We start from the raw sequence: 72,089 nt of genomic DNA on the forward strand, positions 1-72,089 counted from the left end.
ATTTCTCCAAAATGATGAAAGGCTGCATTTTACTTGGATCAAAGCCATTAAACATTGGTAAGTCATTCTTTAAGAAAATGTATTGCAACCCCTAGAGAGAAACCAGTAAATGGAATAAGTTTGTACAAACTGTACTTTCAGGGTGGGCAGTGGTGGTGCAGTGGCAGAGCTCTCTCCTGCCGTGCCAGAGACCCGGTTCATTTCCCGGTGCCTGCCCATGTAGAAAAAAACAAAAAAAAACTGTACTTTTATGAAATGGATCGCTATACCAAATTCTTTTCAATACATTCTTGTTGCTACAACATTACTCCTGGATTTCACAATCCAGCCAACATGGGTATCTTTGCTCCTCTATTTTGTCTTCATAGCTGCTTCCTCTTTCAGATGAGCTTTCTTTTGTAAATTCAGACTTGACAGCCTTCTTTCCCTCAATAATCATCAAGATGCATCCTGCCACTGTCAGGGCAATCATTACATAGCTGATTTTCACCTGGGTGTTGATCTTTGCAGCATTGAGCATCTCAAATGAGATAGTCTCTGGGATTTCGTCTTTCTTTTCCAAGTGACTTGACCATAACAGGATCTTCCTCTCCCAGCTGGTAGGTTCGTGTAATGGTGCTCTGTGGCTTCATGAGTGGGATGGAGCTTTGGGACATTCCTGTGGCTTGGTGCAAAATCCACTTATTCTCTTCAGATCAGTATTTCTGGTGAGCCTTTGGCATGAGGAAGCATCTCTTTGACATATCTAAAACAACTTCTCGCTGCCAGGCACAGACTGCCGAGGGTCCCTATGACTGCCCAGCGTCTCCATGGCCACTGAGGGTCTCCTTGGTTGAGACTGCCTTACTGGGCCAACCAGCACAGGCCTTGGAAAGCAGCTGCAGTGTGGGAGGGAACCAATGTCATTGTTCTTCAATGGAGGAGAATCTGTCTTGACCTGCTTATTTGGAGTGGCTCCCTTTTGACTCTCTAGTTAAGAATTGCATTCTTAAAACTGGAGCTAGAGGGCTGGATGTGACAAGTTGATGGAGTCTGTGTGGTAGTTTGTCTGAAGGGTTGGGGAGTGAGCTGGGGAAGTGGGCAGCTGGCATCCTGAATTCTGGTATGCTGTCTCTGAACACATCCCCCTATTACTCTTGAACCCTGTGTCCAGGAAACATCTGGAAACCAGGCCCTGTATGGGGGCTCGATGGTACAGTAAGACAAGACGTGGACACCTGTATGTTTGGCTCAGTAAAAATGTTTCCTTTTTGGTCATGAGGTCAATCCTTGCTTGGTGACATCTACTCGGCCCAACCCTGGCCCCATACATAAACAGCATGTGGTATAAGGTGCTGTGTCTCCTGGCCGATGGAGCCCAGGACCTTAGTCAGGTTGGGGCTGGAGACCCTCTGGGGGTAATCCAAAAGTAAAGCTAGTAATGAGAGTGAGGAAACAGAACCATTGGGACTATCAGACTTCCCACAGGTTCTTACCAACGGTGTGATAGTTAGATTCAGTTGTTACCTTGGCCAGGTGAAGGCACCTAGTTCTCTTTGCTGTGGACATGAGCCAATGGTACATGAACCTCATCTGTTGCTGATTACATCTGCAGTCGGCTAGGGGGTGTGCCTGCTGCAGCGAATGATGTTTGATTTAATTGACTGGTGCTTAAATGAAAGAGCTCAACGTAGCACAGCCCAAGCAGCTCAGCATACCTCATCTCAGCACTCACAGCTCAGCCCAGGCCTTTGGAAATGCAGAAAGGAATCACCCCGGGGAAAGTTGTGGGAACCCAGAGGCCTGGAGAGAAGGCCAGCAGAGACCATCCTGTGCTTTCCCACGTAAGAAAGAACCTCAGTTGAAAGTTAGTTGCCTTTCCTCTGAAGAACTAACAAGATGAATCCCCTTTTATTGAAAGCCGATCCATCTCTGATGTGTTGCATTCTGGCAGCTAGCAAACTAGAACAAATGGTGTATGCAAGAACTCATTTTTAAGAAAGAAAGCAGGAAAGTTGCCTGTCCCACAGGCTGCTCTCTCTGGAATGGGCTCCTCATTTCAGTTTGGAGTGACTGCTCCGAGGCGGCCAGGACATTTCATAGTCATCTCTCAGTCCCCTTCTCTCCCCTTCTGAATGCAGAGGACTGGACAAGCAAGCTTGGACTTCAGGCCCATCTTCACTCTGTGACCTTTGGGCTGGGGTTTTGGCCATTTCCTGGTCACTCTTTAGGTGGAGTTTCTGAGTTTCAAAGTTCTCTTTGTTCTTTTTGGTGGCATCAGGAAGGGTAGTTAGATATGCATTTTCCCACCAAGTTTCTGGATGTTCTTTCTCTGTTTTTTTTTTTTAATTTCTGTAATTATTATAGTTGTATCCCTTTTCTTATTTCTAATTTCCTGTATTTGTTACCTTTTAATTATTTTTCTTGGTTAAAATAGCAGAGATTTGACTTTGTATTTCCCACTCCCAAGAATAGGAAATGGCCAATCTGCTGAAAGCCAACTGATTCATCAAAGGGTCAATTCATCAAATGACAAATTCATTGTCATCTTAAAACTTACCTATTTACCGAAACTTTGTTTTAAGGAACATATACTTCTTTAAAATACATGGTGATTAGGAATATATTTGCTTTTCTTTATATTCCCTAGATCACATTCATTCAACAAATATTTGTTGATCACTGTTTTTAAGAGCTAAGGATGCAGCAATAAACAAAACAGGTGAAGTTCCTGCTTTTATGGAGATCACATCCTAGAATTAAAACCGTGGGGGGAAGTCTTCTCTGACAGCACAGCATCTGGGCAGAGACTTTGTAAAGGTGCAGGAGGGAGCGTGTTGTTTTCTGGGGGAAGAGGCCCCAGGCAGGGGCAGCTGTGTATGGAGGAGCCCTGAAGAGGAAGAGGTTGGCTGCAGGAGTGGCCAGAGGGCCTGTGTGGCTGAAGAGATCTCCCAGGGGCCACAGGAGAGTGTTAGGAGATGAGGGTGAGGGGAAGAGGGATTGCCAAGGCAGGGACGGGAATTGCTGTTTCATAGATGTTGATAGGGAGGGATTCACTGAGAAAGACATTTGAGGGACATCAGAAGTGTGGTGCAAAAGCCTTGAGGCCATAGTTTGCTTTAGGTATTCAAGGGATAGTTTAGGGGCCCTGAGCCAGACAGGGAGGCTTAGGTGAGGTCAGAGATAAGGGGATTGGGGAGGGGGGCGGGTGGGGCTCCAGAGGCCAGAGCAGGCAGAACTATTTTAAGGATTCAGGTTTTTCTGTGGAAAAAGACAGTAAAGCCATTGGAGGGTTTTGGGCAGAAAGTGACATGATATGACGCATTTTAAACGAACCGAGTGGCTGCTATGTGGTGAATACGGGAAGAAGCAGGGAGCTCAGTTAGGGGGTACTGCAAAAACCAGGTGGATGAAGATGGTGGCTTGAACCAGGGGGAAGTAGTAGAGGTGGTAAAAAGTTGTGGGATTCTGATTCTAATTTTAAAGTACAACAAGCCAGAACTGCAGAAGCACTAGATTTCACTTTGCAGAAAGAGGCGAGTCAAGGATGCTTGCGTTTTGGCTCAGACTCTTGTGGAAGAATGCTGTTGCCATTTTCTGAGGGAGGGGCGGGTGTGGGGTGTTGGGTAGTGATTTGGGAGTTGAGGTTTGGCTGTGTTAGGTCTGAAATGCCCGTTGGACGTCCGGGCCGAGTCACAGGTCTCCAGTTCAGGGAGGTGAGGAGCCTGAAGCAGAGTGGCCAGTGAGGCAGGAGGAAAGCCAAGAGGGACCTCCCCAAAGCCAAGGGGATGGGAGGGTGTTTCTGGAAGTAGGAAGGATCTGCTGTGCCAGATGCCACCTGGAAGTGGAGCCACGGAGGCCTGAGCAGTGGCCGTTGGCCTTGATGCCACTGGGTCACAGGAGACCAGGATAAGAGTGGATGAGAGCTGATGGGGGGAGCAGTGGGACCCAGACCTAAGTGAGGGGGTTCAAGAGGATAGGAGAGAGGAGTTGGGGATGGTATATACAGGCTTCTCTTGGAAGAGTTTCCTTGAAAAGAAGAGCAGAGGAGTGTGGCGTAGCTGAGGAAGGGAATGTGGGTGGAGGGAGGGCTTCTTTCAATAGCGTGTTTGTATGCTGATGGGAATAGTGATGACACAGCAGCCAGGGGGATGTCCTTGAGTAACCAGATGGGATGGGAGTGCACCGAGGGGGAGGCTGGTCTTTGCTGGGAGCATGGACAGTGGCTCCCTAGTGACACAGGCCAAGGCAGGCTGGCAGATGTGGGATGGGGGTGGGTGCACCAACTCATTTCCATTTGCTTCTGTTCCCTCCGTGAAGCAGGCAGGAAACAAGGCCCTCAGTGGCAAGTGCAGAAGGAGGACTTGACTCTCAGGGAATTGGTTTCTTGCAAGTGGACCCAGAGCCCAGAAACCAACCCTTGGTGGATTTATCAGTGCACAGACTTTGTTTTATCAATCGCTAGCTGCTCCTTTTATCTTTATTAATTTCTTCCTTCCTCCTGATTCATGTTTTGTTACTCTGTTGAGCGCTTGGTCAATTTTTCCATTTCTTCTCATTTAACAATGAGAGCATTTAAGGCCATGAATTGTCCTTTGAGCTCAGCCCCTGCCCTGCCCCTGTCCCTTCAGAAGGATGCTGCAGGATGAAAGAACTTACTCAGCTTGGACTCCAAATACATGTTCAAGTTGAATGACGTATGGTCTGTTGCAATGATGAGGACCCACCCTCCAGATTCTCTTTTTCTAATTTTATGGCTTTCCCAGAACCAGAAAATGTGTGGGTCACACACCCTGCCCTACTGCACAGTTACACCAAATCTCTTGGCTTGATAGTGTGTGATGCTTTTTTCCAGTGTGGCTTATAATGGATGAACTATTTAAACCTTGGGATGAAAATGTAAACAAACATTTTCCTTATGTGTAGGAACGTATCCTAAGTGATCCAAGTATTTAGAGTTTATTATCAGGAAAGACTATTAAATCTCTTTGTGGCAAAACTTGTGTACCATCAAGTCTCTGCATCTTTACCATCTGTAATCTCTGAAATGTTCTGTGTTTAAAGAATTAGACTGTGCAATGTCATTACAAGTACATAAACATATAGATGAAAAGATATGAGGGCATGCACCACAGTATGAGCCGTAGGTAATTCAGGGTAAGTGGCTTCCAGACAACTGCTTTCCTTCTCTATATTTTCCCTCCATTTTTCAACTTTTCCACAATTAATATGTATGCATTTCTTTTATAATTTTAAAAGTATTTTAGAAGGATAGAAAATTTAAGTTTGTATATTCCATGTAAATTACAATTTTGTAAAAAAAAAAAAAAAAAATGTGTGTTTAAAATGCTGGGAAGAAATATGCCAAAATGTTAACAGAGCTTTTTCTGGGTGGTGATATAATGGGTGAGCTTTTTTCCCTTTTGTTTCTGTGTATTTTCTAAGCCTTTAGGTGTGCATCATAAATTGATTTTACTAATATTTATTAATTTCAACCTATTTTTATTAATAAAAATTATTAATTAATTTATAAAATTCTACCAGGATGTGCTAGGTATGGACCTGTTTCTTTTTACTGATGTTTCCTGTAGTGTAGAGAGCCCTTTGAATCTGAATATTCAGATCTTTCCTCACCTTGGGACAGTGTCCCTCAGTTATGTCTTTGATCATTAGCTCTGATCTAATCGTTCTTGTTTCTTTCTCAGGAACACCCTTCATTCTTGAGTTTTGATCTTTGGTATCTGTACCTTTATATCTATCATCTCTTGCATCTTTTAATCTCTTTGTTAGTGCTCAAAAGTGAACTACTTCTACCCTGGAGATGGGACCAAGACACTCACACCCATTTAGGAGGAGCTCAGAAATCCACTGCCGATGGAGCACAACTGCAGGGTGTAAAATAAGTGAGGGGTTTCCATTCGATTCAGGAATCCTGGTGGCAGGGTACTGGGGTCTGGCCTGCAGGAGCAGCAGGGTGGGCCTGCCCCACCGACACAAGTGTTCCTGTGAGGACCAGAAGCCTCCTGGGGAGTCCTTCTGCCCCTGCGGGGGGCCAGGGGTCCTGGTAACAGCAAGCCTGGAAGGAGTTGTTTCCCTGCAGCACAGGCAGCTTGCTCTGTCCTCCAGTGCACCCCAACACCTGCCTTCTCTGAGCTTCCCGTTCAGTGTGTCTGGGTCACTGGTGCTCGGGGCTGGGGAGAGGGGCTCCCATCAGGGGTGACTGGACTCTTGAATGGTTCCGTTCTTTTGGTTTGGTTTTCTCAGCCAAATTTCCCAGGGGATGCATGGTAGTAGGCATTTGTAAAACCTCACAGGACCGTATAGCACAAAGAATGAACCTTACTATATGCAATTTTTAAGAAACACCCAAATTCAGGGCTCTCCTGGTAAGCTCCAGTGGAATATAGAGCTCAGGCCTGAGGCCACCTCTTCTACCAGATTTGACCAGGCAGTGATTATTTAGAGGTATGGTATTTAATTTCCAAACAGTTGGTAACGTTCCAGTCATCTTTCTGTTATTGATTTCTAGCTTAATTCCACTGCCTGAGAACGTACTTTGTGTGGTTTCTATTTTTTTACATTTGTGTTTTATGGCCCAGAATGTGGTCCCGGTGTCAGTATTCCACGTGCACTTGAGAAAAAGGTGTGTCCTGCTCCTCTTGGATATACTTTTCTGCACGTGTCCATCAGACCCAGCTGACTGATGGTGCTGTTGAGGTATCTCTGTCTTTACTGATCCCTGCCTCCTTGACCTGCCGTTTAGTGGACAGGAGATTATTAGAGGCTCCAGTCATTATATTCTGTTTATTTCTCCTCTCAGCTTGTTGCATTTTGTCTCATGTATTTTGATGCTGTGCTCTTAAGTACATAAACATTTAGGAATGTTACATTTTCTTGGAGAATTGACCTCTTTGTCATTATGTCGTGTTTCCTTTCATCTCTGATAATCTCCCTTTGTTGAAAATTAATATAGCTACTCTAGTCTTTTAATTAGTGTTAGGATGATATATTTTATACCTTCATTAAGATATACTTCATATAAAATATAATTCATCCATTTTAGTGACTATTTCAGTGATTTTAGTATATTTACAGAGTAGTGGTGCCATCACCATAATCTAATTTAAGACCATTTATTTTCATCACCCCAAAATGAAACCCCACATTTTATTAGCAGTCATTCCTCCTTCCTACTTCCCCCACCCCATCCCATCCCAGGAAACCATTAGCCTATCTTCTGTCTCTATGGATTTGCCTGTTCTAAGACACTCCACATGAAAAGCATCCTACAATCTGTGGTCTTTTGTGACTGGCTTCTTTCACTTAGCTTAATGTGTTCAAGGTTCATTCATGTTGTGGCATGTATCTGAGCCTCATTGTTTTTTATTGCCAAATATCATTACATTTATGTATAGACCACATATTTTTAGCCATTCATCATAGAAATGTAGGTGGTTTCCACTTTTGGGCTACTAAGAATAAGGCTGCTCTAAAATTTGTGTGCAATTTTTGTCCGGAAACATGTTTTCATTTCTCTTGGATATATACCTAGGATGGAATTGCTGGGCCATAGGGTAACTCCATGTCTAATATTTTCAAGACCTGCCAGACTGTTTTCCAAAATGGCTGCATCATTCTATATTGTTACCAGCAGTGTGTGGGAATTCCAGTTTTTCCACATCTTTATCAATACTTTTCATTGTGGTTTTGATTTGTATTTCTCTAAAGACTAATGATGTTGAGAAGTTTTTCTTGTTTTTATTGGCCATTTGTGTATCTTCTTTGGAGAAATGTCTAGTCAAGCCTTATAACCACTTTTTTGATGGAATTGTTTGCCTTTTTATTGTTGACCTATAAGAGTCCTTTGTATATTCTGGAGTCATATTCCTTATCTGATATATGATTTGCAGATATTCCTCCCATTGTATGGGTTGTCTTTTCACTTTCTTTATGATGACCTTTCAAGCACAAAATTTTTTAATTTTGATGAAGTCTAGTTTGTCTGCTGTTTCTGTTGTTGCTTATGCTTTTTTATTTTTTACCTTTTTAATTGTGAAATATATACAAAAATAGCAGTAAATTTCAAAGCACACCACAATAATAATTAGTTCTATAACAGATTTCAGTTTGGTATAGGTTACAGTTCCACAATTTTAGGTTTTTCCTTCTAACTGTTCCAAGACACTGGAGACCAAAAGAAATATCCATATAATGATTTAGCAGTCATACTCACTTGTTAAATCCTATCTTCCCTATTATAACTCCACCTTCTTCTTTGATCTTTCTCCCACCTTTTAGAGGTATTTGGACTATGACCATTCTAAAGTTTTCATGTTGGCAAGGGTTGTTGATAATATGGGATAGGGGTTGGAACTAGTTGATGTTCTGGAGAGGCTGGCCTCTCTGGGTTTCAGGACTTATCTGGCCGAGGAACCCATCTGGAGGTTGTAAGTTTCTGGAAAGTGATCATAGTGCATGAAACCTTTGTAGAATCTCAGATAGAGCCCTAGGTGTTCTTTAGCATTGGCAGGAATCATTTGGTTTGGGTTTGGCAAACCATGATAAATAGTTGAAGCGTATGTAAGAGTAGCCTCCAAAGTAGCCTCTTGACTCTGTTTGAACTCTCTCAACCACCTTATTTGTTTCAATTCTTTCCCCACCTTTGGTCAGGAAGGCATTGTAGGTCCCATGGTGCAGAGCCAGGCTCATCCCTGAGAGTCATTTCCTGAGTTAGCAAGGAGATTTTCTCCCTGGATGTCAGGTCCCATGTAGAGGGCAGGTAATATATATATCTTTTTTTTTTTTTTTTTGCATGGGCAGGCAGGAAATTGAACCCAGGTCTCCAGCAATGGCAGGTGAGAATTCGTCTTCCTGAGCCACTGTGGTCTGCCCAGGGTAATGATTTTAACTTGCATAGTTGGGCTTAGAGAGAAAGAGAGGCCACATCTGAGCAACAAAAGAGGTCCTCTGGAAATACTCTTAGGTATAGCTATAGGTAGGCTTAGCTTCTCCGCCACATAAATACGCTTCACAAGAACAAGTTTCAGGATCACGGGCTTGGCCTATTGACTTGGGAGTCCCTAATGTTTGAGACAGTATCAGGGATTTCCCTGGTGGTAAAATTTAATTGTTCCATATTTTTTCTCCTATCCCTCAAGGGACTTTGCCAATACTTTTTAATTATCTGCTCAACATACCCTGGGATGTATCCGGGCATTACATTAATCTATACAGATTTACAAGCCCTCATTCCCATTCTGGACTCCATGTGTTTGGGTTGTTTAAATGAGCTACCCAGACAGGTTGAGTTAGATTAAGTGTTACAGAAAATGTGGGTTCTAGACACAATAAACCTCTCTTCCTTTGTCTCATAGCGTAGGTCAAGGTCTAAAATACAATGTCCTCTTTACCCCTGTATTCTGATTTACCATAGTCCCAACCTGCCTTTGTTCTCATATACTATGTATTTTAAAATAATGTAAGTGCACCTTAAAATAATACTATACCACTTCTTGTGTAGTGCAGGCACCTCATTAGAGTGTTCCCAGTTCCTCCCTTCCATCCCTCATGCCATGGCTGCCATTCCTTTCACTTATCTGTATGTTACAAACACATAACACACAGTTACTGTTGCTTTAAACAGTTTTCTTTTAGACCAATAAGAATTCCAAAAAAGATGTCATCTTGTTTCCATTTATTTCTTTTCCAATGCTCTCCCTTTCTATATGTACATCCAAGTTTCTGACCTAAATAATTTTCCTTCTGCTTGAAGAGCTTCTTTAACATTTCTCACTGACAAGGAATTCCCTCAGTTTTCTCCCTCCGAGGAAGTTTTCATTTCTCCTTCACTTTTGAAAGTTAATTTCACTGGATATAGAATTTTAGATTGATGATTTCTTTCTTTCAACACTGAAGATTTTTTCTAATTTATTCTTGCTTACACGGTTTCTGATGAGAAGTCTGCTGTAGTCTTGTTCCTCTCTAGGTAAGATGTTCCTTCTTCTCCAGAACTGGGCCTTTGCTAGGGATAAGATGCAGCTTTTCTCCCGTCCATGCCAAGAAGGGACCTTTCTCAGATCCTCAAGGCAAAGGCCACGAGTCAGGAGCATAGCGAGGGGAGTAACGTGTCTAGGGAATGTGGATGTGAAGGCAAGTAGAAGGAGTTGAGGGCAGAGAAGGTAACTGGGGCTAGACTGTGTAGGGCTTTAGAGGCTTGGACTTGAGTAAAAAGGGGAGTCACAGAGGGTCTAGAACAGAGGAGCAACAGCTCGTGTATGTTTCCTAAGCATCGCTCTGGCTGCTGGGTAGAGAGTGGACTGTAGGGAAGGAGAGGGAGAACTGTGAGGCCCACAATGCTAGTTTGGACCCCAGGATGGGAGGAGTGGGGGTGATAAGAAGTGATAAGATTCTGAACATATTTTCAAGGTAGAGCTGACTGATTTTGTTAAACATTGGGTGAGGAGTGTGAGAGAAAGAGAGGAGTCAAGGAGGATGATGGAGTGTTTGGCCAGATCCCAAACTGGAAGGACGGAATTAGCCTTTAACTGAAATGCGAGAAAATATGGGAGGAGCATTTGCAGGGAGGATAAGGAGTGTGGTTTTGAACGTGCAAAGTTGTATGTGCCTTTTCGTCTTCTGACGAGAGAGCAATATCAAGGAGGCAATTGGGTGTATGAGTCAGGAGTTTAGGGGAGAGGTCATGCTAAAGACAGAAATTTGGGATATGTCAGCCTATAGATGATATTAAAGAGTAAGATGAAATCTCCTAGAGAGTAGGGATGACAGGATAACCAAGGCGGATCCAGGGCTGAGCCATGGGATGCGTCACAGTTTACAGGATGTTGAAATAAGGAGGAACCAAGCAAAGTGGCTAGTGAAGAAGGAGGAGAACCAGGCAGTACCCCAAGAGCCAAGTGAAGAAAATGTTTTAAGGAAGGGGAGGGATTGGATGTGTCAAACACTGCTGAGAACATGAGAAAGCTGAGCACTGAGGACTGACCATTCGATTGGGCAATGGGAAGCCATTAGTTCCTTGCAACGGCAGTTTTACTGGAGGTGATTCTCTCCAGCCACATTCATCTGTGCAGGAAGAGCAAGCAAGAGTTAGATTAAACTAAGGCTGGAATTTTGCCAGGTGAGAGAAAGAGGCAGGGAGTTGATGGTGTATGTAAGGGAGTGATCATTATGGTAAATCACAAATTCCAAACTAGATAAATAAGAAAGTGACGGATGACGAAGAGGCGATAGGACTGGTAGATCATAGGACCTGGCTTCTAGTCTGTGGTTATTTCTCTGCTCAGAATCTATTAATGACTCCTCATTACTTATTTAACACTTTCAACAGAAATCAACAACTGTTCAGGATAACACTAGGCAAAGGACTGCGTTAGATGGTGTGGCACAAAGACCCTGTGCCGTCTAGGGGTGGTAGGTGTGTAACTCAAGAAGAAAAGTATGCCATGTACCATGATAAAAACATAATTTATTTTGAAATGAATCTAGACTCTTTGGATGGCTGTTCAAAAGTCTCCACAATGGAATGCTAATCCACTTTTCTGGTTTTACTCCCCTATACTCCTAAACAAATCCAGTGTGAGCTCACCATCATTCCATGAACTTGTTCTCTCCCTCTCCCTTCCCCTACACCTTTTGCATGCTGGTGATATTCTTCCGGGAATGTCTGTCTATGTACCCTTCCCCCAATCCCAGCAAATCTCTCCATTCTAAAGACAAAGCTCAAATGAGGAATCCAGACAACCTTCCTGATTTCATTAGCAGGAAGGTGTTCTCTGTCCTCTCATCCATCACGCAGCATCTATCCCACGCAGATACTTGTCTCATCTCTCCCAGAAGACAGCACCAGCATTTTCCCATATGTCTGTCTGTACAGGGGTGTCCTACCTTTTATGTAAAGCAGTAAGGAAAGGTCTTATTGGCAAGAAGAATATAGAACTAGGTTAGGGTTGCCATGGACACAGTATTTTCTATTGTTGGCAACTTTGGTCTCCATGGTGAGCTCATGCTTGGAGCTAGAACCTTAGAAAGGCTTGAGATGGGATTTTTAAGTGCGGCTTATCTAATATTTTTTTTTTTTTTTTAAAGGAAAGACAGAGAGAAGGAAGGAAGGATAGAAGGAAGGAAGGAAGGAAGAAAGGGAAACATTTTTAAACATTTTCTTGTTTTATTGTATTCTGTTTCTCCGTTTTTGTTACATGGGCTGGGGCCGGGAATCGAACCGAGGTCCTCCGGCATAGCAGGCAAGCACTTTGCCCGCTGAGCCACCGCGGCCCGCCATTATCTAATATTTTAATGTGCATGGTGGTGGCAGTGGGGCAGAGGGCAGGAGAAAGAGGACAGAAAGACAGGGAAAAGACCAAAAATATGTGGCTTTCCAGTGAGTTCCACTGGAAAGTGGAAAATATTTGTCCACATACAAATATTATACCTTAAATTAGATTAAATTGTGTTTTAGAAACAGTGATATCCATTACTGTTAAGGCTGCAACATGACTTCCTCTACCATCTGACTCCCCCCACATACCCCTGCAATCTGTGGCATCTCTTAAAATGACCAACTGAGTATGAAAAGTGGGAGAAAATAATTTCTGCAATCAGAGATTTAAAGGAATGTGTACTAAATGTGGTGCAGGTAGGACCATCCAGAAGAGATTGAAGGTGGACTGTCTACTCCACCTCCAGGTAGGCGGGTGAGAACTGGATGGAATCTTTTGAGTGGTGAGGGATGGACATAATGCTTTGTGGGCACACATGGGGCTTTCAACTCTTGGAATCCCTTTTGTCCAACATTTCTAGGTTGGTCTTTAGCCACATAAAGTATCAGCCTTAAAGAGGTAGGATACAGCGCCAGTGTGACCCTGGGGTGGGCCACATGGTGTGCTAGAAATAGAGTCAATTCATGGGACAGAGAAGAGCAGAGACAGAGTTCCTTTGCTGGGAGGATACATGGATCTGCTTTCCTCCTCTCTCTTGCCTGTTTGCTGGGTTGTAAGACTGGAAATGCAGGTTTATATCAACTGGCCCTCTATCCCAAGAATTGAGAGGAAGATACTAAAAGCAAAGATGATGCTTTTCCTTATCCACCATCCAAAAGCCAGATTTAGATTGACTCTTCTTTGCTCAAAAGTTAGTAAAAAGATTAAAACCTAATATAAAGCTAAGAAAATATTTTATAGCTAAAAAATGGAGCACATAGTAAAATGCAGAAGAGGAGAGTTTTTTGGAAACATTCAATTCAAGAAAGAGAAGCAAATTTTAGAAAGCTTCTTCACTGTGTTCTCAGTATAATTAAAGTATGGCCTGGAAGTAAGAGATGAATGGTGGATGGTAATATAGCAGAGATGATAAGGTGGTGGGTGGCAGCAGCAACCCAGTGTGGAGAGGTGTGGGAATGTGGAATGAAAAGTATCATGTTACCAGATAAAGAGAACAGGGCTTCATCTGCGAAAATCCAAGTCTGCATATCACCCAGAAAGATTATAAAGCATGCAGAATACAAAGAAGGTCCATTTCATAGAAGCTTAGGGCTAGAAAAAAATAATTTTTCTTCATCTATTATAGCTGCACTATATGTGTAGAAAAAAAGTGTTTTGGCAGATTAGCTTTGTCATTGCAAAATCTGTGTAGGATTTCTTTCACTTGCCAGTTTTCTTGAAAGAACATTTTTGTGATTTTTCTTCAAACCCCTCATTTTTCAGCTCTTGCTGTTCTCTTGAACAAAAGCAAGTCTCTTTGATTTGGTCTGATGCTTTTAAGCAGAGCAGAATTTTAGCTATCTGAAAAAACAAAACAAAACTGACTCTATCTGTAGGAGGATTGTTATAAGGCATGAAACTTCATAGCCATTAAGCAAAAAACAAAAAAAAATGCTGATAGTTATGCTCATTAAAGATAATTATAACATTTAAGTTTAAGGGCATAAATTGGGCAAGTGGGTAATTTAATCTGGCAGACATCAAAATTACATTTAAATATTTGAGAAGGGAGACAGAACACAGAAATGGCTTGTTGGATGGTCTCAAGACTTTTTTGAACACCTTTCCAATACTTGAGAATATTTCCTTTAATTTCTTATCCCTTTCTCTGTTTGGAGTCAGGTTCATCTGAACTTGCTGACTTGGTTTACACTCAAGTGTGGTTATAGTTGCTTCAGTTATTATTTCCATCACAGTGTGAATATCTCAACTCCAAAGCCACTAGAATTTAGTGTGTTCTTATTATGGACAAGCAAAATTAGGAGGAATTTGAATGACTGCAGCTAGTTCCTTGGTTTTCTGACTGGGCCACAGAGCTAAGGATTCCTGAAAGCTGATCCAAAAAAGGATTTAGTACTTGGACATTTCCTTTAAGAAGCAACCTGCAAGACTTTGCAGGAACTGAGCCTCATTTTTCTCATGTGCAACACAAGGAGTTTTAATTAGGTCTTTGTTTAGGACAGAGGGTCCCTAAGCAGTAATGGAGCCCCTTGAGCCATAGTCAATTTTCCACATATATTCATGGAAATTAGACTTAGCCATGATCAGCTTCTTTGCTTCTGGTGTTAATATCCTTCCCATCTCTCTGATTTCTGCACAAGTGTCATTTCCTCAAGATTGCAATTTAACATATCATTATCAGTTGATTTGATTAATATTTGGGTTCTCTGCTGGTCTTTGAGCTCCACAAAGGCAGGGATGATGCTGGGTTTTGCTCACTATGGCATGCCTAATACTGGCAGGATACTTGGCTCATAGTAGGTACTCAATGAATATTTGTTGAATGCTGAGTGTATGAGAACACAAGGGATGCTTAGGGGAAAGGAGGTCCAGGGTGATGCAAGCATTGGAACCACTGGTCTCTGTCAGTGCTCCCACTCAGTGTCTGTGGTGGGACGTTCTCCTCCTTAAACACATCTACCTTGCTCACTCCTCACCCTTCGAGGCCATCAACCCAGTGTGCACCCACCAACCCCTGGCTGCTGATTTAATTTTCATGAGTTCCTCTTAATCCAGAATCTCTGAGTTTAAGAATATCTCCAATTTAGAGAACAAAGAAACATTAATCACCATTTCTAGGTCTATCTCTTAGGAATTGAGATAGACCTAGAAATGGTCTTTTTTATTATGAAAAATTTCAAACCCATAGAAAACTTGAAAGAACAATACCATGAATATTCACCTACGTTCATTGGTTGTGAACATTTCGCCAATTTATTTTATATTTCTCTTTATATGTTTGTGCTGATTTGAAAGGATTATGTACCCTAGAAAAGCCATGGTTTAATCCTGATCCAATCTTATGGGAGCAGCCTTTTAATCTCTATTCAGCAATGCAGGTTGGACTCTTTTGATTAGATTATCTTCATGGAGATGGGACACACTCTTTCTTTAGCTGAACCAACTGAAAATAAGTTATAGACATAGTAACATTTCACCCCTATATACTTCACCATGTATCTCCTAAAAGTAAGTACAGTTTCTCCTCCCTTGGCTTTTCAGAGCCAAGATGTTGAATATCAATATAAAAGGCTAATATATAGTCCATATTTAAATTTCCATCCTTGGTCCAATGATATCCTTTATAGTGTTGTTGTTTTTAATCCAGAATCTAATAAAGGATAATGCATTGCAGTGAGTTGTCATGTCTACTTATTCTCTCTCGGTCTAGAACAGTTCCTTCCACGTTGTCTGGCATGGTCTTTATGATGGGAATTTTTGGAGGTCCAGGCTGTCAGGCTCATGAATGTCTGAGCCCATATTGATTATTACATTAGAAGGTGAAAACAGCAATTTTTCAAATTCTGTCATTCCTTCTGTATGTTTCAGTTGGCATTATTCTGAAGAGAATTGTTTTTCCTTATACTTCCTACCTTCTTTCCTTTTTGATAATTGCTGAGGACTCATGGTTTCTTTTTTAATGCAGTGTATGTTATTTTTAAATTGTTTTAAACTCATTGCTTCATAATGTATTATAACTATCCATATTTATTTATTGATTTGATGCTCAAATTGCTCCAAATTTGGCCAGTAGGAATTCCTTCAAACTAGGTTCTGTTCCCTTTTTTTTTCCTGTTTCAAACCTTTATTAATCTTTTCACAATAAAGTAGATTGGCATATAAAATGAAATACACAACTACTCATTTCCTATATAGTGTCTCATAGCATGTGTCCATTTTATATATATGAGATTAAAGTCTCTAAAGACCTCAGTTAAATACTAATGTTTCCTCCCAAGAAGGAAAAACAAATTCCAATTTTTTTAAAACAAGTGTGTAGTCTTGGAAGGACTTTGCATAAATATCTGTGTGCGAGACTGTGCAACAGGACTAGATACAAAAACTCAAAAATGGACAGCACAATACTACCTAATTGTAATGTAATTATGTTAAAACACTGAATGAAGCTGCATCTGAGCTATAAAAAAAAAAATGTCTGTGTGCGTAACCTGTACAAATTAGGCTGTTTTAATTTGTATACTTTAAGAAACTGAGCTCACATGTCTAAGTGTACATTCTTTTCTGTACTAGATTTCAGCTAATATTGCAGAACCAATGAGTTTTAAAAGATACCATTGCCAATTCTGTCTACAGTAACAAGATACCTTGAGTCACAGTAAAATTTTAGGAAATAAGACTGAATAATATCTGCTATAGAAATTCCCTACTCTTTACCAACCCTTACCCTCCCCCCATAAAATCATGAGTAGCTCTTTTCTGTGCCAGACAAATAACGTAAGAATTTTGAAAACACAATTTATGTAGTGTCTCTGTCGGTCCACTGTCTGGCCATTCTGTCATGTTTTGCTCTGTTGGTTATATACTTAGTAGAAATACTTCCCACCAAGGGATCAGCAGGATGGCAGTCTGTAAGAGGTGAGCGGATAGAAAGGAGGGCTTTAGAAATGGTTAGTGCTGGGCTCCAATTATCTTTCAATATGTCTAAGCAAATAACTCCTTGACTGTTAATCTTAACGATGCTAGATTCTTGTCCGAAATGCAACCTTTGGAGGTTTGAAGGGATATTCTGGTGTAAAAGTGAGATCAAGGAAGGATGCACCACCCCCATACACGCCTCCTGGAGGCCCTAGATCTTCATTCATAATATTTTTGCCTTTGGGGCCAGCACTGCAGTTAGGCGGAGGGTCTAAAGTGACGTTCCCGTGTACCTCCTGAGTCCTCTCGGCGCTGGTGGAGAGGAGTTTGGATCATGCTGACTTTACTCTCCTTCTTCCTGGGGGTGTTTGTCTGTTTCTTGGTTTGCTGGTTGGAGGATGAAGATGAGGAGGAGCTGGTGCTGGCCTCGAGTCATCATCCGACATAGCGAACCCCGTTTCCTTTTGATGTGGCCCATGTCACACCACAGCCTCACTTGTAAAGCAGCACCTTGCTTTCACATTCCCCATTTGTTGCGAGTTGGAATCAGTCTTCTGCCCCTGCCCCCCTCACCTGTCCCAGCTGGAGACAGGGACTTGGCTTTACCCACGGAAGGGCAGGGCGCGGGGCCTTTGGGGAGCCTCATTCACAGACTGAATCCACCATTTCTCTCTCCTAGTGCCCAGCCCACCCCATGCCCTGAGCAACTGAATGATGATGGCCCTTTAATTCTTTTGGGGGAAGGGGGGGAAAGGGAGAGGGGAGGAGAAGGGAGGGGAGAGGAGGGAGAGAGAAAGAGATTCTAGGAAATGCCATCAAAATAAATAGTTTCAAAGGAAATGGGTGGCTTTTGTAAACACTGCTTGAAATTGCCTTAAGAATATGTTTCCAGTGGAATTTAGGGATGTTTTTCTTTTTAAACTTTCCTACCCTTATCACTTGCCCTTGTTCCTTCCCTTCTTTTCCTCCCTCGGCACCCCTCCTCCTGCACAGGGATCTTTATAGGAGACAGCGAGTAGGCAAGATCTTATATCATACCCAGAGCTGGAGGTGGCTAGAGGACATGTGTCGGCACAGTTAGGGGGGACAGTGCCCTGCCACTTGGCCTCGGGGCCCAAGAGGCACACTGAACTCTGAGCTCTACGGCAGCATGCTCTGTTGCCTACTGTCTTAGTTATTGCCACCATAATGCCATGCAGCAAACTCCCCCCCAGCCCGGAGCCCAGACAACCATTTATTTCCCACTCGTGGCCGAGGGCCGCCCACTCATGGCTGGGCTCCGGGCTCGGAGTGCATGTTGGGACCAGGTCTGATGTATGTTTTTCATCCTCCTTGGATCGTGGTTCCCTGGGTAGAGGTCACAGTAGAGGCCAGGTGCTCCCAGAGGTCCAAATAGAAACACACAAGACCCCTAAGACCCAGCTTGGAGGTGGCACGAGGTCATGTCTGTTCACACTCCTTTGGTCAAAGTGAGTCACATGGTCAAGTCCAGCGTCAACGAGGCAGGGGCTCGTGCCGCAGTGTGCAGGGGCTAGGGTCTGCTAAAAAATCACCCCCATTTTCACAGCCACCAGAAGTCACTGGCATCCCATAACCTTTATTTTCCATCTGTGAAATGGGAGGCACAATAACAATTTAATTCCCAGGGAGGCAGTGCGGTGATTACTGACACTTAGTGCTACGGGGTGACAGTGAGGGGTCGTTGTGACCACAGGGAGTGCTAAAGTCCCCGTTGTCTTCGTTCGCCAGGACTGCTTAACAAACTGCCCTGGACTAGTTGGCCTAGAAAACAGAAATGTATTATCTCACAGTTCTAGAGTCCAGAAGACTGAAATGAAGTGTGGACACAGCATGCTTCCTGGTGAAGGGCGAATCCACCCAGCCTCTCCTGGGATTCTGGCGGGAGGTGGCATACCAGTATCTGCCCCTACACATGGCCATCTGTCCCCCCCCCCGCACCCCCCCCAGACCCTCTGTGTCCAAACCTCCTCCCCTTCCAAGGACTCGACTCACATTGGATCAGGACCCACCAGAGTCCAGTTTGGCCTCATTTTCACTAATAACAACTATAAGATCCTATTTACAAGTAGTTCACATTTGCAGGACTGACGGTTAGGACCTAACCGTGTCTTTTGAGGGCCTGCAGTTCAATCCATGACAGCACTGTGTACAAACCTGAACTCTGATGTGTGGGGAAGGGAGAATTTCTGGGTCTGAAACTGCTCGTGCGTACATAGCTCCTTGGTTCAGAGAAATAAAAGCCCAACGCTGAAGGGTTCGTTTCCTTTGCAGACTGAGTCTGACATCTCCATCTGTCTGTGCAAAGATGAGGGGTGAGCGGTCGTCAGGCTTGCGGGAAGAAACCCTGGCATCCGGAGCTTTGAAAGCATGCTGGCTCCTCTGCCTCCAGCTGGAAGTAATCAAGGAGTGTTTCCTAGCAACCCTGGGAGAGACGTAGGCATTTAGAGCCTCAGTCTTTGTTACTGAAAGATGCCTGTTGCCCCAAGATTGAGGAGAAAATGCAGATGCTTGAACCACCACTAAACCAACTCCAGTGTCCAGGATCGCCATTCTTTGCCAAGAGAGAGGGAGAGGGAGAGAGAAAGGGACAGAGGGAAGAAGGGAGGGAGGGAGGGAAAGAGAGGGAGAGGAGAGAGGAAGGGGGGGAGAGAGAGGGAGAGGAGGGAGGGAGGGAGGGGAAAGAGAGGAAGAAAGGGAGGGGGAGAGGGAGGGGAAGAGAGGAAGAGGGAGGAGAGAGAAGGAGAGAGAAAATTCAGTGGTGCACTGGAGCCAGACATATTGGCTCATGAGAGCTGATTGTTATTTTCAGGAATTTTGCCAGCCAGTTGTTGTCATGTTGGTAACTTGAAATCAGTCATGATAGGAATATTTATACCATAGAGACCAGCAACCACTGCAAAGTCAGGGCTTTTCCCATAAAGAGCTGATTGTTAAGCATTGATCAGCACGTGACCAGCTGCACATAGTAGGATGTTCCAGTGTATCTACTGGGGGAAATATTTGCACCCCCTCCTTCTTTGTGTTCCAGCCTCTTTAAGGCACCATATTGGGTCACCCTCATTATTCATAAGACTGGATTGGAAAATGTGCCACATCAGTGGACTCTGGGCCTGGCCCGACTTTATAGTCCTGACCGTGGCCAAGAAGCTGGAACCTGCAGGCCCTTTCCCATCAGGAGTGGGGCGTGGCAGGGACCCAAAGCCCAGACTAGCCTCGCTTGACATTCAGCAGTCTTTGAGGGCAGGGGGAGGTGCACCATCAGTGCCCTGTTTAAAAGGGGGTGCTTCCCCTAATAAACAGGGCCCAACAGACGTCAGACTGTCTCCATCATTAATTCGGTAAGTCACATCTGCCTCAGTGCCCCACCGTGGGAATGGGCAGGAAGGAGAGCAGGTGTTCATCTCTAAGGTATCCTTGAATTTAATTTCAGAGCACAGGCATTTAGTATATTCTATTCTATCCAATCAGTAGGGATAGATGGATAAGGGTTTAGTTTTCTGCCCTGTGTAGTGTGGTATCATTCACTAAAATTAGCCACTCTTGAATTATGGTACCAAAGATTGCAAGTGTAAGAAGGTACACTGGTGTCACTTAACCACAAGTGTAAGAAGGTACACTGGTGTCACTTAGCCACAGTGGCAATGGCAAAGATAACACTAATGACGAGCATTTATTAAGCACTTGCTGTAAGCCAGGTCCCATGCATAGCAATTTATATGTATCACCTCATTTAATTCTTTTTTTGTTGTTGTTGTTTTTTTTGTTTTAGAAATGATTTTATTTCATGTGCAAATAATGAGCCAACACCTTACCCATAAACTCTATTTGCAAAAACAACAGCTTTTGTAAAGAAAAGAATACAGCAAAATTTAAAAGGCACTGGGATTCTTCTGCTTCTAAAGCAGTGCCAAGCTAGATAAATAAAACTTGTTCCAATAGGAATCTCAGATTAGTGGAAATTAATAGAGTTTTAGTGCCATTTCAGGAAAAGATAATTCAGTGCTCACTCACAAAATTCATAACTGGCTATCAGAACACTTAAACCAGGTTGGAACACTCCAACATAATTAGGCCTCAATCTCAGGGGGGCAAAATCTTAGATGCTAGTAAATCAAAACAGGAAATCTTAAAAACAAAAGTATCATTTGAGGCCCGTTTTCATACAGATTGTTAATTGCTTACTGTATTCTCCCGTTCTATAACATAAATAAAAGGAGTATTGCCAAGAAAGATTTTATGTATCATTAACCATGAAATTTTGTCATTTTCTTTATTATATAAATGACACCTAAGGCCATTATCCAAATGATATGACCATTTATGCCTCTAATTCACTTCTGTACTTACAGAATTTTCATGATTTATATAAGTACAACTTATAAGTGAAGGTTAAAGTTGAGATAAAATCTAACATCCATAACATCCGATGTTTTATAGCTAGCAATTTAGGAGGGATGTATTTTTAATTATCTTTCATTTCAGTGATCTTACGGTAAAAACAAATCAATAGTTTAGAAGTTCCAACTCCTCAGAAGAGATTTTCAAACACACATATAGAATGGTTACAGATAGTGAGCTTTTTAAGAAATATCTTCCAGGTCCACATCCTGTTGTAATTGCTGAACCATTTTTTCTTCCAGCTGTTTTCCTTTGCCTGCAAGAGGAGCCCGTATAAGATGGATGTTTTGCTTGACTTCTTTGATGTCCTGAACTTTCTGTAGTTCTTTATTTTTCTTTAATCTGTTCATTATATATTTAGCTTGGCGTTTTTGTTTAATTTCTTCAACTCTCTTCATTGCATCAATAGTTTTATTCCATAGCTCTCGCTGGTACTTGACAGGTTCATTTCTACGTTTTTCAAATTCAAATGAATTATCCACTGTAAGTTCTTTACCAGCTGCCTTCCTGAATGCTTTGGTCCACCTGACCTTGAGAGGATTACGCTTCTTTTTAAAGTTTTTATGACACTTGGATTTACAGAATCTGAACACCTTACAATCGTTGCGGACGAACATCATGCCATGGCCGGGATAGATTGGTCCCGAACAAAAATAACACTTCTCGATCCTCATATTGAACCCGCATGCGTACCCACAGCCAAAAGCCGAGTTCCTCATTTAATTCTTATAGCCACGATTATATACCAGCATATCTGCTTTACAGATAAAAATCCAAGGCTTGGGGAGGTTACTAACTTGCCCAAATACACACACAGCTAATGGTTGATGCAGCTAGGCCCTACTCTAGATCTTTCTAACTGCATGCATGTCCACACTCTTGAGGCCTTCCCTCTCATTCCAGGTAAGGTTGTTTGTGTTTAGAGGGGTGTGTGTGTATGTGTGTGTGTGAGTGTGTGTGTGTGTGTGTGTGTGTGTGTAGTGGGCATGGTGGAGACAGGAGAGTGTTGGGAGGTGGGTAATCTTTCCATTTCTAGCAAGATGTCTCAGCTAATATTGTCTAAGTATCTTGCTTATTTGCTGCTGTGTTGATTTTGTGGTGGCTTGGAGCTGTGCACTCCAGAAAAACATGTCCTTAATCTTATCCCCTTCCTGTGGGTATGAACCCACTGTAAACAGAACTTTTTGATGAGATTACTTCAGTTGAGATCAGGATGGGTCTTACTCCTGTTACTGGAGGCTTTATAGAGAAGGCCACAGAGAGAGAAGACCTGGGGGGAGCAGCCAGAGGCTGGCTGTCAAAAGAACCCAGAAGAGAAAGGAGAAAATGCTGCCATATGCACTGCCACGTGATAGGAAAGCCAAGGACCAAGAACCACCTACAGCTAGCCCCAGAATGCCACAGTCTTCAGGGAGAACTGTGAGCCGATGAACTCCCATTGTTGGAGCCAACCCATTGTATGGCGCGTGTTTTAGCAGCACAGTTGACCCACTAGAATGTGAGTCCTAAGAGGGCTGTAACTAAATGTTTGCTTTCTCTTCTTCCTATCCAGGTTCACAATTTTTCATTCACTTACTTTCCCACTGTTATTTTGCATTATTTTCTTTTGCCATCACACACCATAATTTCCAAGTGGAACTGTGGGTGCTAACATGTCAGGGGTCCCTCTCACTGTGGAAGCTCTTGGGTGGGGGGAGGGCAGATAAATACTATTGCTAAAATCCAGGGGTCTCATTTCTGTTTCTGATTTTAATTGCTCAGCCACACCCGTGTTTTTCTGGGAGGAGGAAGGTGGATAGAAGGTGAGGGTGGACTTGAGGTTTGTGGAAGAGGGAAGAAGAGAACTGAGATGGGGTGGGGTGGGGGAAGTGTTGTAGGTTGATGGTGTGGCCCTCTCCCCCCAAAAAAGATAAATTCAGGTTCTAACCACCAGTACCTTGTTTGGAAATAGTTTTTTTTTTTTTTCAGATGTAATTAGGAAAGATGAGGTCATACCAGGTCAGGGAGGGCCCTCATCCAGTATGACAGGTGTCCTTATAAGAAGAGGGACATTTGGATGGTGAGAAGCAACACGCAGAGAGAAGATGGCCATGTAAACACAGAGGCAGAGCTTGGAGTTGTGCTGCCAGGAGTCAAGGAAGGCCTGGGGTTTCCAGAAGCTGGAAGAGGCAGGGAGGGAACATCCCCGAGAGACTCTGCAGGGAGCAAGGCCCCGACAACATCTTGATTTTGCATTTCTAGCCTCCAGGACTGGGAGGGAATTTTTGTCTTTTTAAGCCACCCAGTTTGTGGCAATTCATTATGGGAACCCTGGGAAGATGATACACAGGGTGATATTTTGGAGAAAATCCTGCTCCATTTAGTAACTCATTGCTAGCAGAAGGGCAGAAACGCAATTTGTCCCTGCCCTAGCAGGGGTGGGAGTGAGATGGAGCGAGGGGCCTGGGCTCTTTTGCTATTTGTCTGGCACAAGCATCTCTCGGTGGGAACACATCCATGCCTGAAGCACTGTGACCAGCCCTTCTCAAACTTTAAGGTCCCTCCAAATCATCTGCCGTCTGGTTAAAATGCAAATTCTGGTTCAGTGAATCCGTAGTGGAGCCTGAAAGTCTATTACTAACCAACCCATTAGTCCAAGGACCACACTTTGAGTAGTGAGGCCCACTACGGGGTGCCTGCAAAAGCTCACACCTGCCCTCTGGATACCTTAGAGGGGTCTCGGTCTCAGCTGAGTGATCTGGAGGAAATGAGAGCGCTATCAAGGATAGTAAGATAACTCATCTGGCTGTGTGAAAGCATGCTCTGGATTAGAGTGGACAGGCTTATTTGTAAAGATTGCATAACTTTCCAATCTTGTTGAGTTAAAACTCTGGGCTAGATTCCATCTTGGGTTCCCTGATTAGATTTTTCTACACCTGCTTTATAAAAAAATTACTATGGTAACATATACATATATGATATCGATTTGCCATTTTAACCATTTTTAAGTGTGTGATTAAATGGGACAACTTACATTCACAGTGTGGTGCAGTCATCACCCCCCTGATAAGGTTTGTCCCTGAATATTTTCCTCCTCTCTTCCTTTGAGGAATCACATTTGACACTACTCACAGCTCGCTGGGCAGGCCACTGTTACCAGTTGCTTTAGAGTTTCTTCCAGCCAGGAGCAGGTTGGTGCTGGAGGGCAGGGACGACTGAGAAGATTAGCTCACTGATTGTGCAGAGATGCTGGCTGTATCATAATGGCAGTCTTGAATAAAAGAAAGATGCAAGGTGTCTTTCAGTGACACACTTTGGGGTTAGAAACTCTATTTCTAGAGGCAGGACTGATTCAGAAAACCCAGGGCCCCAGGTTATGTTTGCTTAAAACAGCAGAGGCAGCTCTTCCACTCCCCAGTCCTCTCTCAGCTCCAGTGACCCCAACTTTGTCCTGAGAGGGCTGTGGGATTTCTCCCCATCCTGCTCCTGCCAAATCTCACCCTAGTAAAGCAGCTTTACTCCAGGAGGATTTAGTTGAGTTGTCACTGTGTCGCTGTGACACCGTATTTCCGTATCTCAAATGCCATGTGCCCAGGGGTGCGAGGGTAGTTCAGTGGTAGAATTCTCACCTGCCATACGGGAGACCTGGGTCTGATTCCCAGTCCATGCACTTCCCAAAAACAAACAAACAAGCAAAACAAATAAACAAACACAAATTCAACAAATGGTACTGCAATAACGTGATATTCACATGAAAAAATAATGAAATGTGAACCCACCATACAGTATGCAAAAAAAAAAAAAGCCATGTGCCCAGGAGTCCAAGATTTTAAAAATTGCTTTACTCAGTGCCCTAGCTAGTGATTAAGAAAGGATTATGTTGTAGAACATAGTTTGGACTGGTTCCAGGGCAAAGAAGGCTTAGAGACCTAATGTCCATTTTGTCTCCTTTGGAAGAGGCTCAGATTCCATTCAAGAACTGGGGGCCACCAGACCACTTTTGGCCTCAAAGGCCACTGCTCAGTTATTTGGTCAGTGTTGGGCCCGTCCACATTGGTATCTGACCCCAGGGAGGTAAAGAGCAGGAAAGGAGGGGTGGGAGCATTTAAAACAGCATGCGGGCCCCATTCTGAGGAATAGAGTGAGAGACTGCTCTCTCACCCTCCTCACTTCCCCTGTAACCTCAGTTCTGTTCTCCCCTGTGGTGGCAAAGGGCCACCACACCCCAGCTCAGTCCTAGGACCCCTGCACATCTCCCTTAGCACCCCGTCCCCCAACACAGACCCCTGGCTGCCCTCAGGATGGCTTTGTCCAAAATACACCCCTATCACTTCTTCTTTTTCCTTGGGAAATAAAAAAACAAGTGCAGACTTGGTAAGGAGAGACTATTCTATCCATTTGGGGGATGGGGAGATTCTGTGTCCTTAAGATCTTCAAGCATCTCAAGGGTTAGGCAAAAGAGTGGGGCAAGGCCTGGAAGTATAACCTGGGACAAGGGGCTAAAGCATTTTCTGAGCTTAAAGCTTCTTGAGTGTGATGCTGCCTCCTGCTAGAGGCTTGGGTGGTGGAGGACCTGGGCCATGCCCCATCTTCTCCACTTTAGGTGCAGTCCATCTTGGATCCTGCTTCTCACTTCCTTCTCCTAGCTCAGAGCAGACATCTGTCTAAGCTCTAGCTAGCCTTCCTCTTGGGCCAGGACCCCTGTCCCTGAGCCCTCACCTAGCAGCTGGACCAACTTCCATGATACTGACTGGCTTCAGCCCAACTTCCACACGTAGATCAGTTGGACACACCCAAAGAATGTGGGCTAAGCTCTGAACCACACTTTTGTAGTCATCTGGCCTCTGCTCTGGTAACTCCAGAGTCAGTTAAGCCCATCAGGGTAACTCTTCTCTCAGGCGCAAGCCTCTCCCCACGCCTTGTGCCTATTCTGAAAAGGGACTGCTGACCTGCTTTAGCCACCAGCTTCCTAAAGCCCAGACCTCTTCCTGCCACCTCTCTTACAGAGTCTCCAGTTTCTTCTAAGTCTGTCTTGATGCATTGAATATACTCAAAGCAAAATTTGTTGAATTTATAGAGTTAATTTAATTTATAAAAGTGTTCCATTAGGCACTTCTAGAGAAGAGGAAAATCAAAGAATGAAACATATTGCATAGGAAAAAAGTTTTTCTCTGTTTAAGCCCCTACTGCAGTCAGTGCCGGTAATTTCATGAAAGGCAGAAAAGCTCTAACAATTCCTTTAGGTGCTTTGGAGCCTCTAACGGTTGTGAAATGTGGGAACTGAGGGTGGAGAGGCCTGTTGGGGCATACTCATTCCCAGACCTGGGACTGGAGGTGCCTTTGAAGCTGTGCTTATCTGGCTGGCTTTGATCTTCTCAGAACAGAGATAAAGAAGAGATGAGGGTGAAGTTATTAGCATTATTAGTTTTACTTAGTGTAACTTACATTTGGGGCCTCTTTTGTAAAATGCTCAAGGCATTGCTGATTTAGATGTAATTTAACTTCTCACAGCATCATGCCTGGGCAGAGGATAAAGGCTTGAGAGAGGATGAAGGCTTGAGGCAGCGATGGGGATAATCACCTTTCTCTGAGTTAGAGCACTCATTAAGCTGGGCCAAATGGCAACATGCATTCCCTTTACAGTTTGGCTTTTATGGGAAATTATGGCCTTTGTAGACACTCATGTGCCTTAGGGATCTTTTTTTTTATTAATTAAAGAAAAAAAAGAAATTAACACATCATTTAGAAATCATTCCATTCTACATATGCAATCAGTAATTCTTAACATCATCACATAGATGCATGATCATCATTTCTTAGTACATTTGCATCAATTTAGGAAAAGAACTAGCAGAACAACAGAAAAAGATATAGAATGTTGATATAGAGAAAAAAAATAATAATAGTAAAAAAAAAAAGACATAGACAAACAAAAAAAAACCTATAGCTCAGATGCAGCTTCATTCAGTGTTTTAACATGATTACTTTACAATTAGGTATTATTGTGCTGTCCATTTTTGAGTTTTTGTATCTAGTCCTGTTGCACAGTCTGTATCCCTTCAGCTCCAATTACCCATTATCTTACCCTGTTTCTAACTCCTGCTGGACTCTGTTACCAATGACATATTCCACGTTTATTCTCGAATGTCGGTTCACATTAGTGGGACCATACAGTATTTGTCCTTTAGTTTTTGGCTAGACTCACTCAGCATAATGTTCTCTAGGTCCATCCATGTTATTACATGCTTCATAAGTTTATCCTGTCTTAAAGCTGCATAATATTCCATCGTATGTATATACCACAGTTTGTTTAGCCACTCGTCTGTTGATGGACATTTTGGCTGTTTCCATCTCTTTGCAATTGTAAATAACGCTGCTATAAACATTGGTGTGCAAATGTCCGTTTGTGTCTTTGCCCTTAAGTCCTTTGAGTAGATACCCAGCAATGGTATTGCTGGGTCGTATGGCAATTCTATATTCAGCTTTTTGAGGAACCGCCGAACTGCCTTCCACAGTGGTTGCACCATTTGACATTCCCACCAACAGTGGATAAGTGTGCCTCTTTCTCCGCATCCTCTCCAGCACTTGTCGTTTTCTGTTTTGTTGATAATGGCCATTCTGGTGGGTGTGAGATGATATCTCATTGTGGTTTTGATTTGCATTTCTCTAATGGCCAGGGACATTGAGCATCTCTTCATGTGTCTTTTGGCCATTTGTATTTCCTCCTCTGAGAGGTGTCTGTTCAAGTCTTTTTCCCATTTTGTAATTGGGTTGGCTGTCTTTTTGTTGTTGAGTTGGACAATCTCTTTATAAATTCTGGATACTAGACCTTTATCCGATATGTCATTTCCAAATATTGTCTCCCATTGTGTAGGCTGTCTTTCTACTTTCTTGATGAAGTTCTTTGATGCACACGTGTTTAATTTTGAGGAGCTCCCATTTATTTCTTTCTTTCTTCAGTGCTCTTGCTTTAGGTTTAAGGTCCATAAAACCGCCTCCAATTGTAAGTGTCATAAGATATCTCCCTACATTTTCCTCTAACTGTTTTATGGTCTTAAACCTAATGTTTAGATCTTTGATCCATTTTGAGTTAACTTTTGTACAGGGTGTGAGATACGGGTCTTCTTTCATTCTTTTGCATATGGATATCCAGTTCTCTAGGCACCATTTATTGAAGAGACTGTTCTGTCCCAGGTGACTTGGCTTGACTGCCTTATCAAAGATCAAATGTCTATGAGAGGGTCTATATCTGAGCACTCTATTCAATTCCATTGGTCGATATATCTATCTTTATGCCAATACCATGCTGTTTTGACCACTGTGGCTTCATAATATGCCTTAAAGTCCGGCAGCATGAGACCTCCAGCTTCGTTTCTTTTCCTCAAGATACTTTTAGCAATTCGGGGCACCCTGCCCTTCCAGATAAATTTGCTTATTGGTTTTTCTATTTCTGAAAAATAAGTTGTTGGGATTTTGATTGGTATTGCATTGAATCTGTAAATCAATTTAGGTAGGATTGACATCTTAACTATATTTAGTCTTCCAATCCATGAACACGGTATGCCCTTCCATCTATTTAGGTCTTCTGTGATTTCTTTTAGCAGTTTTTTGTAGTTTTCTTTATATAGGTTTTTTGTCTCTTTAGTTAAATTTATTCCTAGGTATTTTATTCTTTTAGTTGCGATTGTAAATGGGATTCGTTTCTTGATTTCCCCCTCAGCTTGTTCATTACTAGTGTATAGAAATGCTACAGATTTTTGAATGTTGATCTTGTAACCTGCTACTTTGCTGTACTCATTTATTAGCTCTAGTAGTTTTGTTGTGGATTTTTCCAGGTTTTCGACGTATAGTATCATATCTTCTGCAAACAGTGATAGTTTTACTTCTTCCTTTCCAATTTTGATGCCTTGTATTTCTTTTTCTTGTCTAATTGCTCTGGCTAGAACCTCCAACACAATGTTGAATAATAGTGGTGATAATGGACATCCTTGTCTTGTTCCTGATCTTAGGGGGAAAGTTTTCAATTTTTCCCCATTGAGGATGATATTAGCTGTGGGTTTTTCATATATTCCCTCTATCATTTTAAGGAAGTTCCCTTGTTTTCCTATCTTTTGAAGTGTTTTCAACAGGAAAGGATGTTGAATCTTGTCAAATGCCTTCTCTGCATCAATTGAGATGATTATGTGATTTTTCTGCTTCGATTTGTTGATATGGTGTATTACATTAGTTGATTTTCTTATGTTGAACCATCTTTGCATACCTGGGATGAATCCTACTTGGTCATGATATATAATTCTTTTAATGTGTTGCTGGATTCGATTTGCTAGAATTTTGTTGAGGATTTTTGCATCTATATTCATTAGAGAGATTGGTCTGTAGTTTTCTTTTTTTGTAATATCTTTGCCTGGTTTTGGTATGAGGGTGATGTTGGCTTCATAGAATGAATTAGGTAGCTTTCCCTCCACTTCGATTTTTTTGAAGAGTTTGAGGAGAGTTGGTACTAATTCTTTCTGTAATGTTTGATAGAATTCACATGTGAAGCCGTCTGGTCCTGGACTTTTCTTTTTAGGAAGCTTTTGAATGACTGATTCAATTTCTTTACTTGTGATTGGTTTGTTAAGGTCATCTATTTCTTCTTGAGTCAAAGTTGGTTGTTCATGTCTTTCCAGGAACCCATCCATTTCATCTAAATTTTTGTATTTATTAGCGTAAAGTTGTTCATAGTATCCTGTTATTACCTCCTTTATTTCTGTGAGGTCAGTGGTTATGTCTCCTCTTCCATTTCTGATCTTATTTATTTGCATCCTCTCTCTTCTTCTTTTTGTCAATCTTGCTAAGGGCCCATCAATCTTATTGATTTTCTCATAGAACCAACTTCTGGTCTTATTGATTTTCTCTATTGTTTTCAATTTCATTTATTTCTGCTCTAATCTTTGTTATTTCTTTCCTTTTGCTTGCTTTGGGGTTAGTTTGCTGTTCTTTCTCCAGTTCTTCCAAGTGGACAGTTAATTCCTGAATTTTTGCCTTTTCTTCTTTTCTGATATAGGCATTTAGGGCAAGAAATTTCCCTCTTAGCACTGCCTTTGCTGTGTCCCATAGGTTTTGATATGTTGTGTTTTCGTTTTCATTTGCCTCGAGGTATTTACTAATTTCTCTTGCAATTTCTTCTTTGACCCACTTGTTGTTTAAGAGTGTGTTGTTGAGCCTCCACGTATTTGTGAATTTTCTGGCACTCCGCCTATTATTGATTTCCAACTTCATTCCTTTATGATCCGAGAAAGTGTTGTGTATGATTTCAATCTTTTTAAATTTGTTAAGACTTGCTTTGTGACCCAGCATATGGTCTATCTTTGAGAATGATCCATGAGCACTTGAGAAAAAGGTATATCCTGCTGTTGTGGGATGTAATGTCCTATAAATGTCTGTTAAGTCTAGCTCATTTATAGTAATATTCAGATTCTCTATTTCTTTATTGATCCTCTCTCTAGATGTTCTGTCCATTGATGAGAGTGGTGAATTGAAGTCTCCAACTATTATGGAATATGTGTCTATTTCCCTTTTCAGTGTTTGCAGTGTATTCCTCACGTATTTAGGGGCATTCTGGTTCGGTGCATAAATATTTATGATTGTTATGTCTTCTTGTTTAATTGTTCCTTTTATTAGTAGATAATGTCCTTCTTTGTCTCTTTTAACTGTTTTACATTTGAAGTCTAATTTGTTGGATATTAGTATAGCTACTCCTGCTCTTTTCTGGTTGTTATTTGCATGAAATATCTTTTCCCAACCTTTCACTTTCAACCTATGTTTGTCTTTGGGTCTAAGATGTGTTTCCTGTAGACAGCATATAGAAGGATCCTGTTTTTTAATCCATTCTGCCAGTCTATGTCTTTTGATTGGGGAATTCAGTCCATTAACATTTAGTGTTATTACTGTTTGGATAATATTTTCCTCTACCATTTTGCCTTTTGTATTATGTATATCATATCTGATTTTCCTTCTTTCTACACTCTTCTCCATACCTCTCTCTTCTGTCTTTTTGTATCTGAGTCTAGTGCTCCCTTTAGTATTTCTTGAAGAGCTGGTCTCTTGGTCACAAATTCTCTCAGTGACTTTTTGTCTGAGAATGTTTTAATTTCTCCCTCATTTTTGAAGGACAATTTTGCTGGATATAGGAGTCTTGGTTGGCAGTTTTTCTCTTTTAGTAATTTAAATATATCATCCCACTGTCTTCTAGCTTCCATGGTTTCTGCTGAGAAATCTACACATAGTCTTATTGGGTTTCCCTTGTATGTGATGGATTGTTTTTCTCTTGCTGCTTTCAAGATCCTCTCTTTCTCTTTGACCTCTGACATTCTAACTAGTAAGTGTCTTGGGGAACGCCTATTTGTGTCTAATCTCTTTGGGGTGCGCTGCACTTCTTGGATCTGTAATTTTAGGTCTTTCATAAGAGTTGGGAAATTTTCAGTGATAATTTCTTCCATTAGTTTTTCTCCTCCTTTTCCCTTCTCTTCTCCTTCTGGGACACCCACAACACGTATATTTGTGCGCTTCATATTGTCCTTCAGTTCCCTGATCCCCTGTTCAAATTTTTCCATTCTTTTCCCTATAGTTTCTGTTTCTTTTTGGAATTCAGATGTTCCATCCTCCAATTCACTAATTCTAGTTTCTGTCTCTTTAAATCTATCATTGTAGGTATCCATTGTTTTTTCCATCTTTTCTACTTTGTCCTTCACTCCCATAAGTACTGTGATTTGTTTTTTCAGACTTTTCATTTCTTCTTTTTGTTCATCCCTTGCCTTCTTCATGTCCTCCCTCAATTTATTGATTTGGTTTTTGAAGAGGTTTTCCATTTCTGTTCATATATTCAGAATTAGTTGTCTCAGCTCCTGTATCTCATTTGAACTATTGGTTTGTTCCTTTGACTGGGCCATATTTTCAATTTTCTGAGCGTGATCCGTTATCTTCTGCTGGCGTCTGGGCATTTAATCAGATTTACCTGGGTGCTGGACCCAACAGGTTTAAAGATTTTTCTGTGAAATCTCTGGGCTCTGTTTTTCTTATCCTGCCCAGTAGGTGGCATTCGTGGCGCTTGTCTGTCTGCAGGTCCCACCAGTAAAAGGTGCTGTGGGTCCTTTAACTATGGAAAACTCTCGCTGTGGGGGCGGGTCCCAAGCCGAAGCGGCTTGGGGGAATGCCAATCCCAATCTCCCAGCCGGCCCGGGGATCCGCCTGCGGGGGGGGTGGGTCGCCGGCCTCCGCGGCTTGGGGGGGCACCTGTTCAAATTTCCCAGCTGGCCCAGGGTGCCAAGCGTGGCGGGGGGGCACCAGCCGCCGCGGCTTGGGAGAGTGTACCGTTCCCAGCTGGACTGAGAAGCCACGTGTTTGGAAGGGACCCCAGTCGCCGTTCTCCGCGGCTTGGGGATCTCTGATCCAATTCTCCCAGCTGGTCCGGGGGGCCGCACGTGGGGGGTGGGGCACCAGCCGCCGCGGCTTGAGGGGATCTCCTGTCCAATTCTCCCAGCCGGCCCAGGAAGGAGGGAGGGAGGGAGGGACTCCGGCCACCTCTGCCGCCTCTGTCGCCCCGGCCCGGGGAAGCCCGCGCCCCTTGGCGATCTCACCGGAGCGGGTTTTCCCAGCCAGTCAGCCGTTCCAGAATGGGGTACGCCGTCTTCTTGGTCTCTGTCATGGTTCCGGGTGCTGTTCTGTATCGTTTCTACTTCCCTAGTAGCTGTTCTGGAGGAGGAACTTAGACCTGCGCGTCTTACTAAGCCGCCATCTTCTCCGGAAGGCCTTAGAGATCTTCAATGGTCATTTTCAGTGATTTCTATCATTCTCTCCCATAGAAAGATTACATATGGAGATCATTTGGGTGGGAGCCACAGGAAAAGAGTTTTGGACTGTGGTTTTGCCAGATGGTCTCTACTAGGAATAGTGATTCAAAGCACAAGAGGTGTCTGCCTCCTCCTCATCATTTATGGAGTACCTGGTGGAGCAGGAATTTCCAAATGAGAGTGTACATCAGCATCACCTGGGGAGCTTATTAAAGCCGGGGCTGTTGACTTCTACCATCAGTTTCTGATTCACTTCCTCATGTTGTTGATGCTGGTTTAGGACATTTTGAGAACTATTGAAGTGGTATATTGGCTCTCTCAGATCTAAGAGTTCAAAAACCTTTAACAGTTAGATCACTTTTTTTTTTTTTTTTACTTTGGTTAGAATTGTGTCTATTCAGTGTGTCCAGGCTGTGTTTAACTGAGTTAGACCAGAAGTACTGTCTGATAATTTTTTTAAAAAATCTTTTTGTTTTGAAAATATTATGGATTCACATAAAGGTCCAAAGAAATACACAGAGAAGTTCCATGCACCCTTCATTGAGCGTCTCCCCATGTTAACATCCTGCATAATGATAGTAAAATATTAAAGCCAGGAAATCAACATTGATACAAGCCAAGAGCTTATTCAAATTTTACTCATTAAACATGTACTCATTTGTGTGCATATGTGTATAGCTCTATGAAATTTTTTTGCCTGTGTAACCTTACAAAACCACCACAATTAAAATGCTCACCTGGATCATGAAGACTCTCTTGTGCTATCTCTTTATAGTCACACTCACCTGTACCTCTGACCCTCCACTCCCTTCCCTAACCCCAGGTAACCACTAATCTGTTTTCATCTCTATAATTTTATTATTTCATTGATGTTATATAAATGAAATCATGAAGTATGTATCCTTTTGAGATCATCTTTTTTCACTCAGCATAATTTTCTTGAGGTTCATCTAAGTTCTTTTGTGTATCAATAGTTCATTCCTTTTTGTTGCTGAGTAGTATTTTGAGGTATGAATATACCTGTTTGCTTAACCATCACTCTCCAAAGGACATTGGTTTGTTCCCAGTTTAGGGCTGTTATGAATACAACTGTTATGAACATTTGTGTGCAAGTTTTTATGTGAAAATAAGTTTTATTATTTTATTTAATTTTTTTGTAGATTCCTTGGGACTTTATATGTAACAATAATGTTATCTGTAAATAGGGGCAGTTTTATTTTTTCTTTTCCAATTGTATGTCTTTTTTTTTTTTCGCATGGGCAGGCACTGAGAATTGATCCCGGGTCTCCAGCATGGCAGGCAAGAACTCTACCTGCTGAGCCACTGTGACCCACCCTATTTTTTTTTTATACCTTTTTACGGTGTCTAGAACTTCCAGTATTATGTTGACTAAGAATGGTGAGAGTGGGCCTTGTTCCCAATATTAGAGGGAAGCCATTCAGTCTTTCACCATTAAGTATTATTTTAGCTGAACGGTTTAAAAAATTTTTTAAATATTTTTATTGAGAAATCTCCACACACACATACAGTCCTTCTATAGTATACAATCAGTGGCTCACAGTATCATCACATAGTTGTAAATTCATCACCATGATCAATTTCAGAACATTTGCATCACTCCAGAAAAATAAATAAAAAAAAAACCTCATACATCCCACGCCCCTTACCCCACCCTCTCATTGACCACTAGTGTTTCAAACTACACAATTTTTTATCCTTTATCCCCACCTATTATTTGTTTTTTATCCTTTTGTTTTTTTTACTCATCTGTCCATACCTTGGATAAAAGGAGCATCAGACACAAGGTTTTCACAGCAACACATTTACATTATAATAGCTACATCGTTATACAATCATCTTCAGGAAAATCAAGGCCACTGGAACACAGCTCAACAGTTTCAGGTACTTCCCTCCAGCCACTACAATACAGCAGAAGGATTTTAATGATGATCTTTATGAGATTAAGGAAGTTCCCCCTTACCCCCAATTCCTAGTGGACTGAGGTTCTAAGGGTTTTTTTTTTGTTGTTGTTTTTTAAATCATGAATGGGTGTTGAATTTTTTCAAATGCCTTTTGCAATCGACATGATTATGTGATTTTTCTTCTTTAGTCTCTTAATGTGATGAATTATATGAATTGATTTTTGAATGTTGAACCAGCCTCTCATAACTGGAATAAATTCACTTAGCTATATTATTTGTTTTGATACTTCATAGGATTCAGTTTGCTTAACTTTTGTTGAGGATTTTTATGTTAAAGCTTGTGAGAGATATTGGTCTGTAGCTTACATTTATTTCATGCTATTGCATCAGGGTAATAATGGTTTTATAAAATAAATTGAGCAGTATTCCCTCCTCTTTTATTTTCTGGAAGAAATTGTGTAAAACTGATATTAGATCTCATTTAAATGTTTGGTAAAATTCTTCAGTAATATCATCTGGGTCTGGGGATTTCTGTTTGGGGAGCTTAAAATTATGCATCCATTTTCTTTAATAGTTATAAGGCAATTCAGATTATGTATTTTATCTTAGATGAGTTTTGGTAATTCATGCTTTCTGAGAAATTGGTCCATTTCTTTTAAGCTGTCAAGTTAAGTGTAGAGTTGTTCACAGTATTCCCCTTTTAACATTTTAAGGGCTGTGGAATCTGTTGTGATTTCCTTATTTCATTCCTTAGGCTGGCGATTTGTGACTAATCTTTTCACGGAACCATGACTTCATTTCATTGAGCTTCTCTATCATTTTCCTGCCTTCAATTTCAGTGATTTCTGCTCTTACCTTTATTATTTCTTCCTGCTTACTTTGGGTTTATTTTACTCTTCTTTTTGTAGTTTCTTGTGGTAGGTACTTTGCTTATTGATTTTAAATCTTTCCTTTTTTTCCAATTTTTCTCTTAGCACTAATTTAGCTACATCCCCCAAATTTTCGTATGTTGTATTTTTAATTTCATTAAACACATTTCAGTTTTTTTAAAAACTCCTTTGAGATATCCTCTGACCAATGGCTGGATTATTTTGAATTGTATTGTTTAAACACAAGTATTTGGAGTTTGGAGTTTTTATTTTTTATTCTGTGGTTGATTTCTAGCTTGATTCTGTTATGGCCAGAGACCATACTCTTCCTAATTGCAATATTTTACAGTCGTTAAGCCTTGTTTTATGACCCAGGACGTAGTCTATCTTAGTGAATGTTCTAGGGGGGCTTGGAAAGCATGTGTATATTCCTGTTGTTGGGTTGAGTTTTGTATAAATATTAATCAGATTCTGTTGGTTAATGGTATTTTTCAGTTCTTCTATATCCTTGCTGATTTTCCATCTATTTGAAAGGTAGTTCTACCAATTACTGAATGTGGGGTATTGAAACCTCCAACTATAATAGTGGATTTATTATTTCTTCTCTTGGCTCTATCAATTTTTTGCATGGGCAGGCACTGGGACTCGAACCTGGGTCTCCAGCATGGCAGGCAAGAATTCTGCCACTGAGCCACTGTTGCACCACCCTCTATCAGTTTTTACTTCATGTATTTTGAGGCTCTGTTATTTCATTCATATAGATCTAGGATTGCTATCTCTTCTTGGGGTATTGTATTGATCTTTTGTCATTAAATAATGTTTTTCTCTGTCTCTGGTAAATTTTGTTGCTCTGAAGTCTATTTTGACATTAGAATAGCCACTCCTGCCATTTTAAAATTTAATGCTTGCATGATATAGCTTTTGTCATCCTTTCAAACCACCTGTGCCGTATGTTTGAAATGAGTCCCTTGTGAATAGCATAGTTGTTGTTGGTTTTTAATTCATTCTGCCAAGCTCTGTCTTTTGATTGATGTATTTAGACCATTCAAACTTCCTTTTAGTTCCCTTTGCTCTCCCCATTTAAAAAATATAATTGCTTTAAGCATTTCCTCTGCATACACATCACATGGTGTTATAACTTTTGCTTCAACCATAACATATGATCAAAGAAACACATGAGGCAAAGAATATCTGTAACTTCTATTTTTACTTATTCCTTTGTTCTTTTCTTTCTGAAAGTCTCAGCCTTCTTCTATTAGCACTTTTTTTTTTAAACATGGGCAAGCACCAGGAATTGAAGCCAGGTCACTGGCATGCAGGCCAGAACTCTGCCTGCTGGGCCACCCTGGCCTGCCCTCTATTAGCATTTTTTGTTTTTGTTTGGTGGACTTCTGCTAGCCATTCTTTAAGAGTGATTCCTCCCAACCAGTTTCTCAGTTTCCGTTCATCTGAGATTGTCTTTATTTTCTCTTCACTTCTGAAGAATAGTTCCACCATACATAGGATTCCTGCTTGTAAGTTCCTTCTTTTAGCAGCTAAAAAATGCTGCCCCACTTCCTTCTGGACTTTGGTTTCTGGTGAGAAACCTTTTTCCATCTGAACTGGTGTTCCTTCATAGGTAATGTGTTGCTTCTCCATTGATGCATTTTAGTTCGCAAAAGCTGCCGGAATGCAATATATCAGAAATGGAACGGTTTTTAAAAAGGAAATTTATTAAGTTGCAAGTTTACAGTTCTAAGCCCATGAAAATGTCCAAATTAAGGCATCCAGAAAAAGATACCTTTACTCCGAAGAAAGGGGCCCATGATGTTTGAGCTTTCTCTCTCAGCTGGGAAGGCACATGGGGACATCCACTAGCTTTCTCTCCCAGCTTCTTGTTTCATGAAGCTCCCCTCGGGGCATTTTCCTTCATCTCCAAGGGTTTCTGGCCGTGTGGGCTCTGCTGGCTCTGAGATTTTTCCAAAAGGGTTCCCTCTTAAAGGGCTCCAGTAAGCAACCCCACCTTGAATGGGTGGAGACACATCTCCATGGAAACCATCTAATCAAAAAGTTACCACCCACAATTGGGTGGGTCACATCTCCACGGAAACAATCATAAACATCCCACCCACAAAATTGAATAAGGATTAAAGGACATGGCTTTTCCAGGGTACATAATAGCTTCAAACCGGCAGAGGCTGTTTTTAGGATTTCTTTCTTTGTCTTTAATTTCAGAAGTTTAATTAGGATGTGTCTTCATATGGATTTCTTTGGTTTTATTCTATTTGGAGTTTCCTCAGCTTCTTGGATCTGCAAGTTCATGTCTTTCACCAAATTTGGGGAGTTTTCAGCCATTATTTGTTTGAATAATTTTTTAGTCCTGTACTCTTTCACATCTTCTGGGATTTCAATAATATCGTATTATATCTTCTGTTTTTGTCCCAGAGAGGCCTGGAGATCTGATAATTGTTTTCAGTCTTTTTTCTCTCTTATGTTCTAGATTGAGTAAATTCTATTGATCTGTCTTCAGTTTCACCAGTTCTATACTTGTCATCTCCACTCTATTAGTGGGTTTATCCTGTATTTTATTTTGATTATCATATTGGTCAGCTCTATAGCTTCTAGTTGGTTCTTTTTTATAACTTCTGTTTCTTTACTGAGATTTTCTGTTTTCGTTTGTTTCAAGAGAATTTGTAATCAGTTATTGAAGCATTTTTATGATGACTGCTTTAAAATTCTTGTCAGATAATTCTAATACCTCTTCATCTTGGTATTAGCAGCTTTGATTGTCTTTTCTTATTCAAACTTTTTTTTTTCCAGGTTCTTGGTATTATAAGGTGTTTTTCTTTAAATTATATCCTGAACATCTTGGTTCTTATGTTAAGAGACTTTTGGTCCTACATCTTCTCTTTAGTGAGCAGACACCATGTTTAAGTTTGGTGTATAGGTCTGGTCTCTCTTTGTGGGCATTTGTATCAATGGCGGTTTAGTTTCCTGAGCCCTTTGAATTCTATTTTTATCTGCGTTGTTCTTCTGGCATTGCTGGGACTCCTGCTCAGTCTTTGCTGGTGCTGTCTGCGGGACCAGAAAGTGTTTCCATGGACCGTCTGGTGGTGCTGTACCACGTCTGTGATGAGCAGAGAGAAACAGGGCTCTGCGATGCTGACCCTGAGGGTAGACCAGATGCCCCTTGGGGGCTCCATTCGTGATGGGCAGAAGCAGCCTGAGGAGCTGTTCCTACCTGTGGATCGTTCTCCCTGCAGAGATCCCGTTTGTGGAGTGGGGGACCCAGGTCTTTGCTGGACGCTGCCTTTCCTTTGGCCAGAGAGAGCAGGTTTTTCTTGGGTTGGTTTGTCCAAATCACTTGGCAGTTCCAGGCTGTAGCCCTCCTTGATACCCAGTCTGAAGGTAGATGGAAGATGGAAAGAAAACCCAGGGACTCACCACACTGTTGTTCTTTAGGTGCTGAGGGTCCTAGCCAGTCTGCCTTCTTCCTTCCAGCTTTCAGAGGCCTATTATCATTGTCTATTGAATTGTTCCAAGGTACTTACTTATATTTAGAGGGAAGGAGCAGATAAAAATGATTCTATGCCGTTCATGCCAGTTCTGGAACTGGAAGCCTGTTTGGATGACTTTAATATATCAATAAAAAAAGCTGGAAAATATATACTCACTTATTAAATATATATATTTTTTGGTAAACAAAATATTTCAAAACATATTTCCCAGTAGAGGAAAATAGTAATAAAATCTTTGGTGGAATGAGTGACCTAGTATGCTTAAACCTGGGGTTTTAGAGAGACAAAAATATGGATACCATACATTACAAACCCCAAATCAGAAGCCATCATTTAGGCTCATGTGCTTATGATGGTACAGAGGAGATGCAAGCAAGACAGAGGCGGTGTGGCTGCCGGCCTGTGGTACTGCAGGGGGGCTGGACTCTTGGTCTCCACCCTAATGACCACATGACAATGAGCATCTCTCCAGCAACATGATATTAGGCTCAGACTCCCTCTTTTTTGTTTTCTGGGCAACTTGTAATCCCCTCAGATTTTTGTGGAACCCCAACAAGCATGGATAGCACCCCCTCAGGTGATCGCATGGGTGTTCTCAGCATGTGCCATTATCTACACCTCAGAGTGGGTTGTGGCACAAAGCAACTATTACATTAAAGTTGATTCATATGGACCAATTTTTTGCCTCATTATTTTGGAAAATAACATTAGAAGGAGAAATAGGGCAGGAAAATATCTCCCCTAACTGCCATTAAAAAAATATATAGGGGCCACGGTGGCTTAGCAGGCAAGAGTGCTCGCCTGCCATGCCAGAGGACCTGGGTTCGATTCCCAGTGCCTACCCATGTAAAAAAAAAAAAGAAAAAAAAATAGGAGAATATATATTTATACTATCCCTTAAATTTTTTTCTGCAAATAATTTAACTTTTTTTTCAGGGTAGGACACAATTTTATTGCCATTTCATTCGCAATCAAATTTAACATTTGAAAGGAATTCCAGATTTGCTATTTTTTTGTTTATTTTTTCTCTGAATATGGTGTCATTTTTGCATGAAAAATTAATACAAAAAACAAAAGTTCATTTAAGTTTTAAATGATTAACATTTATATTTATGTGTATACATTAAGATATGTTTTATGTTTCAAAGTAAATTAGATTTCTTTGGTAAAATATGTGATTTTTGGGCGGTGATTTTCTATCCTCTTTTTAAATTGAGGTGAAGTCATGTAACATCAAATTAGCCATTTTGAAGTGTACAATCAGCACCATTTAGTATATTCACTATTTTGTGCATAAGTTTTATATAATGCTAGAACATTTTTGTCATCCCTAAAAGAAACCCCAAAGCCAAATAGCCACTCCCCATTCTGCACTCCTACCAAGCGCTGTCAACCAGTAATCTGTCTCTATGGATTTAACTTTTTTGGATATTGCATATAAATGGAATCATTAAGAAAATGTGAACTTTTATGTCTGACTTCTTTAACTTAGCATATATATATGTGTTAGTTAGATTCAGTTGTCAACTTGGCCAGGTGAGCATACCTAGTCTTGTTGCTGCAGACATAAGCCAACCTTATGTCCGTACATGAACCTCATCTGTTGCCAATTACATCTGCAGTCAGCTAGGAGGCGTGTCTGCTGCAATGAGTTATGTTTGACTTAATTGGCTGGTGCTTAAATGAGAGAGCACAACGTAGCACAGCTAAGCAGCTCAGCATTCCTCATCTCAGCACTAGCAGCTCAGCCCAGGTCTTTGGAAATGCAGAAAGAAGTCACCCCGGGGAAAGTTGTTGGAACCCAGGGGCCTGGAGAAAAGACCAGCAGAGACCATCTTGTGCCTTCCACATAAGAAAGAACCTCAGTGGAAAGTTAGCTGCCTTTCCTCTGAAGAACCAACAAAATAAATCCCCTTTCATTAAAAGCCAATCCGTCTCTGGTGTGTTGCATTCCGGCAGCTAGCAAACCAGAACAATATATTTTTTATTTGTCCATTGCTGTAGCATGTACCATTATTTCATTCCCATTTGTGACTGAATGATATTCCATTGCATGGCTATAACACAATTTAGATATCCCTCCTCTTATGTTTTTTGGAAGAGTTTGAGAAATACTGGTGCTAATACTTCTATAAATGTTTTATAGATTTCAATGGTGGAGCCATCTTGTCTTGACCTTTTCTTTATTGGAAATGGGTATTAACTTCCAAATATTTGTGAATTTTCTAATTATCCTTATGTTACTGACTTTTGGGTTCATTCTATTATAATTGGAGAAGATATTTTGTGTGATTTTAGTCTTTAAAATTTTTTTTAGACTTGTTTTGTGACTGAACATATGTCTACTTTTGAGAATGTTACATGTGCACTTGAGAAGATTGTACATTTGCTTCTGTTGTGTAGCATTTTCTGTTTTTGCCTACAAGGTCTGGGAGGTTGATAGCATTGTTTAAGTCCTCTGAATACTTACTGATCATCTGTCTGGCTGTTCTATCTATTATTGGAATTGGGCATTGAAATGTCCAATTGTTATCATATAAATATGTATTTTATCCTTTATTTTTGCTTCATGTATTTTGGTGCTAATAGGTGTGCATATGCTTATAGTTCTTATGTTTTTAATAAATTGATTATTTTGTCAATATATAATGTCCTTTGTCTCATAACAATTTTTAATTTAAAGTCTACTTTTTCTGATATTAGTAAATCCACCCAGCTCTCTTTTGGTTATGGTTTACATGGAATACCATAGTCTGTCCTTTTGCTTTCCATCTATTTTTTTTGTTGAATTGAAAGTGAGTCAACTGTAGACTGAAAGTAATTGAGTCATTTAAAAATTCATTCTGCTAATCTCTGCTTTTTAATTGAATGGTTAATCCTTTTGCATACAAAATAATTACTGATAAGGGAGGGGTTATTTGTCTTATCTTTTTATTTTCTATATATCATATATTTTGTTTCTCATTTCCTCCATTACTCCTTATTTGAGGTTAACTTGATTTTCTGTAGTGTACAATTGTTATTTCTCATTTCCTTTTCTTTTTTTAAATTTTGTTATTTTCTTAGTGATTACCCTAGGAATTAAAGTTAACTTGTAAACACGATAACAGTCTTGATTAAACTACTATTAACAAAGGAGAATAGTGTAAAATCTCTCTAGTCCTATACACACCATCAAATCCCTCTTTATGCTGTTATTGTCACAACTTACATCTTTATATATTGTGTTCCAATTAACACAGTTTTTGGCAACTGTCTCTGGATCATATTGGTAAAAATGAGGCATTATGTACCTGCAAAACCCCAATCAGGACCATTCCAGCCAATTCTAAAGAACACCTAGGGCAATATATAAGATTCCACAAGGATTCCATGCACTAGAGTTAACTTTTCAGAAACCTACAACCTCCAGATGGGTCCCTGCACCAGATAAGTCCTGAAACCTAGAGGGACCAGCCTCTCCAGAGGCTACCCCATATTATTGACAGATCCTTCCAAGATGTAAAAGTTAGAATGGCCATACCCCAAACACCCCTAAAGAGAGGGGTAGAAAGATCAAAGGTGATGGTGGAGTTAAACAGAGAAGATAGGATTTAACAAATAAAAATCACTGGTGAATCATTAAATTGGTATGTCTTTTAGTCTCCAGTATCCTAGAGCAGCTAGAAGTAAAAACCTAAAATTGTGGAATTGTAACTCATGTCAAACTCTGAAATCTGTTCTACAACTAATTGAAATTTAATGCTCTTTTGTATATATGTTATTTTTTATAAAAAAGAAAAAAGTCGATTGTGGTGATAAAAATATTTATGCCTTCTAGCCTCCTACATTCTGGAGCAGCTAGAAGGAAATCTCTGAGAGGATCATAGGTAGCCCATGACAAACTCTGGGATCTGTCCTGTAACTACTTGTTGAAGAGTGATTTGAAAACTATTGCTTTTTTCTTTCTTTGCTTTGTATATATGATATATTATACAATAAAAAAGTTTAAAAAATGCCTATAACAAATGAGTATAATTCCTGAATATTATATTGTTATTTCTTTTAGTCTCCAGTGTCTTTGAGCAGCTAGAAGGAAAAACCTAAAATTGTGAAACTGTAACCCATACCAAACTCTGAAATCTGTTCTATAATTAATTGTTGTAGTGTACTTTGAAATTTATTGCTTTATATATATATGTTATTTTTCACAATAAAAAAAAGAGGCATTCCGTACCAAAAATTCACTAATGCTAGTAGTCTTAGTTTGCCAGAGGTGCTACGACAAATACCACACCATGGATTGGCTTAAACAACAAGCATTTGTTGCCTCATTGTTTTGAAATCTAAAATCAAGGAGTGGACACGGCCATGCTTCTCTCAGATTTGGTAGCATTCTGTGGACAGCAGTCCTCCATCACGTGGTGGTCTTCTATCTGGCTCTTTGCGTCTCATCTCCATGTTCAACTTCCTTTCCTCATAAACTACAGCCTGGGTGGATTCAGACCCAAACTCATTCAGTTCTTCCAAAGGATCTTCAAAGATCTTCTTCACAAATGACTTCACACCTTGATTCACCTTAACGTATCTGAAGATATCATTTTCAAATGGGTTTGCTGCCGCACCAATGCTGATTAAGACTTGAACATGACCTTTATGTGCACAGGATTCCATCTGCAACACACCTTCTTCCTGTAGATGGTCAAGAATGCTGGCTTCAGGCGGGCCGCGGTGGCTCAGCGGGCAAGAGTGCTTGCCTGCTATGCCGGAGGACCCCGGTTCGATTCCCGGCCCCAGCCCATGTAAGAAACAAACAAACAAACAAAATATAATAAAACAAGAAAATGTTTAAAGATGTTTCCCTTCCTTCCATCCTTCCTTCCTTCTCTCTGTCTTTCCTTCCCTTCCTCCCTCTCTCTAAAAAAAAAAAAAAAAAAAAAAAAAAAAAAAGAATGCTGGCTTCAGCACAATCCAAATCCACAACAGAGTGAGACCCTGATTGTCTTCCACAGCATGGGTCTGTAGAGGTCTTTTCTGGCTGTTTCTTCTTCCATTTGCAGTAACATTGTTGGTGTGGAACACAGTCCCAGCCCTGATGAGGCCCCTGCTCCACCTGGTCTCAACGGGGGTCACCTGATGGAATTCAGGTGCTATCTGCCCATGTTTCATAAGCCCTCATGGCTTCACTCACGTGTCTGCTGCTTTGGGAGGGATGACTGGAAGGCGGGGCTCCGCTGCTCCTCTCAACCAGACACCTGCCAGCGGTCCCTGCAGCAGGGTGGTCTCAGGGTGCCCAGACTCCTTACATCTTGTGCTGGTTTGAAAGGAAGTATGCCCCCTAGAAAAACCATGTTTTAATAAAAATTCCATTTCATAAAGGTAGAATAATCCCTACTCAATACTGTATGTTTGAAACTGTAATCAGATCATCTTCCTGGTTGATGTGATTTAGTCAAGAATGGTTGTTAAACTGGATTAAGGGGCGACATGTCTCCACCCATTTGGGTCGGTCTTGATTGGTTTACTGGAGTCCTACAAAAGAGGAAACGTTTTGGAGAATGGGAGATTCAGAGAGAGCAGAGCAGAATGACATAGCCACGAGAAGTAGAGTCTACCAGCCAGCAACCTCTGGAGATGAAGAAAGAAAATGCCTCCCAGGGAGCTTCATGAAACAGGAAGCCGGGAGAAGAAGCTAGCAGATGACGCCGTGTTCACCACGTGCCCTTCCAGATGAGAGAGGAACCCTGAACTTCATCGGCCTTTTTGAACCAAGGTATCTTTCCCTGGATGCCTTTGATTGGACATATCTATAGACTTGTTTTAATTGGGACATTTTCTCGGCCTTAGAACTGTAAACTAGCAACTCATTAAATTCCCCTTGTTAAAAGCCGTTCTGTTTCTGGTATATTGCATTCCGGCAACTAGCAAACTAGAACAAATGTAGTTCAAGAATCCCAAAATAGTGATCCAGGAGCCATGAAGTAGAGGATGCCGGTTTCTTATGTTCTGGGCTATGAACCAGCATCATGAATCTTATTTTCTCTTCTGATGGTCACCTCAGTCATAGAGCCCGTCCAGGTTCCAGTGGAGGGGAAACAGCCCTACACAGAGGTCCATCCTATGTCCAATCACATCAGAAACATCAGAGAACGCCACACTGAGACACATCCTCCACGAGTGTTCAGTTTACCCATGAGAGGCAAATGGGTTTTCACACAGTTCTTTTCACTGAGGTCTTTACTAACTTCTCATTATGTTTAAAATCATTTCAAACTAAAAAGTTAAAAAATGTCATTGATTACTCTTTACGTGAACTATAGCTGAACTAAATGCCTGCCAATAGCTTAGCCGCCAATGTAACACAGATAATATTATTATTATTATTAAACAGGTTTCAGCCCTGCTGGTGGGAACCTCAAATGGCCTGTAACTATGTGGAAGGCTGGATTCCAACAACCAGGAAGGGACAGTGCTGGCCAGTGGGAGTCCCCTGCCACTCAGTTTCCTACCAGGTAAATAAAGGTGTAAGTGCCATCTGAGAGGTACATTTCAGCTTGGGGAAGAAATTAGAAACCACCAAGACTCCCAGCTAGTCACCTGCTCTCCCACCACCCACTCTCCCTGGGGTTTAAAACGCATCCAAACCCAGCTCTAACCCCCCCCCACCACCACATGCCAATTTCACAGACACTTTGGCACCAACTCCTTTCACCCCACTTAGGGGTTCCCCCAAGATTGTAGCCCCCGTGGCAGGTGCACATTTTTTCTAAATCTCACACAGAGGATAGGGGTCTCCCCGCAGCTCTGCAGGATCACCTGACCCTCCAGAAGTGCCCAGTCTCTCTGGGCACCCCTCTGCCCTCTTCACCAGCCCTGACTCGCACCCATTGCAGACCCCCTGCCAGGACCTGAGCCTAAGTCTCAGCCAAGGACCCGCCCTGATGATCTCAGTACCCTGACTTTAAATTCTCATTTTAGAAAGCTGGGTAGACACAGAAGCACAGGAGTCAGGGTTTCTCTCTGTTGACAGAGTGGATGGGGGGGGGGGCACTCACAATATCATTACTTTCCCTAATAAAAATATTCAGTTGAATAAATGAGTTCACCATATATTTTGGTTCCTGTTTGGAGAGAGCGATTCAAGGCCACAACCCCTACTTTGAGATAAAATTTACGTACGACTTTGATCTGGTTTGGAAAATTTCAAGACCTCAAGGGACAAATGGAAAAGAACATTTAATGAGCGTCTATTGTGTCCCAGACTCCATGCTGTGTGCATTTCACTGCCATCTTGTCTGTTTCCTCCCATGGATCTGGGGTGAAAAGATGCAATGTAAATCATTTCAAAAGGAAAGCATCAAGTTGGTCTTCAATGATGCCAGCACATTTTTAAAAGAACATGATGTTTCCTTCTCTTATTAGAAGCCCAGAGCTCACTTCTTGGAGTCTTATGAAATGAGCCCACCCTGTCTTTGGAAATGCAGTGACTCCAGGGGTCTCCTCGGCAGGAATAAAATCCAGCTCTCTTTAGATCTTTCATCCCATGTATGGATTTCCCCAAGCCCCGCCAGTCCCAAGAGCAGAAACTGCTCCCGGTCAGGCTTGTTCTCTGGACAAAGTTTCATTGTATTCAATACTGTGATCTTCCTGCCAAAAAATTAATTCCACAGGCTGCATCTCGAACACCCTCATCCCCACATGGGCTGAATACCCCAGATCTTTCAGCTGGAAAGAAGCTGAAAGTGGGTGGCGGTGGGGCAATTTCCAGGGCAGTCTGCACTCTGACATTCACTAATCAACAGGAGTCTGCTTTCAGCCCCAGGGGTGGGATTAAGCCAAACTGCAAACGTTTCCTAACAAGTACCGGAGAGTCCAGTTATCAATCCGTGGGTCCGGGCCACCAGCCCTAGGTACTCCCAGCGAACTGGGCTGGTTGGGCGTCGTCCTTTCTGGGCTGCCACTGCTGTTTGCCAGTGTTAGAAGGGTTATGGTGAGACTTGGGAGCTGGCTTGGGTGAAGTCATCTGAGAAAAACGCTCAGCAAGCACCCTCCAGCGGCTGTTAGCCCAGACCAGGGCTCTGCTGGTTCTCGAATACCAGTTACTATTTATATGTCTCTGAAGAGTCCTCCAGCGTTATTTGTGGGCACTGTGGGCAAGCAGCATGAGCCCTCAGCTGAAAAATCCAAACAGCTGCAGCTGCCAGGCTGGCCGGTTCCTTCCGAACGCCCCCTCCCCACACCTCTCTTCACTCTCTCTCTCCTGCCTCCAGTTTGTAGAGGAAGATTTTGTGGCTTTGCATAGTATATTACTCTGCTTACCGCTTTCTTTCTTTCACTCTCCTTTCCTCTTTAACCCACCCCCTCCCTATTTCTTTCTTTTTTTGCCAAATGTCACTCAACCTGGATTAGTGAGTCTCAGGAGAAGCCAGTGCTTAAAATCTCAATGTGGGAATTCTAGGCCCTTGTAAATCAACCTCTGATAGTCTCACCTGCACAGGCGTAGCACTCTGGCCACAGATGCACCGCCCCCCACCCCACCTCTGTCCCATCCAGGTAAATCACCCTTCCTCCCGTCCCCCACCGCTCCTCTCCTCCCCCCTCCCTTCTTCCTGCAGTCCTCTCTCTTTGGGGAATCTCACTGAACTTCCCTGCCTATGTGATGTCCTCTCAAAGCTCAGCCTCCAGCCTCCACCTTGTTAATGAACTCCAAACGGGCTCCCACCTTAAAGCTTCTAATGAACATCTCCTCCTTCAGGTGCCCTGCAGGTCTCAGGAGAGCCGCTGGCCTACTCTGTCCTGCCTGCCCAAGATCCTGAATCCCGGGATGTGTGTGCATGTGTGTGTGTGCGGGTGTATCACTCTTCTCCTACTCAGACTCAAGTCTTCTCTTTCCTGTGGGTGACCCCCACTCCCCACAGCTGCTCAATGCAAACAGCTCCCAGACCTTCACTGTCACCTCTCAAATGCTCTAGAGTTCCCTCAGGTCGCACCTCAGTTTGCCTGGGTCAGGCATTGCCACTGCTTGTCTCCGAATGGTTCGATAGCCTTTTTCCCTCACATAGCGATGTCAGTTATTCTTCGTGAAACAACGCAATTTGAACTGATAAAAGCTAACTCTTACACAATACATACTAAATGTCAGGCTCTATTCCAAGGGCTTTTCCCATTTAGGCTTCACAATAACTCCATGAGGTAGGTACTATCTTTAGTCACGTTTTGCAGGTGGAAAACTAAGGCTCACACAGATGAGGTAGCATGTCCTAGATTGCATAGCTAACAGGTGACAGAGCTAGGATTTGAGTCCAGTCAGTTCAACTCGAAAGTGCATGGTTATAACCACTACACCACACTGTCTCATGTCACACTCCTGCTCAAAAACATTCAATGGCTCCCCACTGCCCTCAAAGTGTAGCATAAGCTCCTTCAAGGGCCCTTATGTCTTGGTCTCTTGCACCACAGAGCAGGTGCAAGAGAAGGAGCACTGCCCAGTGAATAAGCAGATGAACAACCCGAGTTTTAAGAATGTTATTTTGACATCAGGTTGTACTGGAGTAGGGGGCTCTAGAGGGAGGAAGACCACCAGGGGAGATGCTTCAAACATCCCAAGGTACTTGTGGAGGGGCCAGGACAGACCGGGTGATCAGTGGTGGTGGTTAGAGGTGGCAGAGTGGGTCGGGCATAGCTTTGCTTCCAATCCCTCCCAACTTTTGGGCCTTGGACAGGTCATTTGAACCTCATCTCTGAAATGGGTCATCACAATAATAAGTGCAGGACTCAGTGCCTGGCGCCCAGGAAGAGCCCAGCATTGGCAGCTTTTGTCACCTCAGCCTATCCCATACCATGCTGCTCAAAGGGAGGTCCGTGGAGCAGGCACATCAGCATGGCCTGGGAGCTGGTGAGAAATGAGGCTGATGAGCTCCCACCCAGACCTGCTGCCTCAGAAACTCTGGGAGTGGAGCCCAGAAACCTACTTAAACAAGATCTCCAGATGGTTCTGATGCACGAGTTGGAATTTGCAAAGCCCCTGGGCTAGTAGCACAGATGTTATGACAATCAGTACTCAGGACTAGAAAAATGTTGAAAGAGTTTATCTGGGCTTAGCCATGGCTGGTTAAATGAGACAACTCTTCAGAGACCAGAACTCAGCAGAAGGCAGGCCGTGGCCCCCCACGTCCTTGGATGCAGACCTAGTTTTATCATAATTCTTTGGGCAAATGGCCTTAGGATGGGCAACTTCTGTGCTCTATGGAAGAAGAGAGCCAACTAGCAAGGGGTGTGAACTGTACTAGCAAACACTGGGGACACTCGCGTTCGTGCTGCAGGCAGAGGGTGCCTGTAGCTTGCCAGGCAATCAAGTGACTCGACTGTCCCCAAGGGGGCCTGTTCTCAGGAGGGGTCTCAAGGGAGGGAATGGGACAGAGATAAAGTGTTCATTCGGCATTTATCTCAGGGAGTTAGAGTGGAGATATGGTCTCCTTGCAAGGCTGAGGCGGGGACAGAAAGAGCAACAGAAAACAATGAACAGTGGCCGGGCCTGGGAACGTTGGTGCCAGGAGGTGATGTAGCCGAAATGCATGTTGCCTTTTGAAGGGGGCTGTGCACCTGGAGGAACGGGCGGGCCTGATAATGAAGACATCGGGTGCACACCTCCCTGCCTGGAGATCGAATCTGTTACAGCTGCTCCGTCTCCAGGGGCTGGAGATGTTGAGAAAGTTGGAGGGAGGCTACAGAAGATACAAGATTCAGGACTCGATGAACCCTGTTGGCTTAAAGCAAGTGGGGCTGGGCCCATTCACGAAGGCTTAGGGGCAGTTTTGTGGCCACTTGAGGGGACAGATGTCTAGGTAAGACTATTGGGGGTCTTCTTGGAGGAAGCCCCAGGTGCATTTGGCCGGGGCCTCACCCCTTCTGGCCTGTCTGCTCATCGTCAAAGGACCTCCCTGGGGAGTGCTGCACTGGCCATTCACTGCAAGGACCCCCAGGCACGGCCCACTCCCCAGGCCCCTGCAAGGTCAAGGCACCCACCTCCATGCCCCTCTTTTTTTTTTTTCAAACTTTTAACCACTTTCAAATGTACAGTTCAGTAGTATTAATTACATTTGCAATATTGTGCTACTATCACCAATATCTATACGCCCCAACTTTTTCATCACCTCAAATAGAACTGTACCCATTAAGCAATAACCCCCCTTCCCCTCTCTCTTGGCCCCTGATAAACTGTAATCTACTATCTGTCTCTATGAAATTTGCATTTTCTAGGTATTTCATACAAGCAAGACAACACAATATTTGTCTTTTTGTGTCTGGCTTATTTTGTTTATCCATTCATCAGTTGATGGACACTGGGGTTGCTTCCACCCTTTGGCTTTTGTGAATAAAGTTGCTGTGAACACTGGTGTACAGACATCTGTTGGAGTCCCTGCTTCCAAATATTTTGGGCACCTCCATACTCTTTTGGCAGCAATGGAGACCCACAGCAGAGGGGCATGTAGTGAAGACAAAAGAAGGGGGCTGAAGTACGCAGGGGATTTGAGAGGCCCCTAGTGTGGCCATGGCTGGATGTGGCAGAGGGAGGCCCAGAAGAAGTAAAGGGGACAGGGTGGAGACCTCAGCTGGGGTAGGTACTGGTGACCTGTTACTCAGGGAAAGAGGGCGAGGTGGTTCTGATTGCGTGGGAAGTGAGAGGTGGGTCTCAGTCTGCCGGGCACATCCTCATGGGTAGGACCTTCCGGGCCTTTGGGAGTTCAGGCCTGGAGTTGGGGAGACAGATGCAGATGTGAGGAGGGACAGTTGCTGAGGCTCTGAACGTGAAGGGGACCGCTGGGGGTGTGTGTGCACAACCCAGGGCAGGAGAGGTGCCAAACTCACATGTGGCCAGAGGTGGACTCCCCGATGCCAGGCGTCCTTCCCTTAGGGCTGCCCTGAGTTGAGTGATGTGGGGGCGCAGGGGAGGTCCCGCTGATGTGCAGACCTGATTCCCCAGATGCTCATGCCGGGGTCCTTCCTTGTCGTCGCTCCCTGCCCACAGCTGTGTTTGACCCGCTGATTGGTGACTCCGTTCTTCAGCGTCCTTGGTCTGAGATGTAACTTGGAGCCCCCAGAACCACGATCATTCGTGTTTCCTGCAGCCGCCACTGCTCCCGAGACCCCGGCAGGAGGGGAACCGCCCCCCAGGGTCCTCCCTGGCCGACCTCCAGCCTCGCCCCTCCCACGAGGTGAGGAGTCCTCGGGCCGAGGAGTGTGTCGGTCCAGAGTTCCTGCTCTTCCTTCCAGACCATGCTCCGGGGACCGAGGGAATTCCCAGACCCAAAGCTGCGCAGCACAGCCCTGGCCTGCAGGGGCCAAGGGGCCGCTGTTAGTGAACGCTGTGGGCCGAGCTCAGTGTGTGGCTGCAACGTCCACTGCTCACATGAGAGGCGCCTCTGAGCGTGGACGGAGCCAGGGGCCTGAGAATAGGGTGCAGGTGGGGGTGGGGGGTGGGGGGCTTCTCCCCAGGACGCCATAGTCCGTTGTGGGGTTCTGAGGGGCCCTCCCCAGCCTTGTAGGTCTTTATGAGGGAACAGTGTTGTAGGAGGAGGGAAGCATTGCTTTATTTAGCTGTCTGTTTGTTTGATTCACGACTTTAAATTTTTAGACATGTGGTACATGGCTCTCCATTTATATTCTTGCCTTGAATCCTGTGTGTGTCAGCAGGCAGCCTTCTCTGCGGGTTGGACGGTGATAGACCGATATGATTTTGAACAGATTTTCTTCTCCTTTGAGCATGAAATGCGGTTGCAAGAAATCTTTTTTTAGACCCTGCAAACCTAAATGATGAACTGAGTAAGTGACAGCTGGGCACGTCTTTCCAGCTTCTTCTCTGACATTTCCTTCCACACAACACTCTTTGCTGGAGGGGTGGGAATGTAGAGTGGTGTGTGTGTGTGCGTGCACATGTGTTCACATGTGTGTGTGTTCACGCATGCATGTGAACAGTCCTTCCCCCCTCATTTAGAAACAGGGCTGCCTATGCCCACATGCTCTGTTCTCACTTAGATGTTGGGGCCTTTAGAAATATCTGGGCTTCTTCCCAAAACAAGTTTCCTTAGAGAGGAATGCACTGCCCTCTTTTCATCCGGTCTCAGGTTTAGCTTCCTAAAGCTGCTCATCAGCCGTGATGTAAAGAACATCATGACAACTGCTGCATGGTCTCCATCTCCACAGCTCTCCCTCCCCTCCCCTGGCCACCGCCACCTCCAGTACCACTGCCCCTGTCGCGCCCTCACCTGCTCCTCTCACTGCCATCCTTACCGGCACCACCACCCTGAAATCCTTCAGTCACCACCCGCTCACCGGGCCCCTCCTCTGTGATGTAGCTCACCGCGCATACGGGCGCGCGGTGCCCCTAAAGCACTCACATTCGCGGGGGGAGGGAGGGGAGAGCAGGGGCAGGGCCAACAGCCATCGGCAGAATAAGTAAGTAAATGATCTAATATGCTGGAACTCCATAAATACTGTGGGAAAGAAGGGAGTCCAGTGAGAGGGGCTGGGAGGTGAGGCGCGCAGCCAGCTACTGTGCCGTAGGGTGCTGGGGTGGGGGTGGGTAGGCAGCCTGCAGGAGATGAGGGGCTCGCCGTGCTGGCCGGTGCTGCCCACTGCCTGCCCACTGCCTGCTCACTGCCTGCCCACTGCCTGCTCACTGCCTGCTCACAGCCGGCTTTGGCATGCACACCATTTTATAAATAGTCTTCTCGAAACGACTGGAATGGCAGGAAGCAAACTCCTTTAAAAGTGTGTTTAGCCCAGGCAGTCTCTGCTCAGGTGAGCCTTCTGTGGTTCACGGGCCAGACAAGCTGGCTCAGGTGCCTTTGGCAATGCTGTCCCCTTGTGCTGAGTAGAAGCAGTGCAGGGTCCACATAGCCCAGTGGCCAGGAATTCATCAAGAATCCTTGGCTTTGGCACTAACAACCCATATGTGGCCCTAAGTGAGTTCTCAGTTTCTCCATCTATAAAGTGGGGTGTTTGGGCCAGAGCAGTGGTTTTCAAACATTTGTTTTTATCTCAATAGAAAATTTGTATACAAATGTGTGTGCAAATTCCATCAAGCTCAAGGACAAAAATGAAGCTGCACCAGCAGGAGATGTGTCAGGAGCTCCACTAACGACACACGGTGTCACCCCCGGGGCTGCAGGCACCTCTGCAGCCTCAGGGTACCTCTAATACTGAACACCTGTAGCAGTGCCAGTTCCCTGGGGCAGACCAGCCACCCCGAACACACAGATAGGGAGTTAGATAAAAAAGAAAAAATATGTAATTGTAATTAATTAATTGATTCTTGTGATTCCAAAAGAATTGGTGGAAGGTAACAGCTGAAAGCAGGCTCTAAAGCTCATGGGGAGCTAAGAGGCAGAATGGGCCTGATGTGGGCTGGGATGGAAATGCTGCCTCACTGGGGGCTGAGCTGGGCCTCCTGCCCAAGTCCGCGCTGGGACCAGCTGTTTGCCCACCAAGGACTGCAGCCCTTGTGGCCCTGTAGCCACACGGGGCAGAATTCACAAGTGAGACTGGGGCTAGGCCTGTGCTGGCTCTTAATCTTCCCCAGCCAAGTGGAGGATGGCACCCAAGCTGAGCCACGGTCCTGAGACCCTCTTGGAACCATGTACCCTGTAGGGTCTGAAAAAAAACAAACAAACAACAACAACGAACCTAAAACTGCCCCACAGGGAGGGACGCTCATGGGAAAGTTTGCCTCCGGAGAACAGGCGTCAAACACGGATCTCTAAATGAGCAAGAAAGTCTAGAACCATGGAAGACAGCAAACTCACACACATGGGAGAATTTATGCCTGAAGAAATAGACATATTAGAGCAATCTGAAAATGACATTAAAAGAAATAGGTTTAGGTAAACCTACTGTTTTGGCTTGCTAAAGCTGCTGGAATGCAATATACCAGAAACAGGTTGGCTTTTACAAAGCGGATTTATTAGTTTACAAATTTACAGTTCTAAGGCCATGAAAGTGTTCTAAATTAAGGCATCAAGGGGAAAATACTGTCTGTGAAGAAAGGCCACTGGCATCTGGGGTTCCTCTGTCACATGGGAAGCCACATGGCAACGTCTGCTGGTCCTTTCCTCCCAGGTTTCGTTGCTTTCAGGTTCTGGTGCCTTCAGTTTTTGTGGGTCTTTGCTTGCTTCTCCTGGGGCATCTCTCTCTTTCCCTCTCTCAGCTTTCCTGTCTTTTATCCTCTCATAAAAGACTCCAGTAAAGGATTAACACCCATCTGGAATGGGCTGGGTCACATCTCAATTGAAACAATCTAATCAAAAGGTCCCACCTACAATAAGTCTGCCCCGATTAGGATGGATTAAAAGAATATGGCCTTTTCTGGGATACAGCTTCAAACCAGTACACATATGAAAAAAGAATTAAAAAAAAAAAGATAAAGAAAAAGTAAAAAGTTAAAACAAAAGAAATTAAATCACTTTCAAAAGCTTAAAACTCTCAAATAGGTAAAGGAGAGAACAGTATCCATGAAATAGCCTGAGATTATGAGATAAGAACAGGAAGTTTTGAAACAGAAGAAGCAGATACAGGGGGAAGAATCTTCAGTTAAAAATCTAGAAAATTCAAAATACAGTAATTAAAAAGTACCCAAAAACTCCAAACAGAGTAGTTGACTGCTCTCAGCTGAAGAGACAGAGGGATAATTAAACTTTGGAAGCAGGAAAAAAAAAATCCACAATGCAGTAAAGAAAAGGAGAAGCAAATTATGAAGAAAAGGAGACTGCAGTGGAGAGGATATGTTCAAATAGATGATGGCTGAGAACTTTCCAGAACTAAAGATATGGCACACTGAATTCCAAGACAGAAACGCTGAAAACCTGAAGTGTAAGTTCAGACCATCAAAATAAGGAGAAAATGTTAAAAGTTACCAAAGTCAGATAATCGATCAAAGAGAAAGAAAAGATGGCAGTAGGCTTCAATCAGCAGTAATCATGTCAGAGGAAATGGAGACAAAACAACTATGAACCTAGAATTATATTCCCAGAAAAACTATAATTTTACCATGAGTGCAAAGTAAAGACATTCTGATACATTTGAGGAAACAGGAAATGGAGAACTCATGAATCCTCACTGTATAAACAAAGACAAATATTTCAGCAAAAATTAAAGTTAACTTTGAAAGGAATGGGATGTAAGAAGCAAAGGTGAGCAAAGAAATTGATAACATATTGGGATCTTTAAAATCTTCATTTCATCAAATCTAAGATGTTACTGATTGTAAGATACATTGCTATTTTATGAACATCTAAGAAAGAAAAAGCATTGCTAATTGTGATCAAAGATTCAATTAGAGATAGGGTTTAACTTTTTGATCATAGGGAAACTGAACTGTGAAAAAATTGTGCATTTTATATATAATTGATGAAATATGGTTAATAGTCACTCTAAAGAACAATAAATATCATGTATGAAAATAATCATAACAATAACTATTTACATGAATAAAATAAGAATAATGTGTTTTAAGATGTCAGAACTGAAATTTCAAACATAGCATGGTACCTGCGAGGGAGCTAGATTAAGAGGGAAGTTAAAAGAGCTGAAATCTTGTTTACAAAAGGATACAAAAACTGCTTAGATTTTGTGAGAAAAATGTGAAATTAAGATGTATATTACAAATATATAAGAGTAATTACTAAATGAAAAGATAATCTCAGAGGTTACACTGTAGAACATAGCAAACTTAGAGGTACAGAGAAGCTAGAGACAGAGGAAAGGCTATCCAAAAAGGGGGAATCTAAATGCAAGGGAACAGATAGAAGTGATGGTAACTAATTAGTAGGTTTATAAGTAACACTGCCATATTGAAGGTGAATATGATTGGAAGAGGCTGTATAGTGCCATGTATCCCACTGATTAAAACTTACAATTATAAATAAATTCTCACATACACTATTTCAATGGTTTGACAGTGGGCGAAGAGTTAATAGAGAGGAATAGGAGGAAAACTAAAAATACATGCTATGGTTAATAGTTAACAGGAAGACATCAACAGTACCCCAGCACTAACGGGGGCAAATAATTATGGGAGGGGGCAAGTGATAAGGGGTAGTTTTGATTTGATAGTTGGTGACATTGTGTTTGTAGGTTCTCTGTCACTATGGACCAATGAACATTGTCTAAACTTGAGAGTGCTGCTGATTGTACAACCAAAAGCAGATGCCATAAGATATGCTTTGCTTATTTTGGACATTATCCATGGTGCCCAATAGACTAAGGGAGCCGAAGGATACAATGACTGAGAAGCACAATGGCAAACGGTGACACATTTATATGATGGAATATGGCGCAGCTACAAAAAGGAGGTATGTCCTGGGGCACACAATGAACTGAATAAACCTTGGGGACAATGTGTTGTGTGGGGTAGGCCAGAAACAAAAGAACGAATATGCTAAAGTCTCTCAGGAAATACTTACGGGAAAATGGGAGCCTGGGTGGGGGGCCCTCACAGCAGCCACATTTGGTCTGAAGTTGTGGCTGTATTTCTGGATTCTGAGACTCTGAGCTATATGTGCATCAGCTGGGATTTCCCTGGAACTTTGATGTGACAGCTGGGACCTGGAGGTGGAGTGCTGTAGCCCTGAAAGCTAGCATAGCTATCGACGATAGTAGTTGGGGCAACCTAAAGAGAGATCAGGTCTCAATTAGAGTTTAAAATGAAGCCAGCCTGGCTGGGTCTAAGGTAAATCAGAATGCAGGGTAAAAGATGATGGTGTATGATCTCTAGACCTTCAGCTGCTGTATGAGATCAAAGGCAGAGAGGTTTATTATGTCAAGAATCTAAAGTTTTTGTAACACATGATCTGATCAACCTCTCTGGATGGCTATTTAAACAGCCCAGGCTCCTGGAGTCCAGAACAGGAATGAGGCCTTGTAATTCTGTATAGTTTCGTATAATACCAGGATACATCTCAAACTATGGTGGGCTGATAATTAAAAAGCATTGGGAGAGTCCCTTGAGGATCCGAAGGGGGAAATATATATAATATGAAACTATTAAACTCTCCCATCTGGGAAACTCTGGTACCCTCTCAACTACTGGGGACTCTCAAGAAAATTGGCCAAGTCCTGGATTTTGAGGCTAGCCCTTATGCAACTTACTTCTGTAGGGGAGAAACTAAGACTACCCATAACAAGGCGTAATGTTCCAGGAAGCCTTTTTGTTGCTTAGATGTTTCCTCTAAGTCCAACTCTGCAAGGAAAATCACTGCCTTTCCCACTATATGGCATATAACATTTGGGCTGAAGTTCTCCCTGACAACATGCGGCATGATTCCCAGGGATGAGTCTGGCCCTGGCACCATAGAATCGATAATGCTTTCCTGACCGAGAGGGGAAAAGAAGTGTAATAAAATAAGGCATCTGTGGCCAAAAGACATCAAATGGAGTCAAGAGGCTGTCCTGGATGCTGCTCTTATGCAAGCTTCAGTTGGATAGAGCTGATTGCCATGTTTGCTAAACCCCAACCAACGTCCCTTCTGTTGACTCTTAAGAACACCTAGGGCTCGTACTGAGACCCTATAAAGGTTTCATGTACTAGGTTTATCTTCCTGGAATATTTAATTCCCAGCGGGTTCCTAGGTCAGATAAACCCTGAAACTCAGAGGGACCAGCCTATCAATCTGAAGATTATCAATTAATTTCATCCTTTCATATATATATATATATATATGAAAGCAACTTAATTTCAAATTATATAAATATATGTATAAACAAGGACATTCCCAGCAGCACTGTGGCAAAGAGCAAAAAGTTAGAAACAACTTAAACATCTATCCACAGGAGAATGTAATGAGTGAAATAATTGTAGTATATTCACACAATATAAACTAGCTGCAAACATGAATGAATTACAGCTACACAAATTGAAATCTTCATAGAAGAATCTCACATTGAATAAGCAAAAGCCAAGTTGTAGAGGATTTCATGTGGTATGTGGCATTTGTTTCAAGTCTGTCAAATACTAAACAATGCTTGGAGGTACATACATTTGTGTTGAAAGTATAATAAATGCATGGGAAAATGAGTACCAAATTCAAAGTCATGACTACCTTGAGGGGGTGGGGACAGGGAGACAGGATCTGAGAGGTTTCAGGTTTTATTTTTTAATTTAATGCATGTTCATCATAGTATTACTTATACTTTTCCATAACTTAAAAAAACTGCACCCAAAGAGAATCACTTGCCAAATCTGGTGTACGTCTTCACAGTATTTCCCCCACGTGAGTGTAGGAGACACATACATCACAGCTATGTCTGCTCTGTAAAAAGTATGCCCTAAGAAAAAGACAGTTGCTGAGGAGCCAGGACTAGAAACACATTAAATGTACCTGATGGGCGCCTTGGAATAAATAGCAAGCTTTACATTTTTGTGTATTATTTACTAGGCTGGAGCTGGGCAAATGTGGGAGATCTTTTTGCTCTCTGAAAAAAGAAACAATATGAAATGCTCTTTGGCAAACTGCAATCTAAAGGAGTGTCTGGTTGGTTACAGCAGAGTTTTAGGACCTCATTTTCACTTCAGAATTTCTCCTGGAGAATTCAACCCATTTCCTAGTGGTAAATAACCAGCTGCTATATTCACACCCCCCCCCCATCTGTATCACTTTGAATTCACCAAAAGAGTTGTTTAAAATGGCTGTTAAAATGGTCCATATTTACACCAGTGTGCACAAGGGAGGCTTCCATTGGTACCACAGAAGGGAGTTCAGGAGACATTGCATAAAAGCTGAACTTTTATAAATTCAATGTTTTTCCATCATTGATTATCTTATAATTTCAGATGCTTTTAATTTCAGTTTTGAAGCTTGTGGTAGTTAGATTCAGTTGTCATCCTAGCCAGGTGAAGGCACCTAGTTCTACTGCTATGGACATGAGCCAATGGTACGTGAACCTCATCTGTTGCTGGTTACATCTGCAGTCGGCTAGGAGGCGTACCTGCTGCAATGAGTGATGTTTGACTTAATTGGCTGGTGCTTAAATGAGAGAGTGCAACATAGCACAGCCAAGCAGCTCAGCACACCTCATCTCAGCATTCGCAGTTTAGCCCAGGCCTTTGGAGATACAGAAATAAATCACCCTGGGATAAGTTGTTGGAACCCAGAGGCCTAGAGAGAAGGCCAGCAGAGATCACCCTGAGCCTTCCCATGTAAGAAAGAACCTCAGAGGAAAGTTAGCTGCCTTTCCTCTGAGAAACTAACGAAATAAATCCCCTTTTATTAAAAGCCAATCCATCTCTGGTGTGTTGCATTCCGGCAGCCAGCAAACTAGAACAGAGCTCTTCAGTAAAAGGTGGAAACAGCCAAGTACAAAAACCTCTACATGGCTAATGATCCATCATAAGCTTTTCAGATTGCTTCAGATTCATTTTTAATGGAATCCTTTTCTCATACATGTATTTAAAGCCCCTATTCACTAAGTCCCATTCACTAAACGCTTCCACGTCCAAGGAATTACCCTTCTAGTTGCCGTCACACAATCCCGTTCTCCGCCAGGGTCTTTCAGGTTACTCACAATGAAGGGCCATGCGAAGCCAACGGGAAGCTCCTCACGCGCTCCTGCAAGACAGGAGATTAGCGGGAAAATACGCAACTTCTCTTGTTTTGTGGAAATCCATTTTTTCAATTCAAACTTGACTGTGAGTTTGGCAGCACGTCCGCTGTTAAGCCCAGCCCTTTGTGGTAGTGATTTACATTCTGGGAATCCTGAGAAAGGAAGGGACGGTTCCAGCAATTGGAGTTGTTGTAGCTGAGGTGGAAAGACTGGGAAGCAGAGCTACCGTAGAACAGATGCGTGCCCCAGGGGAGGGTTATCTGACCTGGAATTGTGTGGGTCCACGCAGGGGATGGGAGTCAGGCTGTGAGTGGTGGCAAGGAGAGCTCAGCTCTGGCTTGAGGGAGCCCTGGCACCCGTGGACCAGGCCTCCAAGCACCTCCTAACAGGAGTAATAGCCCTAATCATAGTGAAGCACTTGAGGGCCCACTACATCCCAGACACTTGCATAAGAGTTTGACATTACAATCTTGGGTTGCCTCCCCCCCCCTCCACAGCCCCACTGAGAGGAAGATTCATGCGAAAGTAACTTATTAGGAAGCAAGCCGGGAAAACTTGTGTGTGGGTGGGAGGGTGGGGTGAGGTGGGGTGGGGTGGGGTGGAAGGATGGGCTGGGGAGGGGAAGAAGCCAGCCCGAAGTGCAGAATGGAGCTGGAGTTCAGCAGCGGGGTGGGCTGGGGCGGGAGGGTAGACCCTCTGGTTACTTGGCCCTTACTGGCCATCTGCATGGATAATAACTCATTTACCTTTCAACAAAGTTATGATATAGATGCTATAATTATTCCTATTGCACAGATGAGGGAACTGAGGCACTGGAGCCGTAAGTAGACAGTGATATTTACTTAGCTTTAGTAAGGTCAGAGGTGGCGTTGGGACCCAGGCAGTTTGCCTCCCAGCAGAGAACTTGATCGGTGCTTTGGAAGAAAGATGAGAAATATCCTGCCAGCTACCAGTAAATGGAGCTTTTTGGGGAACAGGCATCATAGCATTCCAGGTGGATTGAGTTAGTTCAAGGGCGGGTCAGGGGTAAAGCAATAGAGGCAGGGAGGGGCAGCTGAGAGCAGGGGACAGGGGACAGGGGAGAAATGCTTGGAAAAGGGGCGTGGGGTGGCGTGTGTTAGGGCATTCTCCAGTGCTAGCTGCGAAGGGGCCGCCGGAGGGTCCCCCAGCACCCGTGCGGGCAGCTGCCTCTCTTCTGCCGGGGCTGGAAGGGGCGCCTGTAGCTCGGGAAGACGCAAGCGGCGGAAGGGCCGCAGTGGCCGCAGTGGCCGCTAGAGGGCGCGCCAGCCTCGGCCACCAGCCAGAGCATCTCTTCCGAGGACAGCCGGGGCCGCCGCCTCCAGGCAGCCGGGGCGCGCCCCCACCCGGCACTGCGCAGTCCTCGCCTTCTTTCCTGATCCCTTTGCCAGGGCCAGGGCAGGATGAGACCTAAATCCTCTCGGGCTGCCGTCCCTTGCAACCCTGAAAGCGCAGGATCCGAGAAACTGACCCTGGGGGCATCTGGACAGTAAGAACCTCGGGACAGGACGAATAAGGCATCCTCTTAAATACAAACCCCGGCGGGGCTTTCGCTTGTTTGGGATTGAGGGCACTTCTGAGGTTGCGGTGGAGTGAGGCTGGGCAAGACACAGAGTTGAAGAAATAGGGCGGCAGGAGACCCGGGCCTAGCGCTTCTCCTTCCGCCAACACACACTGAAGGCAAGTCTTGGGGCTCACCGTCTCCACACGTCAGGCAGGTCTCTCTGCGTGGAATTCACCCTAATTCCTGAAAGCAAGCCCCTGCTGAAGGGACACCTCCTCCAGGAAGTCCCATCTGCAGGAGGACCTGCTAAAGGCCCAAATGGGCTCGAGTCCCACCACAGGGCAATGCCTGGGCACAGACAGCTGGCCAAGGGCTGCCTGTACCCCAGAGCCTGAGCCCTTGCAGGGAGGCCCCCCTCACGCCCCCCACCCTCTCCACCCTCCCAGCCAAGCAAGGCCTCATGGTTTCTGGATTAGCCATGGTTCTTCCTTCCCCCATCTGGAGGTGTGCATTGGAGGCTGTGGGGTTTCGGGTGGCTAAACCCTGACCTGGCGTTCCTGGAGTGAGTTTGACCCCACATCCCTGCCACTGGATGTCCACCTGGGGAGAGGGCTTGAAAAAAGATTGTGCCATTGGGAGAGGGGTAGGAGTGGGGGGTTCAGAGGGGGGGGTTCACTCTCCTCCCAGGAACTTTTCTGGGCCCTGGAGAACTTTACAGGGGAGAGTGAGATCATTTGGGGAAACTGAGGTCCAGAAAGGGGAACTGATTCAGCCAGGGTCACACAACTCATCAAACACAGTTAAGAGATGGACAAGTGGCTTGGACCAATAGCCAAAGATTTCAGTCAGGTGGCTGTGTGCGTTTGGACAACTCCTTTACTCCAGGAGGCCTCCCTTGTTCCGTGTGTAAAGTGGGGAAGCAACAGGTGTGTGGGATAGTGCTGGTGGTGCAAAGAGCAGTGATCCGAGTGTGCAGACCCACCTCTGCCAGTGGGACACTCAAATGGGGTGGGGGGGGTTGGAGGGAAAGGGGACAGCAACTCTAAGAACCTCAGTTTTCTCCTACAGAAATGGGGCAACAGTTATTCTTATGACCAAACAGTGTTTATTCCAGGAATGAGTTGCTTAATATCAAGAAATCTAAATCTTTTATACATCAAAACCCTAGGAACAAAGTGTCAATGGCTGAGAGATTCCAAACAGAGTCAAGAGGTTATCCTGGAGGTTATTCTTACACATTAAGTAAATATCACCTTGTTATTCAAGAAGTAATGGAGAGGCTGGAGGGAACTGCCTGAAAATGTAGAGCTGTGTTCCAGTAGCCATGTTTCTTGATGATGATTGTATAATGACAGAGCTTTCACAATGTGACTGTGTGATTGTGAAAACCTTGTGTCTGATGCTCCTTTTATCCACCTTGTCAACAGATGAGTAGAACATTTGGAGTGAAAATAAGTAATGGGGGGGAAAATGTTGGAATGAATTTAGTTTGAAATGCTAGTGATCAATGAAAGGGAGGGGTAAGGGTATGTAAATTTTTTTTTCTGTTTTTGTTTTATTTTTCTGTTGTCTTTTTGTTTCTTTTTCTGGGTTGATGCAAATGTTCTGGGAAATGATCATGATGATGAATGTGCAACTATGTGATGATATTGTGAATTGCTGAGTGTATGTGTTGGGAATGTTTGTGTTTCTTGTAATTTTTTTTTAATTAATAAAAAATTAAAAAAAAACCCTAGGACGCCTTAGGAATTATGTGGTAACATCAATAGAGTCTAAACACATTAGATTACAGTTCAGTCACCACTACTGAGGGGAAACTCATGGGGAGCCGAAATATGCTCCCCAAGATCATAAAAGTACCAAATTAACAGTCAATGCCATTCTTAACATTTCAATAATAAGAGCATTCTCATTGAAATAAGCAAATACAAGAATGTAGATTACTTTGAATATTTTGGCCATTTTATTTTTGTTTAAATTCAGATTTATTAAAATTATTTGGCAATTTTGGTAGCAGTACAAAGTCTGACTGATTGCTGGAACATTAGACATGAGATTATTATAAGTTTGGGTACATGTACTTTCTAAATCTTCCGCCTTGCATTTCATGACCTGATGGCAAAGTATCTTAAGTTCCTCAATCTACAATAACTTACTATTCATAAAAAAGGAATCTGGAAAATGAGATTGAAAACAATAAAATCCACAGATCTAAAAAATTCCCTTTGAATGTTAAGAACACACAAAGTATAATATAGACATGTACATTTGTCTATTTATTTGATCTCTGGTTTCTTGTTTTTACTTATTGCTAATTACAGTTCAGGTATCAGAGAGATTCCAAAAGCTTTCAAAACCCTTATTGACATTTCCAGTAGGTTTCCAATGGCATTAGAGGATGGAATCAGGAAAGCACTTGATTTGGCCTTTAAAATCACAAAGACTTTTTTCTGTAATGAGACTTTTCTTCTGCAGTAGCTTAGAACACTGTTGCTCAGTTAATGCCTTACAATTAGCATGTGCCCTAGAGTAGATCGAACTACTGGCTTATTTAAGTGTATTACTGGACAGCAAATGGTGGGAGGCCTTTCTCTCCATAGCAAAACGTTCAGCAGACCTTAAAATAAGGTTTCAGAGAGTTTGGTGCACCTTAGTTGTTCTCCAGTGAACCTGAATTTGTAAATAGAGTCCTGACTTCAGATTTGCTATCGTATGTCTTGGTAACTTTGTTTTCATGTCCCGTGCTTTGATCAGAGGTGTGGTATGTATCAAAAGGTGCACTGGACAAGTGAAGGCTCACAGCAGGTTCCATATGGCTGATATTCTCTACCCCATGTAAGCCAATGGAATCCCTGATATAGACACTGTTTTTCCCTCAAGATTCTTTCAGATTTCTTGTTCATCTCATTGGATTTGTTAATCAGGCCAGGCAAACAGTGTCTCCTTTAGATTTCCCTCCAGCATCTTCAGAAGGCAGAGGGAGTTGGTGTGACGGTGGATACTGCTGCCATGTCGCTCACCCCAACATAGAATCATCGGATTAAATTTTCCATTTCCTTGATCCCCAAGGTTCCGAGTATACCTGTACTGGTCGAACCTGGGCAGGTTGCTCTCGTAAGCTGCCAATCCGGCCTGCACCCCCTCTGCACTGATCTCCAGCTGGGCAGGATGGGTCAGGTCTGCCAGGGGCCATGGCTGTGGTCTCTCTCTGCTCCACCCCACACAGAGCTGGCGGCACCATCTCACTACTCGACTGTGGTGGAGGAATTGAGTCAGCCACGGAGCTGGAGCGAGGGACCCTCGCTTTCCCATTAGGCATAATCCGCAAATGCTTGAGGGCCAAAATGCAAAGAAACCTTTGTGGAGATATCAGGAGACCGCCAGGGAGTGGGGCAGGGCTGGGCTCCCAGGGGACGTGTGGCATACACAAATCAGGACCAGCTCTCTCTAGCCGTTTTAATAAGAAAGAAATTGGAAGTGAAAAATTGGAAAGGAGGATACAGAATTGTTGTCATTATTTACTGATGTTGTGTTTGTTACCTAGAAACTCAAGAAGTATCAAATGCGAACATTTTATTAAAAATGACAGTAAAATAAGGTGGCTGGATATGAAAGAAGCATACTACAAAAATGTTTTTCTACATGCCAGCAATTACAAGCTGAAAAGAAAAAAGGAAATTTTCTATTTGTGATAATAACGATGTGAAATGCCTAAGAATAAATGTAACAGAAAATGTGCTCCAAGGGAAAATTTTTTTTTAGGTTTCAGTGAGAAGCCTAAAAGGAAATATTAGCAGGTAAAACATCAAATCATGGTCATGAGTGGGAAACCTGAAAAATATATCTGTATAAATTCTTTTCTAAGTCATTTATAACATTAAACTTGTTCTAGTGAAAAATCTCAATAGGACTTTCATGGGAAATTAATAAAGTGATTCTAAATTTTTCCTACATCACCTGGAAGAAAAGAAATAAGTAAGAACATTTTCTTTAAAATGAAGGCATACTTGCCTTACTAGACTAAAATGTATTTCAAAGCTATAGTATATCTAACAGTGTGAATCTTGTGTGGGAACTGATGGAGCCAGTAAAGAAAGTATAACTCCAGAAACAGAGTTAACATTCATTAGATTGACTAATGGAATTGATGATATTCCATCAATTTTGACCCAGAAAAATATATCCATTTCATAAGGTTCAACCTAATGTATAATGCAAAGATTATCTTAGTTCACAATAGGTACATGAATATCATCATTTTACAGAAGAAGAAACTGAGACAGAGAGGTCAAGTAACTTGCCAGTGGTCACACAGGCAGTAGATGGCAAAGCCAGGATTTGAACCCAGGCAACTTGACTCCATAGCCTTGCTCTTAAACACAGGCTAGACCTAATAGACAGTAAGTGATGCAAACTGATGGTGGTGGGGAATGATTTGTTTAAAACTAGTGTTGGGAATACTCACTATGTATTAAAAATAATCAAGCTAGATCTTTACCTCATACTGACCAAAAAAAAAAAAAAGTGATAATTAGATTCAAAGTGAAATGCAAAACTCAAAGTTAAAACATTAGGAAGAAGTACAGAGGAATAATAAATTGACTGCAAGTGAGAAAGTGCTTTTTTATTTTTAAAATATCTGGATTTTGCCCATCAGCATCATGCCACCACCAGCTTCGTTGTGTGCCAGGCCCGGTGTTGGCCTAGCTCGTGGGAGTGTGGGTGGGGCTGAGGACTCCTACGGAGACCCGTGGTGCCCTCGCTGAGGTGGCTGACCAGAGCCGCTTCCAGCACTCATCAACTCTGAAATCTCGTGGGAGCGTATTCCCATTTCTGAATCAGGAACTGACCTGCCGAAAGCACTTGTAAAGACCAGGCAGGAGTCCTCCGCGAGGCTGCCCCAGCCTTGTCGTTGGGGGTCCCGCGTCTCGGCTGAGACAGTCACTGCGCACCAGCGATCTGTGCTGATGGTTCCCAGGTTGTCAGGCCTCTGCAGTGCGAGCCTCGGGCTGCCATTGAGTCTGCGGAGTATCTTTGGCCTTGTGGTCTCTGAGGAGGAGGAAGCACATTGGCGAGAAGGTGGGCAGATCTTGGAATATCCCATTTGGGATTAGTGAAGAATTGTGATTAAGATTCACCCCAGGCCACTCTATGTGCATGTGTTTGTGGCGGGGTGGGGGGTGGGGGAGACATGGGGGTTGAGTGGTACCTGTCTGTCACTCACCACAGCTCTTTGCTGTCACCATAAATGTAGTGTTTTCCCGTAAGCTAGAAATTAGGGCAAATGCTGGTAAACCAGGGTGAGTGTGTGGCACTTCGGGCTCTAGAGCTTGGCTCCTTCCTGCAGGGTTGAGCAGTGTCACTGATTGCCCAAAGGTTAATGACACAGGACTATTTAACGCCACCCCAGGACCAAAAGTTTGAGTCATGCTAACACAGTTGTCAGGCAGCAGCACCTGCTTTGAGGGAGGATGCTCCTGTAAGTGGCCCACTGCCACCTGAGACAAGAGCAAGAGAGTAGAAATAACAGAGCCCCATTATTTTCAGCAGTAGGGAGTGAGATGTAGGTTGTGCAAGTGTCTTAAGAAGGGGGACTGGTTCAGGGTGGGTTGTGTACACCCTGCCCCTGGCCTTTATAGAGGTCCAGCTTTGGGGATCTTCATTAAACGTGTACAGAAATTGGCTCTTGGATTATTAGATTCCATTTACAGATTTACTTGGTCACCCCAATTCCTGTTTACATCTTCATGAAATGTAACTACATTTTGTAGTCACTTTCCTGCCTCCCACAGGACTTGGGAACTTGTCTTCAGGTCCTTGACATCAATTATAATAAAAGATAACTTGAAAACAAGCAAAAAAAAAATATTGGATATCTGGATTTTATTCCAATTTAAATATTTTGAGGAAAAAATAAGTTTAAAATTCGTTTCTGAGACCATTAATTCATTGAATGAGTTTTCAACTCATTTCTGAGTCTACCTGATACATTGAATGGTTTTTCAATTGTGAAATATATATACAAAAAATGCAATGAATTTCAAAGTACATTGTGACAAGTAGTTATAGAACAGATTTCAGAGTTTGATATGGGTTACAGTTCCACAATTTCAGGTTTTTCCTCCTAACTGTCCCAAGACTCTGAAGACTATGCCCATTCTAACTTTTTCATGTTGAAAAGGGCTGTGGACAGTATGGGATGGGGGATGAAACTAGTCAGTGCTCTGGAGAAGCTGGCTCTTCTGGGGTTCAGGACTTATTTGGCCTAAGAACCCATCTGGTGGTTGTAGGTTTCTTTAAATCTACATAGTGCATGGAAAAGTACTTTTATAGCATAAAAATTAAATAATTACAAAAGAGAAGAATGACAGATCCATTTTTTTGAACATTGTGTAGTAAAGAATTTAACCCTGCCCGTAGAGAAGTCTGGCTTTTGCCCTTGGATTCTGGGAGTTCTCTAGCCCTTGGAATGCCAACCTGATAAGATGGTCTCTGCTTGTCTGGGAACATGTTAGTGTTCCAGCATGTTAGTGACAGTGTCATGCAGGGTGGGAGCTTCGGGCCATACAGGATCACTGGACTTCTAAAGGGGCCGGCGACTGATGTCAGCCATGTGGGCAATTGGTCTTGCCTGCGTGATGGAGCCCCCAGTAGAATCCTGGACACCAAGGCCTGGGGTGAGGGTCTCCGGTTGGCAGTACACCATGTGTGTGTCATACACCAATTCTGTAGAAGTTACACTGTTCATGACTCCCTGGGGAGAGGATAATGGAGGCTCAGCATTTGGTGTGTTTCCTGTATTTGGCACTCTGTGCTTCTTCCCTTGGCTGATTTTAATCTGTACTCTTTCCCTATAATAAACTGTAACCATGAGTGTAACAGCCTTCAGTGGGTTCTATGAATCCTTTCAGCAAATGATTGAATCTAAGGGTGGTTTGCAGAACTCCCTCAGACTTGGAACTGGTGTCAGAAATAAGGGCAGTCTTGTCTGGACTTTGCTACCTCTAATTTCACAGTTGACGTAACCTCTTACATGCATCAAAAATCATCCAAAGAAGCCATACAGCATACAGCATACAAAACAACGAGGACAACAACAACAATCCAAACAAAATTTTAACAGGTACTTAATAAATTAAAGTGACAAAATGCTAAAGTGGGAGTTTCTATTGAAATCCCAAAATAATAGGAACCATATTCCCAGTTGGCGGGGGGACCATCAGGACTTGCAGAAAGGATCTGGGAAAAAGGTATTTGTAGAAGACTTGATAGACAGTTAATGACCTTAACATGTTAGGAGTAAGTTGTTAACAATCCAGTATAAATATTGGTAAAGTACAGGAATAAATTGCAGAAGAGAAATACACATGGCAAATAAACATATTTTAAAAGTTCATCCACATTACAATCACAGTACTGTTAATCAAAATGGAGATACTTTTAGTCTATAAAATTACTAATGCTCTTTTTTTTTTAAAAAAAGCAATTTTACTTAGATATATTCACACACCATATAATCCATCCAAAGTATGCAATCAGTGGCTCAGAGTGTCATCATATAGTTGTGCATTCATCACCATAGTCAATTTTAGAACATTTTTATTACTGCAAAAAAAGAAATAAAAATAAAAAGGAACACCCAAAACATCCCATGCCCTTTATTCCTCTCTTTTTTTTAGTTTTTATTTTATTATTCATCTATCCATACTCTGGATCACACAGTCATGTGATAAAAGCTATATAGCTATACAGTCATTATCAAAGATCAAGGCTACTGGGCTCGAGTTCAACAATTTTAGGTATTCCCCTCTAGCTAATCTAATAGACTAGAAACTAAAAAGAAATATTTATATAATGAGTCAGTAGTCTAATCATTTGTTAGAACCCAGTTGCTCAATTACTCCTCCTCCCTCTCATTTCATCATTCTCTCAATCTTCAGGGATATCTGGGTAATGACCATTTTAACTTCTTCATGATGGAAAGTGGTATTGACCTTTTGGGGGAGCAGGAATGAAACTGGCTGATGTTCTTGGAGAGACTGGTACCTCTGAGTTTCAGGGCTTATTTGGCATGGGAACAAACTGGAGGCCTTAAGTTTCTGAAAAAAATGAACTTACTAAGAAAAGCTTATATAGAGCCTTAGATAGAGCCCAGAGCTTGCTATATGGTGGCAATTTGCAATATCTGGCTGACACTTACATAAAAGCAACCTCCAGGATGACCTCTCAACTCTATTTGGAATCTCTTAGGCACCAAAACTTCATTTTGTTTCATTCATTTTCCCTTTATGGTCAAGAAAGCATTGCCAATCCCACAATGCTAGGTAGGATCAGGCTCATCCCTGGGAGTCATGTCCTACCAGGGAGACATACACCCCCAGGAGCCCAGGAGTCATGCCCACATGGTGGAGGGGGGAGGGTAGTACGCTTATTTGCAGAGTTGGCTTGGAGAGAGAGGCCACATCCGAACAACAAAAGAGGCTCTCTGGGGGTGACTTTTAGGCATAATTATAATTAGGCTTAGTTTTGCCATTTTAGAAATAAGTTTCATAAGGGTAAGCCTCAAGATTGAGGGCTTAACTTATTGAATTGGGAATCCCTAGTGCTTGAGAGAATATAAGGAATTCCCCAGGTGGGAAAGTTAAATAGTTCCACATATTTTCCCAGTCTCTCAAGGGGACTTTGCAAATATTTCTTTATTTTCTGCCCCAAATGCTCTGGAACATATTGGTGTATTACATTAACCTGTATAGAATAGCAAGATCATATTCCTTATTCTTAGTTCCATGTAATTTTGTTGTTTAAGTAAACTGACCAGACAGGTTAAATTAGATAGTAAACTATAGAAAATTAAAATTTTGGACCAAATAAATATCTCTTCCTTTGGTCTCACACAGAAGTTGAAGTTTTTAAATACAGACAATATCATCCTTTACCTTGTATTCTGTTTTACCTTAGTCCTAACCAGGTCTGTTTCATTCAGATCTCTAATTGAAGTCTGATCTCTTTTTAAGCTTCTTTAACAGTTGCTGTATGGAGTAATGCTGACTCTCAGAGCTGCAGAGCTCCAGCTCTGAGTCTTAGGTTTGCACAGATACCTAAGTTCTAGTAGCAATGCTCTTTAAGTAATAAATTTAGTTGCTGGTGAGGGAGAAGTGAGAGGCAACTTTGCTCACTTCTGGTGGGAGTGTAATCATTATAATCTTTCTGGCAATCAAATGAGCAATAGATAGCAAGAGTCTGGAAATAGTCATAGTCTTTTGATCCATTAATTCCATTTCCAAGAATTTATCCTAAAATAATAACCAGAGTTTTTCACAAAGATGTGTGCCTGATTAGGTTCATCAGAGCACATCTATAATAAGGAAAAATTGGAAAATGTTAAAGTCCAATGGGGAGCTGATTAAACATGTTTTGTTACATCTTTAATGGGAAATAGATGCACTAATTAGAAATAACCACTTTAAATAGAATCTAATAATATGGGAAAGTATTCATTATGTTAGCAGACAAAGGTGGTAGATTCTTTTGCCCAATGTGCACAAATGACCAATTCCTGAGACACTGGGGTTTCAAAGAGAGAAAAAGTTTGTTGCTAGTTGTGAAGCAGAAGATCAGATTGCCTATTGGCCCAAAAATGTGTCTCCCCAAACTGCAATAATTCTGATAGTTTTATAGTATTAATAGGTTTTAGTATTATAAATACTAAATACTGAAAGTATTATGTAAATACTATAAAATTTATACTGTTTTATAGTATAAATAGGTTTTAGTATTATAATAGGGTATAGGTGATTTATAGGCTAAAGTTTAAACTGCACATGTCAGATGGGCCCATTTTGGTTTGATCTAGCTTTGTTTATCAAGATAACTTTGAATTTGGAGTGGGTTAGTTCTGGGCTGACCCAAGACCCTTCATTAATAAATGTTAGGGGCAATCTTTAGTGATCACAAGACTCTAAAATTGAAAAAATGGGTAATGGGTACAAATGAGGGTCATTCATAAGATTTTTACAATCACAAAGGCACAAGATAAAGATTATACAATCATCAAAGATCAGGGCAACTAGTTTATAGTAGTTAAAATGGGTACAAATAAGGGTTAGTCTCAAAGTTTTACAATCACAAGGGCACAAAATAAAGGCTATACAATTATTATCAGAGATCAAGGGTTTCAGTTCAGAGATTTCAGTTCAGAGATTTCAGGTATTTTCCTCTCTCTACTCTAATAAACCAGGAAGTAAAAAAAGGAATATTTATATAATGATTCAGTAATCATATCCTTTAAATCCTAATTTCTCAGAACTCCTCCATATCATTTGATAACTTTCTCTCAATCTTGAGAGATATCTGGGTGATGACTCTTCTAATTTCTTTATGCTGCAAATGGGTGTTGTCATTAAGGGTAGAGGGATGAAGCTGATTTTTGTTTTCAAGATACTGGTATTTCTGGATTTCAGGGCTTATCTGGCATAGGAGCAATCCAGAGGCTTTAAGTCTCTGTAAAACAAACTTAATAAGTACAACTTTTATAGAACCCAGGGTATTTTTTAGGGAATCCAGGAACCTGTTGGTTGGGACTTGCCATGCTGTGGCAGTTTGCAATATTTGACTGAAACTTGCATAAGA

General features: G+C 42.6%; 1 long non-coding RNA gene and 4 pseudogenes across 1 annotated transcript; all 5 read right to left on the reverse strand.

Moving 5' to 3' along the window:
* Positions 1 to 351: 351 nt before the first annotated feature.
* LOC143680664 (protein FAM162A pseudogene) lies at positions 352 to 8,688 on the reverse strand (annotated as a pseudogene).
* Positions 8,689 to 9,668: 980 nt separating this feature from the next.
* On the reverse strand, positions 9,669 to 11,936 carry LOC143684405 (uncharacterized). Its single transcript, XR_013176028.1, has 3 exons — positions 11,881 to 11,936; positions 10,979 to 11,058; positions 9,669 to 10,000 (listed from the first exon to the last, which is right to left on the reverse strand). It is a non-coding gene; the product is annotated as an uncharacterized LOC143684405 (long non-coding RNA).
* Positions 11,937 to 16,728: 4,792 nt separating this feature from the next.
* LOC143684410 (ubiquitin-conjugating enzyme E2 E1 pseudogene) lies at positions 16,729 to 17,293 on the reverse strand (annotated as a pseudogene).
* A 4,129-nt stretch (positions 17,294 to 21,422) lies between these two features.
* LOC143684419 (putative ribosome biogenesis protein RLP24 pseudogene) lies at positions 21,423 to 21,973 on the reverse strand (annotated as a pseudogene).
* A 42,137-nt stretch (positions 21,974 to 64,110) lies between these two features.
* On the reverse strand, positions 64,111 to 64,496 carry LOC143684423 (cysteine dioxygenase type 1 pseudogene; annotated as a pseudogene).
* Between the last annotated feature and the right edge of the window lie 7,593 nt (positions 64,497 to 72,089).

The sequence above is a fragment of the Tamandua tetradactyla genome, chromosome 1 (assembly GCF_023851605.1).
Source record: "Tamandua tetradactyla isolate mTamTet1 chromosome 1, mTamTet1.pri, whole genome shotgun sequence".
NCBI classification, from domain to species: domain Eukaryota; kingdom Metazoa; phylum Chordata; class Mammalia; order Pilosa; family Myrmecophagidae; genus Tamandua; species Tamandua tetradactyla.